Source organism: Xiphophorus maculatus, chromosome 15 (assembly GCF_002775205.1).
Source record: "Xiphophorus maculatus strain JP 163 A chromosome 15, X_maculatus-5.0-male, whole genome shotgun sequence".
NCBI lineage: Eukaryota > Metazoa > Chordata > Actinopteri > Cyprinodontiformes > Poeciliidae > Xiphophorus > Xiphophorus maculatus.
Window position 1 is genome coordinate 12,362,240 of NC_036457.1, and position 72,089 is coordinate 12,434,328.

The 72,089-nt window shown below is 38.0% G+C and overlaps 3 protein-coding genes across 4 annotated transcripts; 2 read left to right on the forward strand and 1 right to left on the reverse strand.

Moving 5' to 3' along the window:
- The first annotated feature begins 7,702 nt into the window (after positions 1 to 7,702).
- On the forward strand, positions 7,703 to 14,340 carry tmed10 (transmembrane p24 trafficking protein 10). Its single transcript, XM_005800211.2, has 5 exons — positions 7,703 to 7,945; positions 9,665 to 9,785; positions 10,040 to 10,113; positions 12,330 to 12,456; positions 13,076 to 14,340. The coding sequence occupies exons 1-5, from the start codon at positions 7,760 to 7,762 to the stop codon at positions 13,195 to 13,197; spliced, it is 630 nt and encodes a 209-aa protein (XP_005800268.1). The 5' UTR covers positions 7,703 to 7,759; the 3' UTR covers positions 13,198 to 14,340.
- A 1,405-nt stretch (positions 14,341 to 15,745) lies between these two features.
- Positions 15,746 to 19,728, forward strand: eif2b2 (eukaryotic translation initiation factor 2B subunit beta). Its single transcript, XM_005800212.3, has 8 exons — positions 15,746 to 16,005; positions 16,417 to 16,537; positions 17,658 to 17,809; positions 18,734 to 18,897; positions 18,981 to 19,076; positions 19,163 to 19,300; positions 19,383 to 19,449; positions 19,535 to 19,728. The coding sequence occupies exons 1-8, from the start codon at positions 15,834 to 15,836 to the stop codon at positions 19,690 to 19,692; spliced, it is 1,068 nt and encodes a 355-aa protein (XP_005800269.1). The 5' UTR covers positions 15,746 to 15,833; the 3' UTR covers positions 19,693 to 19,728.
- A 3,387-nt stretch (positions 19,729 to 23,115) lies between these two features.
- zc3h14 (zinc finger CCCH-type containing 14) lies at positions 23,116 to 29,730 on the reverse strand. 2 transcript variants are annotated; one of them, XM_023347195.1, is made up of 17 exons: positions 29,592 to 29,730; positions 29,233 to 29,275; positions 29,033 to 29,147; positions 28,913 to 28,953; positions 28,656 to 28,818; positions 28,259 to 28,571; positions 26,518 to 26,687; positions 26,208 to 26,308; positions 25,853 to 26,008; positions 25,709 to 25,771; positions 25,232 to 25,373; positions 24,896 to 25,098; positions 24,665 to 24,803; positions 24,430 to 24,569; positions 23,779 to 23,861; positions 23,583 to 23,688; positions 23,116 to 23,338 (listed from the first exon to the last, which is right to left on the reverse strand). In XM_023347195.1, exons 1-17 carry the CDS (start codon positions 29,625 to 29,627, stop codon positions 23,331 to 23,333), a joined length of 2,022 nt encoding a protein of 673 aa, XP_023202963.1. In that variant the 5' UTR covers positions 29,628 to 29,730; the 3' UTR covers positions 23,116 to 23,330. The 2 variants fall into 2 exon arrangements, with proteins under 2 accessions (XP_023202963.1, XP_023202962.1); XM_023347194.1 differs by lacking the exon at positions 23,116 to 23,338 and having other exon boundaries at positions 23,345 to 23,688.
- Positions 29,731 to 72,089: the final 42,359 nt, after the last annotated feature.

The window sequence follows — 72,089 nt, forward strand, 5'->3', positions numbered from 1 at the left end:
CATTTTAGCTCTGGCTGCATCTTTGTGTAACATCTTGGTTTCATATGTTGCAGTATGCTACCCATGGCTGTATCTTTGGCTTGGCGTGGTTGTCTTGCTGTAGTGGAGCGTCCCAGTCTCCAAGGAATGTCCTGTACCCATCAACTATTGGCCACCGCGCTGTGTATTCAGTGCTTCTTGTGTTGAAAGAATACACAAGAGCATGTTTAGTTTTCCTTCCACTTCACAATTATGTCATTCTTTGATTTTTGTCACATAAAAATCCCAATAAAACACAATGAAGTGTGACAAGTTTCACTTGTCAATAAGTGAAAAGCTTAAATAGGGAGGAATACTTTTGGAAGGCCCTTCATGGTTTCTGTGTTCAAGGTTTCACTGTTAATTATATAAACGTGCTTAGGATTGGTAGATATGCATCAAGTTAAATCAGACCCAAAATCTGGATGTAGTGATTGACTCAGACCTGAACATGCAGAGACACATAAAGACAATTACAAAGCCAGCCTTCTATTACCTGAAGAACATTTATATATAGGATTAAATAACTGATAGTTCATGAGAAACCCATCTGTGTGTTAGTCTTTAGTCGAATCGATTACTGTGGCAGTGTCTTCACAAGGAGACATTGTTCTGATCTGCCTGAAAATTAAGTCGGACAGCTTCAGCTGATCCAGAACGCTGCTGCTTGCATTCTCACTAAAACTAGAAAGATATAAGACATCACCCCAGTCCTAAAGTTCTTACACTGGCTCCCATGTAGCTCAGAGAATAGACTTTAAAATACTTTTGTTACTTTATAGATAACTGAATGACTTAGAACCAAAATACATGAAAGATCTGTTGTCGTTGTACCATCAGGTCTGGTTCACTCATCATCCCCAGAACCAAAACCAAACATGGAGAAGCAGCATTTAGTTTGCTCCTCTAATTTAAGTTCTGAATTTCTTGAAATTCAGGCTTTACTTAATAACTGGAAAATAGATTAATCCTATTTAATTCTGGATTACAACCTGTTGTTGCTTCTCTTTTCTTGTCACTGTAATGAAATGTTTCTTTTTTGTTTGTTTGCTTATTTGTGACCTATTTTTATCATCTAGGCACTTTGAGCTGCCTTGTTGCTGAAGTATGCTATACAAATAGACATGACTTAAAAAACTCTATCAATCCTCTCTATAAGTTGTTAACCCGTGAAGTATACAAAGGCATGATTAATCACAATTGTGTTAGTTAATTAATTGTAGCATTGGAAACTAGGTCTACAGACTAGATCTGAATATTAATAAAAAGGAATTTTTCTCATTTTTTTTCAGTAATTCAGTCCAACAACTTAAACTACATACATACAGATTTATGTTTCTAATCTGTTTTTTTCTGTTAATTATGTTGATTTTCCACTTTTAGTTGGTGAAAACTTGACATGTAAGATTAAAATATACCCAAACAATAAATTGTTTAAAGATATATGTGGGCTTAATGAAAAGCTTGTTAAATATCAGCTTAAAGGTTGTTTTTTTAAAAGGTACTTTTAACCGGGCACATGCGCCTCATTGAAACACATATTTAACTTACGTGAATATAAATGCAAATTAATCCTGCCTGTTTTCTGACGGGAAACAGATGACTGAACATGTATTTCCTCATTTGCAGTTTTGAAAAATAATTATTTTGTGCAACATTGTTTCTCGAAAAGTTTGTCATCCAACCTTTCTCATCCCTACTTGTAATTTTACCTCGCTGCTCTTCTCATCTTTACATCCGCATGTACAAAATGTTTCAGTGAGGGATTGCCCAATGGAGCTTTCTCAGGAAATGCGTAGTGCGTGAATGCGCTCTTGTGTGTGTGTGTGTGTGTGTGTGTTAGGGAAAACTACTGTCGCACAATAAGTAACTAACTCTGACGTTTGAACCGTGCCTGTACTGCGGTCACACCCTTTTTATGCAACACAATACAAGATACAAAACATGCTGTTCTCTTATCGTGCATACCTTGAAGCCGGATCTCAGCATAACCTGAGAAGGAGTCTAAAATTTGCAAAGCAAAACTTTTTCTTTATGCATGGAGAACACTTGTAAGAAAGCTTTTAGTAAACCTGTGTTTTGACAGAACTTCCTGTTTCACTAGCCTTGTGCTCTTGCACAACAGTCCGATTCTGGCTGAATCTGTATTCTTTTACATTGAAGCCGCACCTCCTTTTCCTCAGCTCTATGTGCGACCATGCAGCGCCACATAACTCTATTAATATCCCTTCTGCCAGGCGGGGGGATACGGGGGTCGCAGCAGAAATAGCAGGTGCCTTTTGCTTCTTTTAACATCAGCATCAACAGCAGTAAAATTAGACCACTGTGACGCCAACCTGCGTCGGTGCTTCAGCCCAGGGGAGGATCCAGGCAGTGCATAATAGAGAAAGGGAGAGGAGGAAAGCAGTACGCACCAAGGCAAGGCTGGAGGAGGAAAAATGATGTATATATGAGGATAGCAGGGAGGGAGACAGACAGAGATCCCTGCCTCTGTGAGAGTGGTGATGATGAAACAGCTGAGTTCGCCTACGTGCCAAGATGACAAAAGCTCAGTTAGGCTTGGCTTTGTATTAAGAAGGATCAGCCCCCAAGTAACTTAATTTTTCAGAGACATCTCAGAATTGTGTCTAAAAATGTGAATATATCAGACTTGTGATTGCTATCCAGCCCTGCATTTTTTACTTCAGTCAGCTCTTGTAGAGAGTAATCAATCTTCATATGAGACATGTTGAAATTCCTTAACAGGACAAGTTGATCTGATGCAGTGGAGATAAAGTCGCTTGCCAAAAGTGTGTTTTGTGTAGCTCCATCTATTTTCCCACCAACACTAACCTGCTGAAAAGCATCTCCACATTATAGTGCTGAAACCACTCTCAAAACCTTCCATCATTTTTTTTTTGTTTTTTTTGTCCACATCACAATTAACCTTTTGTACTGTTCACCACATATCATCACAATAAAGCACAGTTAGAACAAAATGTGAAAGAGTTTCATTGAATGCTCTTGCAAGGCAGCATATTCCACCGGGTCACCTGAGGTAATGTGTGACTAATTCGCTTTCTGATTTGCTCTAGACTTGAGTTCAAACCATTTGTCTGCGTTTTATTTGTAATAACGTGCCGTGTGACAGCAGCCGGTTGAAGGGTGTGTACTAACTTGCGTCAGAAGGAATGCACTTTTAAGGAAGTAGTCCAACTGACATGCAATCATGACACAAAGCCCAGAGGACAATAAAAAGGTGAATAAATCATAGAAGTTCCGCCTCACATAAACAAAATGCATATGTAAACCGCAATAAATGTGTTCAAACGTTTTTTGCTTGAAATTCCACAAAAAAGGGTTTTCACATTTTATCAAGTTACAATCATAATCTTCGATGTCATTTATTGGGATTTTATGTTTGCACAACATCATAACTGCGAAGCGGAGGTGCAACCCAATTTCCAAAACATTTTACGACTGAAAATCAGAAAAGTAAATGTGCATCTCTAATTCACTCCCATCAAATTAATCAAATTAGCGAGTATATGTGATTGAATCTCAGTAGACATACTAGTGTTCCGTAAAGGTTTTAGAGGTTAGTTACAGGACATTAGTGGACAGCAGCATGAAGAACAAAGAAGACAGCAGAAAAAGAAGCTCAGGTAAAATGTTATGGAGAAGCTTGATTAGATTACAAAACAACACCCTAAACTTTGAGCATTTAACAAATCATTACATGATCTGAAAATATGAAGATCCAAGGAATCAAGTCAAACACTGACAGCTTCACTTTAACACGTTATAGCTATTTTGTAAAGATCAGTGGCCAAAATGTTGTCTGTAGGTGTGCAAAGCTGGAAGAAACATGTTATAATACTGACACCTGTTAATTGAAAGGCAGTTCTGCAATCTGCAAAGCCAAGCGAGCGTGAATACAAATTCCTGTCACATTTTTCAGATTTGTGAGAACAGTAAGCGCAGACTCATTACAAAGCGCACTGCTTTTGGGTGTAATTTGAGAAAATGTGAAATTGTTCTTGGAGCATGATGATGGCCAATTGCTCTAAATTTTAAATATTTTATGAATTGTATTTCCAGTCTAAAATCCCCACAGCCCAGTGGAGTGTGTGCTGTGTGCTATTCTTAGAGGTTACTTGACGCACTAAGCAGCAATACTGGAGGGATTTCTCTACCCAATAATTACTGTTCACCTATAGTGCCAGACTCCCCTCTCGGCAGCATGTCCTCGTCGCGTCTCATGGGATCAGTAACGAGGATGTTTCCCTGGAAACTGGACAGCTATAGGGTGCACAATTGTGTAATCCCTGAGCTGCTGACAGAAAAATAATGGCTTTTGGGATTTTCAAAATATCCCAGCAAACGCTGCTTACGATGCCTCCATTTCTTCAGGCTGGACTACATATTATGCAATCATAAAAAAAAAAGAAAACATGTTGCAATAAAACTGTTGTGTGATCATTAACATAATTTTTGAGTGTTTTGGACACTCAAAAAGTACGAGCTATCCTCTTAACGTTGTTGTTATTCAGCAGAATAAATCAAAACCGTTGATCGATTGACTGTGGTTCTCGCTGCCTCGAAATGATGTGTTTGCACAAGTCTTCCCACACACTGCCACTCAATATTAGTCTCAGGAAATGGCCATTCAGACACACTGGGAAGCCCAGACTGAGAATGCTCTGTGGTTTATGTAAGGCTCTCACTAGAATTTTGCTGGAAATTATTGTTTCCTCAGAGGAATCCCACAGACGTCTAAGAAATTTTTAAAACAATAGCTTCTAGTACATGTTGACATGTTGCTCCAATCGATTATTTTGTAGAAATGCTTCATGTTTTAACTAAGACTGCAAATCTTACCAGGAGGAATCAAATGGGTCATAGAGCTTCAGTAACTATTTTCACAATTTTCTGCAGCTCTCCAGTAACCTGCTTGAACCTGATATTGGATTGCAACACTTTGAGAGTGTTCAGGCATGTGAGCCTCACAACACACTGTTGCATACTGCAGGCAGTGACAATACAGTCTGATCACTGACGTACAATTTAGTCAGCAGCACACACAATTAATTGTGACTTATGTCTTTAGGTCAATGGCAAAAACCCTACAAAAAAGAGGAAAATCTAATTAGACAGCTTCACCACTAAATTTGCAGTTTTTGGTTGTTGTAATCTGTAAATGAAATTCAGTAATGTAGTAGCAGGAAATTGTAATTAAAAAATATAAATACTACTCAATATAATTACATACAACTAAACACATTTAAGCTCTTTGTCTTGTCTTATGCATGGTGATCTTTGTGAAAAAGGAAAGAGAGGAAGATTTTCTAAATTTGATTTAGTGAATAGGTACAGTCAAGGAACCAAATATATTTACATTTTAAATAAGGATTTCAAGAAAAACCTATAACTAATAATAATTGTACTCCAGAATTACAAGTTTTATTATTCACATTGAGATCTTCTCACTAATTATTTGATTAAGTAAAGTAGCTGCACTGATTCTACTACTGCTATGATTAAAGGGAATTTATAGCATGAGAGAATAAAAAATATTCCACCAGAACTGTAGGAAGTGCTTTGGTCAGACTGGGCTTTTTACCATCATGGAGCCACTCAGACTCCACCAGCTGGATGGTTAGTTGCCTTTCGTTCTGCCCTCCACAGGTTTTATCATGAGAGAAACATGATAAGCAACCATGCTGTCCTTATACTGTTATTGGACATTTTCTCCCAGCTTTACATGTTATTACGGAGCAAAACTGGACACAAAAGAGAAAAAAATAGATTAATATAAGTCATTTATATTAATCTTATATATGCTTATTTAGTCACTAGTGACTAATAAGTCAGTAGTGATGCTATGGCTTAGAAGAAAAATGTTTATTCTTGCTCATCTTTACACTAAATTGATAAATATGTACAGTATATGTGTGATAAATGTTTTCAGATGATTTTGTGCACCAATCCATCTAACAGATGTGTAAGTTCTGCAGTGGTTTGGTGATTGCAACCAATTTGCATTGTGTCAAAACATAGAGGCATGTAAGACTTGCAGGACAGAGTGTCTTGAGGACCGTAGTTGGGGAAATGCTGTATTACAGGGTGTTTTCTGAGGCAACAGTCTTTCTTCAAGAGCAAAGCACCCAATGTCTGTATGTAGAGTCATATTCAATAAATTACAATATCAGTCCTAATGAGTCTTGATTCTCAGATTAAAAGTACATTTTGAAAAAGTAATCTTTAATCAATTATTAAACATATCTTTCCTAAAAAAAACATTTTTTTTTTTTTTTTAGAAATAATGTGTTTTACTTTTCTTGGGTGTAAGATAATGGATGGATGGATGGATGGATAATGTGTGTTATTGGTTTGATGCAATATTCTGATGTTAGTTGTGAGAAATCATAACAGAAATAAAGTCTGCCCAATATCCATCTGTGTGTAATTAATCTATAAAATCTGTTCCATTTAGTGATTAAGTTTTTACAATAAGCAGGCTTTTCAATAATATTCTAATTCATTGAATGGGTTTGAATGAGTGGAATGCCGTGGGAACAGGACGTTCAGATGATTTTGAGCCCATGCAACAGGTAAGCAAAAGTGGAATTTGATTGCAAAATAAAGAACATGAGGTGTGAAGACAGATGCGGACTAAAGCAATCCGAACATGTAATTCATACAGTTCCAGCTTACCTAAGATTTTTAAATGGTTCTGAATTTGTAACACTTCCTGTTGTAGTTGTAAGAAAACGTTTTGGCATCAGCCATTCAACATTTAATATCAGGCTCGTTAAATTTTCTAAGATAAACAGCAATAAAAAGTTAAACAACAGAGATAATGAAAAACACAAGTGGCTCATACACACTCGTTAAAGTTTCAACTCCTGTTTTTTGGCAAACAATAGTTAGTGAATTCATCAGCAATTCTTGCTCAGTCTCTTTCTCACTATTGAAACATGAACACTCATCGAAGTTGAGGTCTGCAATTCTTTGACGTACTATGGTGCATTTTTGGAGTAGTTTCAGTAGCCTGGAAACTCCTATGAAGGTTCACCACTGTTCAACATGTTCCATTGTTGTAAACTGCTCTGACAGGGGTTCAAAGGTCCAAAGTCTTACAAATGGCTATGCAACCCTTCCCAGACTGATAGATGTAATTTTTGAGAGATTTTGACCTACTTCAGAATGGTTCCATTCAACAAAATTATTGATTCTAGGTTGGGCAGTAATAATACCTGTGTGTTGCCACAGAAATTGAGCCTGTTTGAAGTGGAAATCTTCCACAATCATTCTTCAGATGTTTCGTCATAGCTTAAGATATTTTTTCTTCTCATAGCTCGTACTGTACATAGTTCTTATCTCTGTAAGTGTAACACACACATTCTCTCTCTTTCTTCCTTATGAATAGGTGAATGACTGAATGTAGTGCAAAGTGCAGAGTCCTTAGATTTAATAAAGTGCTAAACAAATGCAGGACATGAGTGAGACCCTCTTACCAACTTCACAAGCTCTTTCACTTTTATTTTAAGGTACATTTAGTACCAATATATGTTAATCTCTGGGATAAAGACCGAGTCTCCTTACTTAAGACTCTGTTCATCTCTCATCTAAAAACATTATATAGCAGTTCTCCCTCCAGGTCAGCGGGGGCGCTGCTGCGCCCAGCGAGGCCGCCTGTGCGAGCCGGAGCTCGGTGTAAAGCTGGTTGGTTGGCACGGGCTGGTTGGTTGGTCGGTTCATGGTAGCCATGGCTCGATTTGCTGCGCTACTGCTGCTACCGGTTCTCATTGAATCCGTCGTTTCAATTTCTTTCTTTTTACCGGTCAACTCTAGAAAATGCTTACGAGAGGAGATCCATAAAGACGTCCTGGTTACGGGGGAGTATGAAATCGGCGAGCAGACGAACACCAAAACTAACCTGAAGGTGAGCACATACTGGGGGCCGTTGACGCCAAAACACAGTTTACCTTAAGGCAAAATGGCTTTAATTGTTATATATCAGTAGCAAAGAGAAGTAGCTGTGAGACAAGGGGATAGCTTATTCTTGTAAGTTTAGTTTGAAGGGTTGAAGGACTTTAGTCAGTGACAACTGTTGTTAGCAATGCTGCTAAGGTAGGCCCGAAAAAACTCGTCTTCCTGGTTTTACAGTCAGCTAGCTAGCTAGCTAGGTAGCTAATGCTCTATCAATGTCTTTTCACTTATTGGTTTTGATATAATTTGCTTGTTGTATAAACTCTGATTACTTTGACGCCAGTCGTAAAACCCATCAGTGTTTGCGCTGCATTATTTAGTTATATTGACAATATTTATGTAGGTGTGATAGTCTCTGGCTGTGTAGCTGTTACACGTCACTCTTACAGACTTCTCAGACACATACACGTCAGATTTAGTTTGTATGTAATATTCACATGAACCCGGCCTGGGGAAATTTTTTATTTATATTGATGGCCCATAATGGCGTCTGCATACTTTTTTATGTTTTCTAAATTCTAAAAATATATTTTAAAAGTTAACAGCTGTCAAGTTTCGGATTTGTATACTGTAAAACAAAAAAATTACGGATGATATTCTCAAGTCAATTTTATTTTCCCGTCTATTGTCATCATAGCGGAAAGTAAAAACTTTTTGTTTTTTCAGTCTGGAAACATACACGCAAATGGGATATTCTGGGAGGTACTTTATGAATTTAGTAAAAGACATATTTGGGTCATCAGCTTTAATACATAATTTGGAATAATCCTTAATTTTCTGCTTTGATTCTGAAAAACTTTCTCCACATTTTTTATTTGATTGTTTCTTCATGTTGTTAATGAACATGTTTAAACGGAATGCTTTTTTATGTATTACAATATGTGCTCACAATAATGCATTTGGTGTGCCAGATGGTGGTTTGCAAACCATTTCATGTGTCACATTACGCTATGACCCATTCAAATCCACCGTCGAAGGGGCAGCAGACTGACACGTCAAATATGTGACTGCAACAAAGTTAACAGCTGGTTGCTTCCAAAGTTGAAAAAGTCTTAAATACTTGTTAAAGTTAGAATCTTCTGAATATGATGAATTTCAGACTATTTATTAGCAAGAATGTGTGCTCCTGTAGTTTGTATCTCAATACAGATGATTTGATATTAATTTTATTAGTGGTGAGTGAGGTAAACTTAGATTGCACTGGCAGGTTGTCTCTGACCTCTTCCCGTTGACGAAAGTGTTGCTCTTATCCTATCAGCAACAGAAGATGTTAAAAACACTAACAAAAGTTAAAGGCTGCAAAATACATAATAAATTGTTGAGCGTTCTGAACGTTGTTAGACAACCTAAAAGAGTCACACAGTTCTGTTAAACTGCAATCTTTTATCAAATAAAAAATTTATATTTAGAATTTGTTTGTCACTGTACACAGGTACAGTGAGATTAAAGTCGGCGACAACAGTGCAAACAATCTATACAATATAAACATGAATATGGTGACATTTATATTATTTACAATATTAAATCAGGTAAATTTATATATACATACACATATAACCACCATAGTTATTTTTTTATGGAAAATGATTTAAAAAGGATTTTTCAAACTACTCCAAAAATGTTGGCTATGTTCTGCCAGAAGGTCTAAATGTATGTCGTTGTAACTTTGTAGATCACTGACTCTTCCAGCCACACTCTTTACTCGAAGGAAGATGCAACAAAAGGAAAGTTTGCCTTCACCACAGAGGACTATGACATGTTTGAGGTTTGCTTTGAAAGCAAATCACCCATGGGTAAGCAAAATCGTACAGCAATTAAAGTTATCAGAGGAATCTAATCAAAATACAGTCTTATATTTGATTATATTGTGAATCTCATATTATTCGTAATAATCTGGAGACATTTTTGACGTATTTGAATCCTCAAAAGTTCTGATAAATATAACTCTTTTTTTTTTTTTTTTTTAGTTTACTGTTACAGAATGTTAATTGTCCTTTGCAAAATAAGCAATCACAATGTTTAATTTCAATTCTGTGAAAATCCACAGGAACAGGGAGAGTGCCTGACCAGCTGGTCAATCTGGACATGAAGCATGGTGTCGAGGCCAAAAACTACGAAGAGGTAAAGTGTCAGGAGACTGAAATCTGTGCTTCCTGATGTCAAATAAACCCGATCCAAATTGTAGATAAGATGTCTTGCTCCCAATACTCTTACAGCTGGGATTTTTACTCCCAAATATGTTTGAAATATGCCAGGGTGAATATTTCTACTCAGATTTTTATGCTGTGTTCAACTATCATTTAATCAAGTTAGTTGAGTTAAAAAAATAATAGAAAGACGGAGGCGTTTTGAAATGAGTGTAAAAGTTAGTTTGCTTTCTTTGTACTTTGTACAAACAGTAGTGTGGGTGTCTTTTGTCAACATTGTGAAAATGGCATTTTTAAGAAACAGTAAGTAAAAATTAAAATTGTGCCATGCCAAAAATAATGAATACGGACTTTATATAAAAGTGTGAATCTGCCGTAGGGTCCTCTGTTATAGGATCCGTCTGCGTCAGGTGATTTCTTTTTTTTTTTTTTTATGGATTCAAAAAGGAAAAAACACATCCCTCGTAGCTGAGAATCGCCTTTCTCTGCCCACACATGTTGTGCAAATATTACATACAGTTCAGCGGAACGGCGCGTCGGTGGATATTCACAGTTGAACTTGAAGAGGGCATTCCTGTCTGTTAGAGAAAGGGCGGAGCTGGCTTTACGCATGTATTAACTTACATAATACTTGAATAAATTTGCAACCTGTTCAGAAGAGGGTGTACTTGAAAGAGAAAAAAAATGTCGTTACACAATGCTGTCTGTTTAGCAGACACAATCTGTGCTGTGAAACTTTTTTTTTCCGTTTTCCTCCTGATAATCAACTCTGCTTTCTGACTGCGCAAGATTTCATTGATTTCAAAGACTGTGTTTGACTAATTTAGCTCATTAAGGTGGGGATAAAGGGGTTTTACATCTCTTGTATGTTTAAACTGGCAGCATGACCATGTTCATTCTTTTAGAAACGGACATGGTTAAACTTATGTCTTCAGTCGGGTGAATAAAATGTTTGCCCTGCCAGATCTGATAAGCTATTGATCTTTTCATGTAACTTGGATCAAGTCTTCCGGAAAGGGAAATGCTACGTAACCATTTTGCCCTTTTATAACTCTGGAACTTTATTAAGATTTTCCTCAAACTTTGCACCCAACAGTAACTTCAGTGCCCATCACTCAGCCAAGCACGGAGCGATCTGATGCAGGTCATTGTAATGTTTGAACACAACGTTGGTAATTTTTGTTTACCGAACTGAGTGTCTGAATGAGCTATTCCTTTCTCCAAAGCAACAAATATTTAATGTTTCATGATAACCCACGTGTGTATCAGCACAGAGTGTGGGAGCCTTCCTGGAATGTTTTGCAAGATTTGTTGACTTATGATAATATCTGCATATACAAGTATGATTTTCCACAAACATTTCCGGTCAGTTTTCCCCTGAACTCTGCTCTGATAAATCTGTTATAATAGCTGTTTCAATCATTTACCAAAGGAAACTGGTAGAATAAAGGTTTTAATCTGTCGTGAAGCATATAGTTGATACAAGTAGGGAGTCCAAGATTAGAATCTTTGATTCCTCAAGATTTGATATCTGAATTTTAAGGATTTTACTTTAAACCATCCAGGGTTAGTGTTGTCTGCCATCAAATTGTGCTCAGTAATCCCTCAGATGAATGGGAAGGGAAGGAAAGTCCATATATAGTCCAAATAAAGGTTTTGTGCCACTCCTGAATTTATTGCCTTGCTTCCGAGGAATCGAGACGTTCTTATCATATTCTCAAGTGAGCTTGAGCAATAATTATTACCGTGTCTTTATTGTGGCTATTGTAGATGTTTCTAACAGGAAGAGAAAGGCACACAACCCCATCAAATTAAGTTGAAAGTATATATAATTCACATCTATTAAGGGATCTAACTTGAGTTAGTTTTATAATTAATGTAGGTTTTATGTTTGAAATTTGAATATTAGTCTTTAATTTTCTAAACCTTTCAGAACTGCTGTTTTGTTCATGATCAAAATCTCCCTTTTCAGGCACGGTTTCAATAATGTTGGTGTTCAAATCTAAGTGAAAGGGAAAGCCTGGCAAATATTTCCCCCATTTGTGATTTTTAGCTCAAGAGTGACACCTGCTGGGCTGAGCGTTCAACAATTTCAAATGTTTTTTGTTCCACTTTATTTTGGAATGCCAGCATTTTATTTAGAGGTTTTATAAGCTTTCTCTTTCTCTCTTTTTTTTTTTGTCCCTCCAGATTGCAAAGGTGGAAAAACTGAAGCCTCTGGAGGTTGAGCTCAGGCGACTGGAAGATCTGTCTGAGTCCATCGTCAATGACTTTGCTTACATGAAGAAGAGAGAAGAGGAAATGCGGGATACCAACGGTAAGCCAACACAGTACTTACACATATTCGTACTTTTGCATAATATGTAAAACGAACATGCGTATTATATACAGGTGTCTATAAGCTGATGGCTTTTCTTCCTCTGAAAGTGGCTCTTCATAATCTAGGATAATAATTATGTGAAAAAGACCATTTTTTTTATAATAAAGGAAGGTTTTAAAACTTCTCATCGTAGACCTTTTCTAGCAGATTGAGCCTATTGGTTTTTTAAGTCAGTTACTTCATTATTAGTTTGTGATTTAGTTGTTTTGAAGTTGACTGACTGCTTTTCTACAAGAATGAAAAGGATTGAGAGGAGTGAAATCTTAATAGTAAACTTATTTTTCTTTAATCTAAAAATAGAAATACAATTAATCAATTTTCATAAATAAAACTTAAGTTTAAAGCAGTGTATATTTGTGAAACTGAATCCCTTTTTGGAAATGTTTAAGAAAGTTGTGTGCCTTTAGACAAATGTTATTTTATTGGGCAGGAATTGCCCTTTGAACTGAAAAGGCTGCTGACGCCTAATCTAAAAGCAAGATGGTTTTTAATTCATTGCAGGGATAGCAAGAATTTCTTACTGTCCAATAATACTAGCATTTTTTTATTTCTCCAGAGTCTACAAACACACGCGTGCTGTACTTCAGTATATTCTCCATGTGTTGTCTCATCGGCCTGGCCACGTGGCAGGTCTTCTACCTGCGGCGCTTCTTCAAGGCAAAGAAGCTGATCGAGTAGATCGACTCATCTGGCTTCTTCCCTTGAGGGACGCTGCCTCCCAGTCAGCAAACACATCCCAGCATCCACCCTCCTTGGACTAGCTTCAACAAAACAAGCTGGGTTTAAGGGGCTCAACATCTAGTTTTCAAAGCTCTGAGAGTATCCATGTTTCCAGGAAAATAAGATTTACCTGCTTGTTTAGTAGTTGGAAACATGAAAACCCTGTAGGGAGAAATGCTTTGTCAAACATGGGAGAGAGAAATTTCTTTCTACACTGTTTTGAATGTTACAGCTTACTGAATAAGATGGGGTTATTTTTTTTCATCAACCCTTTGAAAAGTTGGTTTCTTTATTTCTGAGCTCCGTTTGAGTGGATGTGCCACAAGTGAATGTCTGTCCTTCTGTTATTGTACACATTATTTACAAGACCACATAAACTAAACATCTTTTTATTAAGTGAAGGCTTTAAGAAACATGGTGTGTTGTTCCTTTAAGACAATTGGTACCACTGAACTTCTGTGTTGTCACTTATATGTTCAGTAGCTAAATTTAACTGTCTTTAGTTTGTTTTCATATTGTAATTACCACCTAGTTGCTTCTATTGGTATCTTTTTATTTTGCAGGGCGGAGTTGAGTTTTCAGATTAATGTTCTCAATTATAAATTCTCTTTAAATTTTCGCATGTTGAGGTGTTCTTTTGTTTTTGAACATCCATTAAAAGTATCAAGGAACTAATATTCTTACATTCAAGCAATTCCTCTTTCCCCTCTTCAATGTATTTATGCAATCTTTCTTGTCGAAATGCAGTTGTTTTCGACTGTGACAAGAATTGAACAATTATCCAAACGTGCACCCTTTTAGTTTAAACAGGCAACTCCAAGTTACAGCATATCACCTCCCAGTACCAGAACCTGCTGATCCATCCAGTGTTCCTATTTTCATTCAAATGTTTGAGGCCAGGGTCATGTGAATATGGGTGGTTTCAGATATTAGTGTTTTTTTTGGGTTTTTTTCTTTTGACAGAAAATGTTGAGGGCTGTCCTGGTACATTTTTAACAATGAACATGCGCATGGAGCGCAGTCAATTTTTATGTTGACTGGTAAATTTTGTAAATTTGTGTTGGGCTTTTATTCAATAAAATATTGGATGGATTTACATGAGTTATTTTGTAGTGTAATCTATATTTTTGAGGGGGAAAAATCTAAATTTTTGTTACAGAAAGTGGTTTAGGGTTAAAAAATATATATATATATAATGCAGATATTCTTAAAACATGTTTCCTTCAAGATGCAAACTTTAAGTTAGTAGAGGGATGCCGTAACTGCCAGGAGGACATTACCCACATCTTATTGTGCCAAGAGTAAAGTTTAGTGGAGGGAGGATCATAGTGTGGAGGTTAGGCTTTCTACTTGAGTTGAAGTGTGGGGACTCGGAGTGCTGAGAGAATATTTTTGATAATTTAGTTTGAAGTTAAGACATGAATGAGTATTATGATCTTAAGGATGTTTTTCTTGTCCGCACGGACCACAACCTGATAGAACTTTTTAATTACAGCACATATGGATCATTTTACAAATGTTCTTAGACCAATCTGCAGATTTTTCAGACATGTCTTGTTTTGCTCCAGAAACATTGAAGGTGTTATGGCTGCAGACAAGAGGATAATTCCATATTAGAGTTGAATGTAATTAAAGATCATGTGTGTAAAGGCTATAACTGTGCCAATTTAGTGAAGATACACCCTGCTCATTACTTACCTGAGCAATACATTATACTTTTTTGTCATTATTTTTTTTTTTAGATGTTCAAAAAACATCTAAAAACATGCTTACTACTATTATTTGATCACTTTTACAAGCCTAAAATACAGTTGGGTGCTGTGGGGTTAGTTAAAAATCACCATGCATGCGTTTAATTTCGGTCTGGAAATTAAACCGTCTGAGTTTTCTTTTTGTTTTGATCAGAAAAGGTCTCTCTTGCAAATGAGGTCTTGAATCCCAATGAGACCACCTGTATAAATAAATGTCAAATAAAAAAGAGGAAATGTGAATATCTAAATATTAGATTTTCTAGCATAAAACTGAATTGGGAGAGAAAAAAAACTGTTTAATTGGTGGGTAACTTCATTCAACAGTTCCTTGAATGAAGGAACTGTTCATTTAAGGAACAGTTCCTTCGCCACTCGGTGTTGTACCCAAAACAGCGCCCCCTGCTGTGAAAAGAACAGTCTGTCATATTTGCAGCTTAAACATTTCATTTCCAATAAATATGTGCAAATGAAACAAAATTGAAAGTAGACTTTGAGATTTAACTACTATTAACAATATATTTATGTACTTACTTTTAAATAGGGCATAAGGGTTATTTAATGGCGGCCACTGTAGAAAGCATGCCACCTTGAGACTGTTGCTCAGCTGGTCTATAGTAGCAGAATGTGAAAACATCAAAAATAAAACTCACTATAGTGGGAAACAAACAATATTTGCTTTGGCCTTTTGCTTTGGTGAAAACAAGCGTTGCAATAAAGGGAGACAGACGGAGCGCTTTTTCTGCTACAACACCGGATGTTCTTTACAAGTACTTCCTGGTCAACATTTAGCTGTAGAAACTTGTAGTCTTCTTTTTCGACGGTTCGTTGATTTGGAAAACAAAAATGCCGGGCCCCGACAAAGAAACCGACCTGACTGAGCGGGTTGAAGCCTTTCTGTCCGACCTGAAGCGCGGAGGTAGCGGGGCGGGACCTCTGCGGGGCTCAGCGGAGACTGCCCGAGAAACGACCGCGCTGCTTCGCAAGATTACAGCTCAGGCTCGGTGGAGCAGCGCAGGTTCTTCTCCTCACTTGATTTATTTCGACAACCTCTGATGATAATAATAATGCAGAGGACTAAATTACTGTGAAATTGGTTCTATTGTTGTCGTAATGTGTGTGTGTGTGTGTAGGTAGTTCGTTATAATCTGTGAACATGTCAGACATCTGTTGTAACATCTGTGAAATTATTGAAATAGGGGGAGTTGCATCATGGTTTCTTATGTGTGTACGTTTACTAAATTTAGCGACATTTTAGCTATATATATTTTTTTATAAATACACCATTTATAACTATAAATTAGTTAAAAACACTAATAAGTAAGAATTTCTTTACAATGTTATAATAAAATGAAAAGGGGCAATTTAGGATGGACAATACAATATAGTAACAACAATTAAAACGTTTTTTGTTGATTGCTGCCTTTAGGTGATCTGATGGAAATAATACGGAAAGAAGGGAGGAGAATGACGGCCGCCCAGCCGTCAGAGACCACAGTGGGTAACATGATCAGGAGGGTCCTGAAGATCATCAGAGAGGAGTACGCCAGGTGAGGACAGACAGCTGTGGAGTCAGATGTGTTCCTAATCCATTCATTGGGAACGTCAGACAACATTAAACAGTGCTATCAAATATCCCAGCTTATAACATCACTGTGAAATGAGTATTTTTCCATATATAGTAATAATAAAAGAAAAAATAAACCCTCAATTCTAAGATTTTATGAATCAGAACATATGATCGTTTGTTCATCAGGTTCTACTAGATTTTCTAGATATTTAATCAAATTCTTAATTTAATACAGTGAATATTTTGTCAAAGTCAAAATGGAAAGCTTGTGGACAAACTAAGTACCACTAACTGCTTAAGTAGGATTAAAGAGAAAAAATAGGTACTAAAAACTGCTAAAACATTAATAACCATCATTCCAGATTTAGACAATGTAGTCCTTAGAGAATTAGCAAAAACCCCAACCTGCATTTCAGACCATGTAAAGTTTAAATATTGAGACAATAATTGGAAAAAGCTATAACAGATAAATGGAACTTGCCAGGAGAAAGTAGCTTCTTTCTAAAGAGAAAATGGCAACAAGATTGGATCTAAAGCAACCACTATTTCTGGAATCATTTCCTTTGGACAGATGAGACAAAGACGAAGAGGTGTAGCTGTTGATCAATGTGGTGGAGGGGTAATTATTGGGGCTTGTTTGGCAGCCATGGGAGCTGATGGCGGGTTGAAACCTGGTCATGCACATAACTAAAGCAATGTTGGATAAAGCCTAGGAGAATATGAGAGACTTCTGATAAATGCACTTATAGAAAATTCTGAATCATAAGATGACTTTCCGTGTTAGTCTCAACTTTTTTTTTTAAATTAAATATTTTTAACAATCTAATAATACAATTTTTGCATGGCTAAGTCTGCACTTACCTCATGTTGATTTGCCTCGACTTCGTCTTTGTGTTTCCTTTTATGGATGCACTGTTCCTCAGTGTTCATTCTGCAGAGTGTAATGAAAGTGTTTGAATCAGAGTCCGCATGCTACTTTAGCAAAAAGGTTCATCTTCAAAATATGCTTGGCACTCTAGAGTCACCAAAAAAAAAAAAAAAAAAAAAACTTGTTTAAAAAAAAATGCCCTGATGTCAAACTGTTGAGATTTTCTCATCAGGTCTCGAGGAAGCAGCGAAGAGGCAGACCAGCAGGAGTCCCTCCACAAGCTGCTGACCTCTGGAGGACTCAGCGAGGAGAACTTCAGGCAGCATTTTGCTCCCCTCAAAGCAAATGTCATTGAGGCCATCAACGAGCTTCTCACTGAGCTGGGTAAGATGGCGGGGCTGGTTTTACAGAGCTGAACTATCCACAGCTGAAATCCACAGTGTTGGTTACTCGCTGATGTTCTTTAAAAATCTCTGCGGCCTTCACGGAACAACTGTGTTTATGCAGTTATTTTTTTTAGTGGCAGCAGAGTGAAGGGGTCTGTATTTGTATCCGGGTTTGTACGGGTGCTTGGAATCCTTGCAAATGCTCCAATTTCAGTTTGGTGTTTTCAAGATTTGGAAAATGCTTGATTTCTGTATCAAGTCCTTGAAAGTGCTTGATATTCAGTCTTTTGTAATAAAGTGCAATATAACATTTGACTAAAAACCTGCAGTTGGAAAGCGTTGTTTACAGTTGAAACCAGATATTTTCATAGACCTAATAAAAACACCTCAATTTTTTTTCACTGTCTAAAGTTAAATCAGACTAAACTTATTTTGTTTCAGGTCAGCTAGAATTGCCAAACTTATTTCCATTTGCTAAATACTAGAAAACATGGCAAAAACATTTTTTGTAGATTTTTTGTGACTTTCTGTGTATACTGTTTATAAGCATTTATTTTGATTAGGAATGTAATTTACTTTAACATTATTTATTTGGATTGCTTAAATGTAATAACTATTATGCCTAATAAGTCAGTAACTTATTGATCCTCTTATATTTTATACATTAAACAAAGCTAATGAAATTGTTTACCTTGTCCCTGCTGTAGAATGTAGAATACTACCACAAAAAATGATTAATATTAATAAATTATAATCATACAATAATGTATTGTTTTTATCTCCAAAGTGTGGTGCTGTAAAAGTTTGAAAACTTACCTCGGAAATGCTTGAAAATGCTTGAATTTCATTGTGGAAAAAGTGGAACAAGAAAACTGGAGAAAATATGATTTTTTTGTTTTGATTTTTTTTTTTCCTTTTGCAGAAGGAACAACAGATAATATCTCCATGCAGGCCCTGGAGCACATCCACTCCAACGAGGTCATCATGACCATCGGGCGCTCCCGCACAGTGGAGGCCTTCCTGAGGGACGCGGCACGTAAACGCAAGTTTCATGTCATCGTTGCAGAGTGTGCCCCCTTCTGCCAGGTACACTAAGTACATCGAAAAGAGCTTGAAAAGCAATGGTTTGCCTAAAAGACCGTTCAGGAAAAACCTTCACTTTTTAACAGGGACATGAAATGGCCACCAACTTGTCCAAAGCTGGCATTGAAACAACGGTGATTGCTGACGCTGCAATATTTGCTGTCATGTCTCGGGTCAATAAGGTATTTGTCTTCACAGAAGTCTCACTCTATTTTAAGGGTTTGATCAGGCCGTGTAATTTAACTGTTTTTGACGATCTGGTTGGCAGGTCATCATCGGAACTCAGACTGTTCTAGCCAACGGCGGTTTGAGGGCCGTGAACGGGACACACACTCTCGCCTTAGCAGCCAAGCATCACTCGACACCTCTAATTGTCTGTGCCCCCATGTTCAAGCTATCGCCTCAGGTAGGAAAACACTAGTTAACAAACATTTGATAAAAAAAATCTTTCAAACACAAATAATAAAAGAAATATTTTCTCTCCTTAGTTCCCAAACGAGGAGGACACTTTCCATAAATTTGTCTCCCCACATGAAGTCCTCCCTTTCACTGAAGGTACACCCTCACCAATGTACTTTACAAGTTAAGCATTTATCTTTGGTGGAATATAATGTTAACATGCTAAATGTTTACGTTTCAGGTGAGATCCTCTCTAAGGTCAACGTGCATTGCCCGGTGTTTGACTACGTTCCTCCAGAACTCATCACACTGTTCATTTCTAACATTGGAGGTCACGCACCGTCATACATCTACCGACTGATGAGTGAACTGTACCACCCAGAGGATCACGAGCTTTAATTTGTGTTTCTATGAAATAAATTTAACTTAAACTGTTTTGTGTCTATTACTTCTCTTAATAAAAAAGAAAAAAAGCTAAAGCAGTTTTAGATATTGTTGATTCAGTATATAAGCTGCTAAACAGAAGATGAAAAGTATTCAACTCTGACTTCCAAGGATTTTTTCAGTGTCTCTTCAAGTTGCTTGGATAAGTAGGCGCTCTATTTAAAATTACAATTTTGAAGAATGTCCACAAGTGAAAACACTAATCAAATATTTACTTAGGGTTTGCTTGTAACAAAACAACCAAACTAATTTTAAATAAAGGGACTTGTCAAGGCAGTGGGTTGCATTGACTTTTACTAATGGGTAGAGTACATCTGTGGACGTGCCAGTTGTAACATCCTCATTTGGAATATATATATATATATATATATATATATATAGTTTTGGACGCGTAGCACTGACAGATAGACTTAGCTATCTATCCGTGCTATGGTAGGAAAATCTGACGAGGTAGCATTGATAGTCAGGTGTTCTGTAACTTAGCAGAAAGCAGCAAAACGGAAAAGAGTGAAAAAGAGTTGTTTGTTCAGTTACGTTTTTTTATTTGCAAAGATGATGTGGGCTGGCTGTGCATTACTTGATGTAAAACTCAATTATTTAGCTTCAACTACAGAGTTAAAAGTCTTTTTAAATATGAACAGTTTAATGTAATACAATAAAAGTGTAGTGAAAAAATAAATGCCAAAGATAAAGTGAATAGACAGAAAAAATGAAAAGAAGCAGAAGAAGAATATTTCTATATAATGTCTTTTCATGAGAGTGGGGAATACAAGAAAACCTTTTGTTTGTTGTGCTTCCAATTTTTTTCTATTTTTTCATATATAACTCAAGATCATTAATTAACTCGTGAAACTGGGTGAAACCTTGAGACTTCTTGATTTCTTGCTCAGCATTGCTTTAATTAGCCGGCTCTAGGAGTTCTCACTCCGTCTTGAGTTTTCCTTTTCAATACCGTCCAGCTTGGACATTTTACAGACAAGGTGAACCTGCCAGGAGTGGACCATCACATATCCCAGTGGATGTTGGATTACCTCACTATCTGCCCACCACAGTATGTTGCGCTAACAATCTCTTTATGACTTGTTTTGTTTTAAAATGAGTATTCTGAAACATCAAAAATTGCTTCATCACAGGGATGGAGACTTGAAGTTCCACTATCTTGATGCAGTTTCTGTTTTTCTCCAGAAGGAGGCGGTGTTGGAGAAGAGTCTGAGCTGTTTTTTGATGAAACAAGAAACTCGAGTAGGTGTTAAAGCAGCTGTGTGATGCTAAAATACAAATGTTGGTTAGAAAGTAGTGTGTTGACGAGTTTAAAAAGACTGGGTCTCGCTGTGTCGCTCAGGCTGAACTGCAGCATCTATTCACAGGGGCGATCCCACTACTGAGCAGTACGGCGGATTTGACCTGCTCCGTTCCCGACCTGGGCCGGTTCACCCCTCCTTAGAAGACCTGGTGCTCCAAGGCTCCCCCAGGAACACCATATCTATACTGAACTTAGTGTGGACCCCCGCTCAACATAGCCCACTGCAGCTCAGAGCTCCTGAGCTCAAGCAATCCTCCAGCCTCAGCCTCCAGGTAGCTTGGATTACAGGTGAGAGCCACCTCACCCGGCGACAATCAGCTGCTCTATCCATCACTTGTCCAGCACCGCCTCCTTCTGGACGGCAGCAGGTACCACACCCTTGTGTTGAGAATCATATTTGTGCTGGAGAAAAGCTACAACGAGCCCTGAAACTTTAACTTACTTATATTGATGTGTGACAAATGAATGATCACATATCAGCTTGCTGGTTTATTTAGCTGATTTTATCAGCTGAATGTTCCAGAAGGTCTGAAGTTTTTAAGTTGCACCAGTTTGATGTAGTGTCTACTGCTCTCCAGAAGGAGGCGGTATTGGACAATAATTCCAGCTGCTTTTTGATTAAACAAGAAGCTGGAATGAGTGTTCAAGCAGCTCAGTGATGCTAAAAAGTAAATGTCGATGTGACAGTACTTTATTACTGAGTTTAAAAAGACTGGGTCTCACTGTGTTGCTCAGGCTGAACTGCAGCATCTATTCACAGGGGCGATCCCACTACTGAGCAGTACGGCGGATTTGACCTGCTCCGTTCCCGACCTGGGCCGGTTCACCCCTCCTTAGAAGACCTGGTGCTCCAAGGCTCCCCCAGGAACACCATATCTATACTGAACTTAGTGTGGACCCCCGCTCAACATAGCCCACTGCAGCTCAGAGCTCCTGAGCTCAAGCAATCCTCCAGCCTCAGCCTCCAGGTAGCTTGGATTACAGGTGAGAGCCACCTCACCCGGCGACAAGCAGCTGCTCTGACCAGTAAATGAAAATTACAGTTCGACTTTAAGATATACTTTTTTAAAAAATATAGATATTTTATAGGAACCGGCAGTAAAAGGAATACAATCCAATTTCTTCTGCTGAATCTTTGAAAAGAATAAAATAGGTAAATTAAACAGATATGGGGATCCAGGTGTTGTGGTAATTGGTGGATTTTTTTTCACACCTTTTTGCATGATGTGGCAGAAATGCATAAGGGCAAGAACAAAACAGGAGACAGAAATGTGTAAAATTGGTATATGGAAATAAAAACAGTTGTAGTAAAACTGTTTTTACATTAAATTTACAATATTTATCTATAATGGAAAAAAGTATGTATAATTTATCTTATGTTTAAATCATATTTTAAGTTGTGATCTGATGGTCAGTTAAATTATAAAACAAGTTATTCTTTTAAATTAATTGGCATCCTTTAAGTATTGGTCCATTTATACCTTTAATTATGTCAGTGTTAGTGTCCTTCAGCTATGGTTTTAGAAGCTGCTAAAAGATGACTAGAGAGTGTTCTTGCTGACATGTTTTCAAATTTGCTTCATGAAGCATTTTCCTCTAAAGTATTAAAATCCTTTTGGAACGACTCTACACTGTTTTCGGGTCCAAACAGCACATGATCCAAAAATACTATTTTCAGACACTACAATTTACAGTCTCAAAAAAAAAAAAAAAAAAAAGACAGTAATCAAAGAATGTTAGTTTTGTCAGTGCAATAATCATTCTATTTATTCTGACATCTACATGCAGAAAAATAAATTTGGTTCTGAATGGCAGTTGTTTTGTGTTTTTATAGATTAGTAAAACTATAATTTCACAGAATATGTGCTGAGAAGTTTTTAGTATTTAAACCAAGTCATATGTGTTTCAGCAGAAGAGGAAATAACAACCCTGCACTATTATAAACTTTAATATCATGTCAGAAGCTGATGGAAATGATCTAGGAAGGAAGTCTCTTTCCTCACTTGATTCATAAAGAGGTTAATATTGAGCCTATACAGCCGCGTGTTAAAAAAAACAAACAAGAAATGACAACATGAAATAAATAAGAAACATTGTTGAGTCTTTAATATCTGGAGCCACATGTTCAGAAACTCGCTTTTCATCTTACAAAACATTTAATAAAAATCAGTCAAAACAATACAATAAAAGAACATAATCAACAGTTACATTTACTAATGATGTTCCAGAAACACAAGAAGAAGAACATCATCTTCCACAGCTTGATAGTTGACCATCAGACTCTCTGGGCTTAATTAGCTGGAAAAGAACATTTATTTTTAGTGCATGCAGCAAATTTACATAAAATTAACTCCATAATTATAGACATGGCAACGTTACTTAAACTCATCAAGATAGGCATAACTGTTTTAGGTGAAAACAAGAGATATGTGCAATATGAGATTAATCTCATTAGTTTGGTTGAGGAGAATCAGTTTCTCAAAGGCTAGAAACGTTGTAGTTTATGCGAGAAAATATTTTGAGACGTTCCTCTATGGGTCACCTGCTCTGTCTTTTGTCCACTTCAGGGCGTGTCTCGGAGGCACAGCTGTAGTTGGATGGTAGAAAGTACATCCCGCTCGTTTGCACTGAGTCGCAAAACGACAGGGCTGCAGTGGAACAGAAACAAGTTAGAGCTGCTCAGTTTGAACGCAAAAAAGTTGACAATGCGGTTAATGGTCTCTATGCTGCGCTGCTACCTTTGGATGATAAAATGGACAATCCACCTTCTTGCATTCTGGGAAGAAGCGACACACAGTCCCACTTGAACTTTGCTGCACGACTGTAAAAACAAGTTACAAACAATAAGTAACAGTAAGTTATTAGGACAAAAAAAGGCACATGTTTTTATACTTATGCACCTACAGCTGTGGCTTTTATTCTTTTCAATGTCAGAAATCAGATTTGGTTAACCTTTAAGATTATTTACAAATCTTAAAGGTTAACACTCTCAAGAATTTAGTGCCCAGTTGAAGCCATTCCAATTGAACCATGCATACTCTTTCCCATTAAAAGTATGCCTGGACCAGATCTTCTGTCATCTCCACCACAGCCGGTTCTGGTGGAGGTTCTAGGGAAAAGTTCCTCTGCTCTACTATCATTCAGTTGCTCATGATGCAGGATTACTGGATGCAGCTGGTTTGGTTTCCTGAAATAACTTTTTATCAAGTAGCGTTAAATTGCAACCTGAGTTTGAATGTTGTATTTTAATTACAACGTTCAAATCTGAGTTTAACTTAAAGATCAGATCTTATTGGAATCTCACTGGCTATTACATGTTCAAACTAAAAAATGTCTTAACGCTAAGTTATAGGCTTATTTGTTTAACTATAAGGGTAATGAAAACGTACCTGGTCGGAGTGGAGGAGCAACAGTGCCTCTGCGGCTGACGTGAGTGAAGGGACAGTCTGGCTTTGAGCAGCGAGCGTCATATTTACAGTTAGGATGCACAAACAGGCATTTATCCCCAAACTTGCAATTTGGAAAAGTCCTGAAAAAAACAACAAAAAAACACAACATTCAATCAGCCCTCAATGTACCTTCAATGCCTTTGTAATTTGACCTTTTTCTATTAAAGCCACTCACTTGCACTGTGCTGTCGGGTGATGGTACATACACTCATCGCCGCTTTTGCAGACGGGCCAGAACTTGCAGCGCTCCAAAACTTTCTGCTTCTTCATCGGAACGTCATCTTCGTCTGCCATGTCCGCGTCCATCCTCCCATCTGTAAATGAATGGAGTAAAGAAAGTGTAACATGTGTCAATCAGGTTTTACCCACGAGAGCAATAAATAAAATAACTGCAGAGACCCCACACCTTCTGATGATGTGACCACTCCCTGCAACCTGTCCAGGACGCTGACTTTAGACTCTCTGTAGACGTGGCCGGCTGCCTCTGTAACCTTTGAGAGCGGTCTCATATCATCCAGCTCCATGTCTCCGTCCGTAAGGTTGCCCAGCGGGCTCGGTACTCCGTCTAATGTCACGATGAACTTTGGACTCGAGGTGTCAACTCCCTCTCTTTAAGTGTGACCACAGAAAGTAAGCGGAGTCAAAAATATTCACGTTAACCAGAAACATTTAATGCCTTGTAAAAATATTCACCATTCTTGAACTTTTTTCATCTCATAATGAGTTTGTGCTCTGTGCATACCTGGCTTGGACGGTGCGGGGCAAAGCCGGGGGCTGGACTTGTTGCTGACTTCGGGCAGATGCTTCCTCTATGACCGGCCGACTCATTATGAAGGAGCGCGTATCGGAGGTCTTCGGCTCACGGCCAGCAGGGGCTTCGGCACCTGGTTCAAAAACAAACATGGAAATAAACTTCGGGGGCGGGTTTACATTTTATCTATAGTTCCCACTTTATTTAAAACAAAGTAAAACTTTTTAGAAATGTTGCATTTTGAAGCATGTTTTATTTCTTAGACGTTTGCTAAAATCATGATTTTACAATAGCTAATTCTTTGTAAGTTAGTGTATTTTCATCCACACCAAGTGTTTTAATAAAATATTTTTTATCAGCATGACTAAAAAATACACTCAATGCATTACATATGTTTGGTCTGAAAGCGGTAGACAAAAGAGTTGAATGTTAGTCTTCTCTAACAGCTTAAACAAATCAAACACCTACCATATTCACTCTGCTGTCTTGCACCGCTGCCGTCCAGCTGAAGACGTGAAGCTAATGATCTTGCTGGAGTTAGAAGAACGAAGCAACATAAATAAATTACTTAATGACACAGATGAGCAGCTGTTAGGTTAGGTTTCTGCATACTTGTCGTTCTGGAGGCGGGCTGGTCGGCAGCAGCGTATGCCTCCGCCCTCGGCGCCAGGCTGTGCAGGTTTTGCATCAGTTGGAGGGCTGCGGTCATCTCTTCGCTGCTGGCCAGCCGCGTACGAGGCGCCACAGGAACAGTCTGTCTCTGCGGAACTGCAGGGGGAGGTTCGGGTAGGAGAGCAAAAATTCGATTTGAAATTGTTGCTTTGAAGTAAGAAATATTTAGACTGCAACCACCCCTAACTTTCTAAACAATGTTGCAAATAATTAGTTACTAGTTTGTAAAGCTAATGTTAATGGAATGCTGGCACAGTGTGTTTCCTTTTTCAATGCTTGGCTGACGGGAACATACTCGGGGGATAGGACGTAGTTTTGGTGATCGAGTCCTGAGCCTCAGAGATGGCCTTCAGTATCAGATTCCTGTTGGCTTGCTTGGCTGGTGGGAGAGTCGGTCTGAAACAGTTAAACACCCACCAAAAAAGAAAAAAAAGAGTTACAGTCCAGTAAAGAATGCAGATGATTGAAGCTTCACACACACACACACACACATTGTGGGACATTATTAGAAGATTTAACAAAACACAATGCTTAGTTGTGTCTTTTTTCTTCCTAAAATAAAGAGATAAACATTTTAAATGACATTAAGAGATAGCAAGACTGACTTTCGTTCTGGTTTGGAGGGAAGGGAGACTCTACTGGAGAGGCTGCGGCCGCCGAAACTCGCGTCGTCGTCGTCGTCTTCTGCATCATCGCTGTCCTCATCATCGGCTCGGTTCACTCGAACAACAGAACTTGCGACGGGAGCTTTTCTTTTTCGGGTCATCTCTTCTTGCTGTACAAAGGAGGAACGTCGGCATTATTAAGGACACAACTAGATGCTGGTCAGACACATCCACCCAGCAGCTGAACACCACAGGCAAAACAAAAGAAAGAAATGAAGGTTTCATCCTTGATTTGTTTACAGTTATTATAAATATAAAAATGAAGAACTTAAATGTGAGGATCGGGTCATTTATTGTTGTCACACCCAACTTTTCTTAGTTGGGTCTAAGAAAAGTACAATTAGGCACAAATGATACAACAGCATGAGGTTGTCCCAATATTTTTCTGGGGTTTTTATCGAGACAGTTTAAAATGACGTGCAACATAATTGTAACGTATCGCAATAGAAGAAAAAAACACAAATTTGGAAATTTATATCTAGTTTAATCCTTCATATTTGGTCCAGCAATGATTAATTGGAACAGTGGCCCTTAAGGACTACAATTGCAGACCCCTGATCAACAGGTTCAGTAGTTAAAAAAAAAAAAAAAAGACTATTTTGTCTAAAATGTTCAACACAAGACTTGTGGTACATGAAGGCGTTGATTCCAACTATTTTGGGAATTTCAGATATTTAATTGGAAGAAAATCAAGTCTGGAGATGACCATATTTCTAAACTCTTATACTATACTTTGGTACTTATCCAGAAAATAGTGAAATCAAATTTTGTATTTTCCAAGATTATGTTAGAAGCTTTTTAGCATGTCGCATCCTAATGGAAAGTAGATATGCTAATGTTAACTTGCAATTAAGGCTAACTTTTCCACATTATGGCTGTCAGAAAGAGCAAGAGTTCATTGAAGACTGCATAGTTACATCTTAATAAGACAAATATTAAAGAAATGTGTGATTTAAGTCACATATTGTTAAGACATTATGGAAGTTTTCCTGACCAACTTAACATAGAACAAAACTCAGTTCTTGAAAACATCTCAAATCATTATTGGAGACAAAAAAACATCTCCACTATAGCACAAATAGGCTGATATAATAATAAAATATATCTGCATACAGAGCAGTTTGTTTCTGAAATATTTGAAGAAAAGCATGTCAAGTTCAAACAATGTTGTAGGCCAACAACAGCGACTAGAGAAGATCAACAATATCTGAAAGTCACATCCTTTAGAAGAGGTTAAAGAATCCAGAGAGACCTTGATGTGAACACAAACATCTTTCTTAGGAGCCAAACTTCTTAGCAAATAGCCCTTCAAGAGCCACATTAATGTTAGATTAACGGTAAATAAAACGTTTTTACAAAAAGCAAGGACCAAGTATGAAGGAAATTTATAAAGTTGTCTGTTATGCAAGACATCGCAAGCTCATCCTTTGGCCTTTGTCATTCTTGAGTTATTTATCAGTCAGTGTAAACTTACTTAAGAGAGAATAAATATGGTCAAGTACAAAAAATGGGTCAAACATTGGCAAAAAAATAAGAAACTTAAAAGCTAAAATCTATTAAAATATTTCAATAATCTGAAGAAATCAAAAAATGAGCAAGAAATCCTAAGACATTTGAAGCAAAACATAAAGAATTTAAACCTCTTTTGAAAAGCATCGTAATAGAAAACACCTCTCTGTACCTTGCTCAGCCCAGTTCTGGATGCTTTGCTGCTTCTGCCGTCCTGCTGCCTCATGCTTGAGGATCCCTCGGGGGGCCGACACATCTCCAAAGAGCTCATAGAAGTAAACTTGCTCTGACCAGGTCTGTAGATCTCAACCGTCGGTCGACCGGCACTGCGGGTGCGACCGTTACCCACTTCTACAGGTTCCTCCGCAATTAGATCATCGTCCATCTCAGGTTTGATATCGATAACGGCTTCCGAGGGGAGCGGCTCGGTGTGAGGCTTAATAGTCGAGGTATGTCGTGAGAAACCTTTCCCCAGCAACCCTTTCCTGATAACAAACAAGCATCAGTATTATATTACTTAGAAAAAACTATTTGTAGACAAACTGCGTATACCAAAGCATTCCAGGTACCTGCTGTCGTAAGCAGAACTAGACACAGGAACTTCCATCCTATCGCTCCAGGAGCTGGACACTGCCAGCAACTTCAAGTCTTCCGCTCTGCCATTTTCATCAATAGATGGCTTCCCATACACGGTAACAGAGTCAGACTGCAGATGCCTTAAAGATGGTGGCTCTAAAAAAAAACAAAGAATCAGACAAGCAATAAAACATCAGATCATGGTTATCAAAGTACAGAAAAAACAACTACTTCAGCAGAGGTTTCTCACCTCCGGCGACCGATCGTAGTTTCTCCAGAACACCATGGAGCCTAGAGAAGGTAATTTAATGTTATGATAAAAAGAAACACAGAGTGAACTCTGAAAGGAAGAACTTCATTGTGATCATACCAAGTGGTAAACTTAATTGTGTTGTTTCCCAGGAACAGGGAGAGATCTTCAGTCATCTGCTGGGAGGTTTTCTTGTTTGCCACCATCACCATAATATAGTCAGGAAGCTCTTCATCTGCAGGGGAAAAAGAAACATAAAAGAAATGTTCCACATTTCAACAGCGTGTGTCCCACGCATTTTGCTTGTTTTATGAGCTTACCAATATAAGCACCGAGCTCCTGGAGCTTGCTTTTTATAGCAGCCTGAAAGAAAACAAACCCACAGATCAACTAGCGTTAGCAACGTAAAGTATGATTAGCATATTAGCTACCCTGACTCCATTTTCAAATGGTGGAACTTTAGAAATACAGTCCGAGATTTACAAAAAAGCAAAGCAAAAAAGAAACAACTCAAAAATAATAAACTGAATTTCAAACAGAGGGCCACACAACCAACACTGCGGCAAAAGAAATGATTTCTAGCACGTTGAAGCTAACAAGCTAAAGAGCTAGCAGCGGCTAGGTTTTTATTTCTATAAACATGGCGGACTGTTCAAACGCAGTATCCACAGCTACTCACTCTTATTTTCTTGCTTATTTCAGTTCCGATCTCCATGCCTGTTTGTTTATTCAAGCAAACAATATTTCAAAAAGAGGGAAATGTTTTAATGACACCTCCAACACGAAACAGCCAGGGACAGCTGTGACGTCGAATCACGTGATCACCAACCGGAACTAAGAAGACACGAGTTTAATGGATCCCCAGTTTTGCTGAATTTTAATGCTTTGAACTTGAGAAAAGATAGGTATTATTTTATTTTATTATTATTATTATTTTTAGAAATGTCTTTCACTGCCCCAATGAGAATATATAGATTTTATTGTCACAGCAACAAGAAAGTAAGCGGTAGTATAAGCACGCAAAGGTAAGAAATGTTAAAAATATGACTTTGCAGGAAGGACAAATTTACAAGTTACATTTTATTAAACAAGAACTACGAAAACTGTGTCAGCAAGAAGTTACAGCAGTTTGTTGTGAGTTGTATGGTTATAAAAACTTACAGCTGCTGGAACTGAATAAAAATACATTAAGTAAACAAAAAACCGAATAAAAATACATTAAGTAAACAAATATTAATTTAAATACAGTAAAACTTAATTTAAAAAAACAACAAAAAAAAAAACAAGCCAGCATAAAACTGATTTGTTATGGCAAGAGTAAAAAGCAAACACTGAAAGAAAAAAAAAAGAGAAGAAAATCATCCGAGAAACCACTAGATGGCGCAAGAGACTGCTCAGGACAACATTTTATTTCTGAATGCAGAAAATTGCTATTTACAGTAGTTAGATCGTCTACAACGACGACACAGAAGGTCTTTGTCAATAAAATAAGACAACTTGAACAATGTGCTCAGCTCTGATAAGAATAATAATCACACCTTCCTGTGGTGAAACAAGCTTTGTTTAAACTAATTACTGCAGGTCGTTTATTATAATCTCATTTATTTATTTAGTGTCAGCATACCTTTCTTTTCTACGCATGTTTTACTTTCTAATTTTCAATGCTGCGTGTGTGTGTTTTACGCAGCAATTATTTCCTGTTTTGCAACCCCTCAATGCCAACTAACAATGACGGGAAGGATCCTGCCTACAGTCTAGACGAATGTCTAACACGTTCTCTGCGGTGGTTGTCTGCTTAGTCTCTTTTTGCAGTGTTTACATCAACGCTGAACGAATATTGTCTGCGTGCACAGCTCAATGTATGGACTTTGTGTGGTGTCATGTTTTTCTTTATTACCCAGTTTTCAGATATTGCAACCACAGCATCAAAATATGGTTGTATTAAGTAATAATTCACACATCATGTGGCTCAATGCTCACCTCAGTGGTCAAGCACACCCCTCCCCCTGTAGTTCTGCACTCATGTTCAAGGTTAAGGCGTAAAGTAGGCAGCCTTTCAGCGACACCGAGCCTTGAATGGTCTCGTATGAAGCCCTCAGAGAATGCCTGAAACAAATCCAGCTCGGGGCACAAAGGTGATCTATCTCATTGCTGTTCTTTTTCACAACTTAACAGGATCACAAGAGAAGCTAGACCTCTGCACCGACCTGTGGAACAATAGCTCCAAAACAACATCCATCAGCGCTGTTGAAACATCCCCTGCGCTGTGTTACACAAGGTTGGGTCTAATGTGTTTTCTTCAGTGTTTTAATGAGCTGGTTTCTCTAATGTATACAAACGCAATCGTGCTCCTTAAGCATTTCCACATCTTCTCTTTACGAACACAAACATAATGTGTTTTACTTTGATTCTATGCAACAGAGGAACACTAGCTAGTGCATAATAGCAGAGTTAATGGAAAGTAATATCTTTTTTTCCGAATAAAGATCTGGAAAAAAATGTGCTTTAAATTAATTTACCAAATTTTGCTGCAGTTCCAGGGAATTTCTATGTCTGCTTTGCATATCTAGGAGTTGACACTTTAGTCTATTATTACAAAACATGCTCAAGCTCAGGCAGATTGGATGGAGAGTATCTCTGAACATTAGTGTAAGGATTCTCAGTTGGATTTAGGTCTAGGATTTGATTTTCAAACCATTTCAGTGGAGCACTAACTGTATGTTTCGGGTTGCTGTTTTACATCAAGGTGAATCTCCGCTCCAGTCTCAAGTCTTTCTTTACCTCTAACAGGTTTTCTTCCAGACTTACCCAATATTTAGTTCCATCCACTTTCCGATCAGGTTCCTTGCCAATGCCCCTCTTGAGTGCAATGCAAGCCAAGGCAGGCTATTTAACACACGTCTAGTTATGCACCACACACAAAAAATCAAAGGAGATGAAGAAAAACATCCCCACAGCACCATACTGCCACCACCGTGGTACAGTGTTAGTCTTCTATTTTGCACTGTTTTGCATTTAGGCTACCTGATCACGTTATTCCACATTTCCACAAAGCGTCAGATAACATTTCAATGAAATACTAAAATTTGTGGCTGTAACGAGGCAAAATGTTCACGAGGTATAAATATTTTTGCGAGGTAATGTTCACCCGATGTGCTGTGTGCAGATGTAGCTGCAATACATTGCAGTTGAAGAATGGTGTGACTAATCGCTTAATTTCCAGTGGCATTATGTTGACTCTCAGCTCCTTAGATTTTACGTTTTTATCAGCAAAATGCTTTGTTTGTCAGGATGTTATGTGCAACACAAAGAAAAAAAAAACTGCACAAGTAAGTTTTGCTCATGGACCACTAAAACAACAAAAGATAAGGGAGTTGTGTGAAAAACACTTCTGAGAACATCTACCTTAATTCCAAATGTAGCTGCTTTGAAGCTTCTGAAAGCTTGTTACCACAGGTTGACCAATCTGCGGCTGGCATCACCCTACCCTCTCACACAAACATCACTGAGCGGTAACTGTATTTCCTTTTCCTCCGAAACACTTTAAACCAAGGAGAGTTGCCTCGTGAATCAACTGATCAACTTCTGCAAACTCTTCAACCACATGCACGTTGATGACGACAGTCCTGACACCACAAAAAACTTCATCCTGTCCCAGAGCCAGATGTTATGCTCTGCTCTAATTTTCCTCAGAAAACCAGAATAAGTCTTTTTTTTCTTTCTTTTTTTCTTTGCAGTGAAGAGATTGTTCATCAACACTGAACAGGGTAAAAGGAGAATTAGAAGGTTGTGGAGGAAATCCTTAAAAAACAAACAAACAAAACAACAACAGCAAAAGGAGAAAGAACAATTTGCTACAACTACTCTGTCATGGTCTAGAAACCCCCTACTGGCTTCCCCCAAGAAGGTGACACTCATGTGAATGGGCATGCTGCAGTGAAGTGACTGCACACAACCAGTGAGAATCTCAGTGATGTTATCAGTTTGATGGAAACTAAAATAGAGAGGGGTACATGCACAGAGCAGTTTGCGGGTGAAAAATATTTGCAAACCTGAGTTTGCTTGTGAATCTGAAACCATATATATTCCTAGAATAGCTCTACCAAGGAAGCCTTGTCACTGGGCTTTGACGCAGTTCACCCATACTTAAACGAGGTGTCATGCATGCATTTTGTAGAATACAGGCCCATATTTTTCTACATGGGAGTAAATAACTCATCATTCTCATCAATACTGTTTTTCGAGGTACGCATAACGCACAAGATGGCATCTTCTGAAAGTTTGTAGTAATTTTGTCATAATGGAAGAGAATTAAAAAATTAATAAGTTTTCCTATTCAATTTGGATATGGCCTCTGTTTTTTGTAATTTTGCAAATAGGTAGTGATCTGCCTGAGTGCAATACAATCTCAGTAGACATTGATGAGGTACATTAGTGAACAGTAAAGACTAAGAACACCATGCAACACATCAAGTAGGATGGGGACAGAATTGTGGGGAAATTTAAAGCAAAATTAGGTTACAAAACAGAACATGTCCCAAACTTTGAACATCTTAATGTTCAATCCACCATCCAAAACTGGGGAATTGCAAACTTACCGAGACATGTTGGGCTGCTTACCGTGACAGGCTACCCAAAGAGAGCAATACTAGAAACAGCCAAGAGGCCCATGCATAGGAACTAGAGGAGCTGCAGAGTCAGTACACACAACCACAATCAGGGATGCACTACACAAATCTGGCCTTAAGGGGACCAGGGAGGAATAAAGCGATGGTTGAAAGAAAAGAATTACACCATTCAGGGAACATAGAAAAGGCATGAAGAAGAAGCGCTCTGCTCAGATGAGGCTAGAATGTAACTTTTACTCTATATGGAAATGCCGTACGTGACAGAAATCTAACATTCACCATTGTACAGAACACAATATCTGGCATGAAACTTGGTGGCAGCATCATACTGTGGTGAGGCTTTCCATTAGCAAGAACAGAGTAGCAGGTTTGAGTTAATGTGATGATAGATGCAGCTAAATACAGAGCAGTGCTGGATGAAAATATGCTAGACACTGAATCAAACTTGAGACTGGGGTGGAGGTTCACCTTCAAACAGGACGCTCAGAACATACAGGCAGAGTCAAAATAGAAGCTGCACCTCTGCATAAAAACACGTTCATCTGGCCCAGACCTAAAACTGGCATCCCGAAAAAATCTTCACAAAGGTTATCCATCCAATCTGACTTATATCAGGGCATTTTACAAAAACCCATCACCATAAACTGTAGTTTCTAGATCTACAAAGCTGGTAAAGACACGCTGGAGACCTGCAGTGCAATCTACAAGAAAATCCTCACAAATGCACAGCACACTTTTCAGATTTTAATTAGCAAAGAATGAAAAGGAGATGTATAATTTCCTACTTTATGTTTGCCTATCACCAAAATTCTGAAGCTGTTTGTAAATACATTGTAGTTTTTGTTTGCAATGTGACAAAGTGTGAAAAATGTCAAGGGGTCTGATTACTTTTACTTCATGGCACCATGAAGATGCAGCAAAAACCTGCTTCCAGTGAGGTGTGTGACCAGAAGGCAAAAATTACCTATGAATGCTCCAAGACATTTTGAGCGAATCCTGCTTTTTATTCACAAACGCTCTTCCTGAAGCTTTTTCTGATTAGTGTGGCAAGTGAAAACCTTTTAAGAGCTGGTTTAATCACCTGGAGGCTCAGTTTCAACATGATGAGCCAGATTCACACAGCTGCAAATGGTTGCACATGTGCCCCTTTTGTGCTGCGTGGGAATGCAGGTCAGGGCAAGTTTTTGAATGTGACTGTGGATTTTGGAGAACAATACAAACTACACAGTGTTTGCACATTCTGATCGTATTATGAGTTCTCTTGTTTGAGTGGAGCTGCGAGGATCCATCCTGTTGTGTTATTAAATTCCCCTTAAGAGAGCAGCATCAAGTTTAAGAACGGGATGTTTTGTCTTTGTATTTGTTACTTTCTATTTTCTCTCACACACCAACCTCCCACACAGACTGGCAGTGTTTGGTTGGGCTCTTCACAGGATCGGGTTTTAAGAGAGGGCTCTGAAGTGGCACCCATGTTAAAAGGATATGAGGATTTTGTGGATTAAATGCAGACAGCAATCAAAACAGGTTCCTAAGAACACGGATCAAGGTGGGGATGTCCTATTTTTAAAATGCTTTTGCCCTCTGGCAAACAGCGTAATGAGAAGTCTGAAAGTAAAGCTGCAGCCAAGCCAAGCACAAGGAAATGGTGAAGCTTTCTAGAGGAAATGGTGAAGCTTTCTCGAGGAAATGGTGAAGCTTTCTCGAGGAAATGGTGAAGCTTTCTCGAGGAAATGGTGAAGCTTTCTCCGCCATTAGGTGGTAATGTGAAGTTAAATATTACATTTCCAAATACAGAAATCTGTGTTTTAGTGGCATCCTGTAACTCTTTGACAGTTCAGAGCAGGGGACAAATTTTAAACAACTTACAACTCCTGCATCACTACTGACCAAACATCAGCATTAGTTTTGTGTATGTTCAGATAAAAGCAAGTGAATCTGTGTGAGATTTTCTAGTATGAGTTTGTTCTAATTGATGAAAAAAGCTCCATTGTTCAAAGAAGCTCCCAAAAGAAACACAACTTCAAAAAGGGAATATTAAATTGCAGTATTTTAATGTGTTCATGTCAGACAAATATCTGACTTGACATGTGAGTCATACAGCAGATGAAAGCAACTCTTTTGACCGTCTTCAATGCGATGGCATACTGGCGAACTAGCAGCTAATCTCCTTTCTTTTAAAATCGCAAAGTAGTGGTTTTACCTTGTGTGCTAACATAACTGTGATGGATGTCTATGTTAAGACCTGATGCAGTCACAGGAGTAGGGAAGAACCACCCACCACAGTTACCATGGTGACTGAACACAATCCGATGGAGAAACGTCACAGGACTCACGGCCCAGGCAATCCAATTTTGTCTTCTCCACCTAGACGGCGACACCACTTTGTCAATGTGCTCCAAAACACACTTTTGTTTCATTTATGTTATTGATATATTTTAAATAACAAATAAAAAGTGTTAGGTTTTAATTGAACAATGGAGTGGTAATTGTTTCTTATTTTACTAGAACCTTTTACATAAAACGGACATGTTATCCCTTTTTATATGTTCAGGTAGCATCCGGAAGAGAATAAAATGTTACTTTTTACAACAATACGCATTTACTATCTCACATTCTTTTGCTTAACATAGAAACGGCAGCACGTTGTTATCAGAGTGAATGGAAAGCTTTTCAGACACCAAAAGTATGAGCTGCACTTTGTCTTACTGTAGTAGTCAGTTAGTCACTAGCAGTGAGAAACATTACACCCACAATCTGTCAAAATGAATATTTCCTGCTGCAGGAGAAGTCACCATGTGGGCGTAGGAGCATTTCATTTAGTGCTCACTAATATATGATCAGGCAGAATAATAAACTTCTAAGAGGTTGTAAAGTGGCTGAATATCAAAACATTAATAGTAGGGGTAATTCTTTAGCAAAAGCAGAAAAGGAGGTTAGTATTTATAGTCAGTGCTTGAAAGGTGGTATTCAATCATTAAATGAATAAAACAGAAATAAAAGTGTAGATAAACATTGATTGGTGTTGGTCTAAAATGCACGCAGTGTTTCACCGTAAAAACTGTTTCTCCTTTTCATCCTCATGAAAAGATCTTGGCTTTCTGCCAATGCTCAGATTAAATTCATTTTTTAAATTATTTCCAAGACCGTTTCACTGTTCCAGTGCGAGTCCGTCGGGGGCAGAAAATTCATCACAATGTTTTTGAACTCAAGTTGCTGCTTGTGAGCTTTTTTATTTAGTTATGCCATGCTGTGACGATTACTAAGTGACTGCTTACCACATCTGATAGTTGCAGTGATGCATAATAGTTTACATAAATAGTTAACACAACTGTGCATGTGGCATCATTAGCAGTTGTTACATGGTAACACTTTTTTTTCTGGGTTGGTATTAGTAAAGGGGTAGCATGAACCTCGATTTATAAAGTTGTCAATGAATACATTAATATATTTTATGAAAAACTTTGGCCCCAGGATATGCCCCTGAGGGACACCCAAGAAATGTCTAAACATGCAGATGATAACTTAATAAAACATCACAAATTCTTATTACCTCCAACAACAAAAAAGAAACTCTAAACCAATAAACACGTTTACTCCAATGTACCTAAACTAATATAACACCAACATACCAGATACAATCTGAGGTTACAATTTCACCACCACACACTGCCTTTCTTTTATACAAGATCAATCAATCAATCAATCAATCAATCAATCAATCAATCAATCAATCAATCAAGCTGAATGCTGCCTCTCCTCGTTCCGGTTCCGGAATGAGTTCTGGGGGTGCAGAGCAGAGCAGAATCAGAAGATCTGAGAATCTAGATCGTTCCTCTTTAGGTCCAAAGATAATAACTTCAGTTTTCTGAAGAAAAGAGAACACAGACAGGCATATGTCTGTTCTCTTTTCTTCAGAAATACATTTATGTATTGTTTTCTAGTTGACACAATAATGTTTAAAGACCTAAAACATACAAATATATACTCTATAAAATATATACTCTATATAAAACTCTATATTTCTATATGAAATAAGGCTTCATGTGGCCTTATTTCCTTAAGGTGTAAAATCTTAAGGAACTTTAAGATGTCCAGTTCCTGAACAAAATAATCGTCATTAATTTTGGACTTTCTAAAAGTTTCTTTTCTCTAAAGATCTATTTAGAGAAGTGATGGGCTGGAAGCTTCTTGACTCTGCAGTTATTTCTGTCACACATCTACTCCAGCGCATTCAAATTGATTTGATTTTCAAAGATAAATCACAGCAGTCTTCATGGAAGGATTTTGTTGAAAATTACGTATCGCTTGGTTTAAAGTGATAAAGTACAATTAAAATTATGTGCTTTCGATTGTTGCAGCTATTTCATTCTTTATGTATTTTCTGCTTTATGTTTGAGTCAGAGTAATAATGTTTAATTTAAACTCACGTAATCCACTTCAAAACTGTGATATGTTGGTTAAAAGCTGAAACATGTAATCACAAAAACAATCCATGTCAATTTCTTACAAATGAATAAAACTGTGCATTTAAAATTCAAAGCTAAGCAAGTTATGCAATGTGGTTCTGACGCGCTAATGTCACTGTGATGCTCAACTTCATCATTTATCTTCAACCAAATTTGAACAGATTTGGATCTTTAAAACGTGCGGTTGCAAGTAAAATGCATCTGAGCTGATCTGAGAGCTGTAGTTGTTGAAAGCTGTCCAGACAACAGATGGTTTCAAATACTTATTATGTGGTCATGGCCTCCAGGTGTAAACTGCGATCTTGTGCTCTCAAGTCATCCATCAGCACCCTCACTGACAACGCTCAACACCTGCACCGCACTGAACCTCCTCCTCCTCCTCCGACTCTCTGCTAGTCACAATGAGGAAAGTATGTTTTTGTGTGTTGTTTGGGCTGCTTAAAATATGATTTAAATTCTCTGCTAAAAGTTTACAAAGGAAAACCTTGATTTTTCACTGAATGCAAGTCTCACTTGAGTGCAATCACACAAGAACGACTCCTGAAATGCAAAATCAAACTTTGGAAGGTGAAGTTTTCAGTCTCTTGTCTTTCAACACTCTCATTGCCCTTGTGGACCCAGCAACCTTGTAGGTATAATTTTGTATCTCGTTTCCCGCGAATGGGGGAGCGGATTTAGGTTTCAGGCTTAATTACCTTTGAGTGAAATTCACTGTTGGTGTTGCCGCATGAATAAAGCTGTCAGACAAAGAAGCAGACAGGAGACTCACGCTGAGCTGCTGCAGAGAGGACATGAGCAGTGAGTAATGAAGAGCAGAGTCTGATGGTGTAGAGATCAACAATAATATTTTTATTCAACTTCATTTCCAATTGATTTCAGGTGGAATCTCAAATTGACCTTGTGGTACGCATTCTTTAATTGGTCAGATCTCACGTTTTAGATTCAAACAATGTACAGTCATGTAACACAACATGGACACTGTGATGTCCTGTGTAATTAATCGTGTAGAAATATTACAGCTGTTGATGTAATCCAAACAGAATTTCTCAAGAAGTTTATATTATTTGTTTTAGTAAAGTCATAAAAACATGCTAGGGACTCTGTTGGTTCACAGTATTTTGTTATCTACCCTTTTGGCTTACAGACAGAATGTGTATGTAATACTGTCTTTCTTCCTTCGTCCAATGCTTGTGCTCTAGAAGCGCCCAGAGGGACATGTCCCTGGAATGTCTTCAGTCTAAAACGTTAAATATAAGTTATTTCATGACCTTTTTCTGAGCAATCCCAGAGTAAATCTGTGCCTAATTACTTGACCAGATATTTAGAAAATACAGTCCTATATTTTCTGTGGTGAGTAGGTAAAAAAATAAAATTGATAGTCTTTAAAGATATTCTAGCCTAATCATTTTGGGGCCAAGGTTACAGTAAGCATTTATTCATCCATTAAAACACCTTACTGGAGACTACATCTATCTGGTGAGTCAATTAAAAGTACCATTTTTGTAAAACGTCGTTTAGCAAGCATAATACATTTTGTTCAGCAGTTTTAGAGCAAAATTTGGTAAAGAAAAAGATTAAAGGTATCTAAAACTTGCATAGAGAAGTCAAAAGCAAGCAGAACAACAAACCCTAGAAGGCCTGAAAGTTATAAATATTAGGTCATTTCTAATAGAGTAAAAGTAAGAAGCAGTAACTACTTTATGGTAGCAACAGGAAGTTAGCTCAAGCAAAAATAAAAGTGGAAAACATTTGCCAAATTTTGGGGATGGGAGGAATGCTGGTGCCTATCTCCAGTGAATGTTTCAGGCAAGAGGTGGGGTTCACCCTCTACAGGTCACCAGTCTGTCGCAGGGCAACTCAGAGACAGACAGGTCAAACAACCATGCACACACACTCACACCTGGGGAGAATTTAGAAAGACCAATTTACTTGACAGTCATGTTTTTGGACTGTGGGAGGAAGCCAGAGTACTCGGAGAGAACCCACGCATGCGCAGAGAGAACATCCAAACATCCAAACTCCATACGGAAAGACCACAGGCTGGGAATTGAACCCAGGACCTTCTTGCTAAAAGGCAACAGTGCTACCAACTGTGCCACTGTGCAGCCCTCTGTAAATTTTAGTAGTAAATCCACCCCAAGAAGGCTACAGTATTAGTGAAGTGTTCAAGATCAATTCAGAGAATGCACAGAGACAGAAGATAATAAAAAGAAGAATGTATTTGCTACATATCAAGTCATATCTGCATGTTATTCAGGCTGCAAGACAGAAAGAGAGATCAATGCTGAAAACAGATAACCAGAAGTCTGAACAAAGAACAGCAAATTAGTTTTATTTCATCCTTTTAAGCTGTCAGAGTCTGCTTGATTTGAAAAAGAAAATGTTTGCATATCAGATGTAGGGCCAGACACACAGAGAGTGCTGTTTAGTAATGCTATCCCTGCATGTTGCTGCATATGACTCCATTTTATAAAATCATCTTTATAATTCACTACACAGTGAATTCTCTATCCCACAGCTTTCACATGTTGCCATTTCTCCAAATGCAAATAATTAATGGCTGTCCACAGCAGGAAGACTAAAAAATATATTTGAATGGTGTTTATATATCTTCTTAAGTCTTAGCTCTTGAAGATAATCCTGAATCTTTACTTTAAAGATTTTTCTGGTGCAAGTCATCTTTATTTTCAGCGAATCAGACAGGAAATAAGTTGACGGAGAAGGTGGGAAATCATTCTGCAGGTGCCCCAGAGTTGGGAATCGAACCCTGGAGGCTGTGTCAAGGACTAATAGCCTGTGTATATGAGGCGGCTGCTCTACCTCTACACCACTCACAACCCCAATAACTCTGAATCTGAGAAGGTCATTATCAGCAAGTCAAAAGTTTTTCAAAATCCAGAAAGTGGTGATTGGTGCACAAACCCATGTTAGCTGCTGTGCCTCTGCAGTACTGTCACACTCATTTGCTCGTCTCATCAGCGCCTTAACCCTTTTTAGTATAAGAAGACAAGCGAGAGTCTAAATTGTTGCCAGATTGCCAGTTAACAATCCAGTAATCTAGTCCAGACATGCTTGTATCCTGTTAAATAAGTTACTCTGTCCTCAGTCCTACACTTTCCTTGGATTCCAGCATCTTCACAATGTTTAGTTCTTCTGGTTCTTCTGTGCCTCAACCGCCTATATTAATTTACCAGCACTCAAAAGGAACTTTTTAAATGATTTTACATTGCTGTGATCTATTTTGAAGTTTACTTATAGAGAGCACCGATAGCCGAGGCCATAAAACCTAACAAAGAACTACTGGTGTGAAAAAGTAAATGTTTAAAAATTAATTTCTCTTTTCCCATCTGATTTCTCTCCACAGATGAGGCTGGTGTATGAATATGCTTCTGTGAAGCCAGTATGTTCTGTGTTGCTGGAGTGAGATGAAAGTTCAGTCGGAACGCCTGAGGCTGTTCTCAGGGGGAACCCAACAACCACCAAGGGTCACTGCTTTGTCTGCTAATTACGGAGCACACACTCTGCAGCTGTATGAAACAACTCCACACATTACCCACAATTACCTTTGCATCTATCATGTGATGCTTCGCTGCTTCATTATTTAAAAGCAACATGGCAAAAAGTCCCCTCTGCAATTGCAATTATATGCTTTCCTCATTGCTATAACTGCTACCTTTCATGCTGTCCTGTGGATTAATGAAACCCTGCAATGAACAAGAAGACTTTCTTCAATATTTTTGGACTTATACATGTATGACATCCATCTAAAAGAAGAGCAAAAAAAAAAAATTCCATCATGACCTTTCTTGTCTTCACTCACCATTAGATCAACACACTGTTAATCTCTGATACTGACGAAAGTGAGTCAGAGGACTCATAGGAAGTCATCGCCACAATCTGGACCCAGTCTGAGAACAACAGAGCAAGAGCATTCATTGTGTGTCTCCTTCCTACAGAGGAAACAACTGTCACAAGTTATTCACTGCATTTTAACCTCATCTATCAACACTGCGCTTAGGGCACTAATAAATGAGAGCAGCATGACTAACAATGGCCCCAGAGGCAGATTCACATGTGGCCCGTTTCCTACCTAAAGCCGAGTTCAAAGAGAACGCAGTGATGGACCGATGACTGGGATTTTCATCAACATCCCCATGAACATTGTCAGGAAAAATATGAATGGATGAACAGAGAATATGGCTCCTCTTTTTGGACCTTGTATAACATATAATGTTCCTCAGTCATTATTCAGGAACCTGCATACACCCTGGACAGATTGACAGTCCATCACATAGCAACATGTAGACACACAAGAGAGACATGCACACACTAACACCTGAAGGCAATTTAGAGAAATCACCAAACAGTCATGTTTTTAGACAGGAAGCCAGAGTACCAGGAAATAATTTACATAGGCACAAGGAGAGCAAACTCCACACAGAGAGAGTCCAAGCCAGTAATCAAACCCAGGACCGTCTTGCTACAAGGCTCAACAATGTAATAATTTTTTTTTTTTTTTGCAACCTGGGCTTTTACTTCTCAGACGTGGAAAAATAATATTTAATGTATCAAGGCTGATCTTTCTCCTTCCACTATCGATATGGCTTAAGAGGATCACAATATAGTTTGGATTTGGCCACAATATATGTTATAAAATAAATTATACTGGAATAGCATCAGGATTTTTATTTTGGATATTGCTTGTGGAACAAAGGACAATATATCAAATTTAATTGTTATTATTCCCAGCCCTACGTTAGGTGCTTAGATATGTAGCTGCCTCTCCGTTGTTTTTAACTGGTTAATGTCTGGTTTGGTTCTACCCCAGTTTGGAGCGTCTCCATTGGGGGTTTGTTTCTCACTCTGGGCATGAAAATGGAAACGTGGGTGAGCCACATAGCTGTGGCCGGTGCTGTGATGTTTGCAGCAACACTCAGCAATCGACAATCTCAAGGTTGAGACTTTGATGGATACTTCATTTCGTTTGATAGAATTTCACTGTCATAATTAAAACAATTCATATGATCTGATTAGTTCAATATTTAGAAGCGTGGACAACATGGACCGAATGGTTTTGTTCACTTCCTCTGCTGCCATTACCAAACTACAACCCTATGTAGGCAGACTGCAAACTTTTGTAGGAAGGCAGTGTCCAGGATACACAGGATGTGTTACTGGAAATGAATCTGGTGGATAGGGGAAGAACCGGCTAAAGCCACGCCCATTGAGAAATGGCTTATGTGGTGTAAGTAATGCTGTGTCCTGTTTGTCTTTGGAGTTTGAGTCTGGAGATGACATCACATCCTAGTGGAGTTCACTGTAACTTCAAGTTGGACAACCAGTGTCATTTACTAACAGTTTGGATGTGTAAAAACATTCAAGCATCATTAAATCAGCCAAGAGGGTCACAGTATCTCAAAGATTCACAGCTTATATCTTTAAAACTATGCTCAAATCAAAACTGGTTGCATTTCTTTTGAAAGACTAACAGGAGGGTTACATTGTTAAAAAAGATTTAAGTCTTATCTGCAGCTTACTACTAGCAATGTGGGGGAGTGTGGGGTTTCAGGAGAAAAACAGGTTCAAATTTAAATGACATGAAATGACATCAGACTTATGTAGCACTTTATTCGGACTCTCCAAGACGCTTTACAATGAACTCAGTCATTCCCACTCACTGTCATTCACCAGCTGATTGAGCAGAATTGACAGGGAACATTGGACCCATACATTTCCAAATGGAAACTAACTCCAAACCACTCAGACTTCAATTGAGAGACAGAAGGTCAAATATTTCAGCAGCAAAGAGAGGAGTCATCACACAATGTAGAGCAACATATAAAACATGGAGAATAAGGTGCTCTGGTCACATGAGACCAAAATGTAACTTTGTGGCCTAGATACAAAGTTACATTTATATCCTACATTTGCATTAAGTCTTAAGCAGGGCTAGTGAAGATGGTTAAAGTAACTGGGGTAATAATTGGACCTAATACAGAGAAATCCTGAGAGAAAACTTGTCAAGAGGAACTTAAAACTTTAGTTTTTGGTAGTGTTTTGCCTCCTAGCAGGACAGTAGCAATAACTACAGCCAAATGATATCGAGGTGTTGCAAATTGTGTTGGTCAATCACATAAAATATCTATAGAATACATTACAGTTTGTGTTTTTAATGTGAGAAAGTGCAGAAAGGTTAAAAGTGAATGAGTACCGTTGTAAGGCACTGTGCTGGATACTGGGGTATCTGGGGTATGTCAGCAACTTTCAGCTGGCTTCACAGGGAGGTTTGTTGTAATTCTGACAAGGATTTGTCAGGAGCTTGGTCATTTGAGTGCACTTAAGAAAATCTAGATTTAAATCAGATAATAAGTGTGAATGACTCATGTTTTGTTTTTCCCCCAACTCTCTAATCAAAGCTTCAGCTGGAAGGTAAATGCTTGACTCAGTCAGTCTGACACCGCAAAGACAAATATTTCTTTCAAGAGTTACTATAGGGTGAAAGGTCAGATTGAATCTTAGGCGATTTGGGTGGTCAAGAAAATTTACTTCAAGCATGCTGTAATTTTTGAAACTTAATTTCTCTTCAAGCTTTGATTGTAAATGGAAGCTCATTCTTTTAAAACTCTCTGATGAAAGACCTTGAATATTGTAATTCACCAAGGAGGAGTTCAGTACTCCTCCTTGGTGAATTACCATTTTCCTTTAAAGCTCTGCTTGTTATTAGTGGATTGTTCATTTTTGAATCCAAGATACAGATCCCTCAACTTTTCTTCCATTCTGAAATTGCGATAACTTTCAAAAAAATAATATCAAACACAATATATAACGTAACTGAGGTAAATAACACGAACTATAACAAAAAGCTTTCCTTTTTTTCTGGCCCCAGAATGTGTCACACAGTGTAAGAATCAGCCTTCAGCTCAGAGTGTAAATCCAACCTGACAGGACTGCTGAGACGGCTCTGCGTCCACGTCAATGCTCAGAGAACCGCCCGCCTCGACGTCCACACGGCAACAAAGCTCACATAGCGGGGCCTCGACCAATCAGGACTCTCTAAAAGGTGACAGGCCCGGGCCAGGTCTTCTTTTGCTCTCTGTCGCTATGGCTGCTGTGGCTTTTTTGTTTTCCTGAGAGAAACACTGACAGAGCAGAAGAGAGCGAGAGAGATGTGCTGGCATACGTACTCAACGTAAATGCCTTTTATGCTCATGTATGTTGAAGACCGAGACAGAGTCGTCATTGTGTCTTTTCCTTGCAACTGTGAAAGATACGTTAGAGGGTGAAGTGTGGATAAGTGTGTGATTTTCAGTGGGTGGCACATTTGTTTTGAGTTTTCACCCTTTTTTTAAAAAATTTGTGGTTACATGGGAAATATGAGTATATTTGCAAACAGCATTTGTCTGGACATTTGTACTGCAAGTAAATTATAATAAGCAATGTTTTAAAATTATGTCCAATAAAGCACAACCTATGTTTGTCCATCTTGCAAAGATATAAAGCCACCTATGTGATTTAAATGCTCAATACATTCATGCATCCTTTTATAAACTCTGATCACTTTGCACTTTAAAATATACACGCCATCTGATTTGAGGCATCACATCTGTATGTGTTCTCACTAAAATTTTCACCAAATTCCCTTGAATTATCCTCACTTAGTTGAGTTAGAAAACTTCTGCGAGCAGGGAAATGCCTTTGGAGTCGACAGCCAGCAACAATGGTTTTATTGTGTGTGTGTGTGTGTGTGTGTGCGTGGGTGTGTGTGTGTGAGTGTATCCTGAGCTGACCTCTATTCTTCTTCGGTGCGTGTATTATTGCTGGAGCCTTCTGGAGTCCATCTGGGTGTTTGGATTTGGTCGCTTTGGTCCGTGCCAAGAACAATACTTCTTCCTCCTGCGGCCTGGCCGTTCCGCTGGCACCGACTCGCCTGCAGCTTCACTCTCACATAGTGTCCTGGCACCACACCAGGCCAATTAAGATCCACTGAGTGAGAAAGCCACATCAGTTATAACCTTTGAATATTATCAGACTCTGTTTTTTTTTTTTTTTTTTTTTTTACTGGGTTATGTTTTCAAGTAGTGGTATAAGCAGTTTTAAATTGATGCTTTCCCCCCTAAAAAACTTGTTTTCGTCTAGTTTTGGCAAAACAGACAGAAGCGATGATTTTACACAGACAAGACTTTATTAAAGTGAAATAAGGCAATGCCTTATTAAGTTAACATATGGTTAACCAATGTTTTCCTCTTGTTTCTTTTTCTTTTCCATCATCATGCTTTAGCGTTTAAAATTTATATCAGGTTGACTTCATGCAACTGGACAAACAGAATGTCATGAAATATATTTGCCCCTTGGGAGAGATTTCCAAACACAAAGTAATGAATAATTGCAAAAAGGGATTAAAAAGGACACAGGGTTTTTGAAATATTTTCCATAAATGATTCTGCAAACTGTTGCCAGCACTTTTATTCAGTCCTCTTCCTACTCTTAAATACAACCCATGGCAAGTATTTATCTTTTGAAAACCCTGCAGCCATTCCTCTTCCTCCTTCTTCAGAATTATGCTCCACTTTGTGTTGGTCTATGAGTGTATAAAAGAAAAATAACATTCAAATTTGTGGTTCTTATGTGCTCCAAAACCAATCTGTTAGTAATCTCATGTTCAGACCTATTCAGAGAATCTTGATGGTTAGCGCGAAAGCCTCCTAAATTATCTCTACAGCTAACATTATGTTTCACTTCTTAGACATGAAGACTTCCTTTGAAAAGGGTAGTTTGTCACGCTCAGACTGACTGCAGATAAGCATCCTCCAGTGTCCATGTTCAGACAATGTGGGTAATGTGTGAGACGTGGTGTACCAGCCAATGTTAGCTACACTTATAAAGCACAATCATATGATTATGTGTCATTATAATATACAGTATGACCTGTAAAGGAAAGTACTGAAAAAGGGTTCAGAAATATTCACACCTCTTGAACTTTTTTCACATTTTGTCACATCACAGTCACAAATTTCAATGTATTTTATTGGGATTTTATGTGACAAAACAATACAAAGTGGTTTATAAATTAAAGGTGAAAGGAAAATGACATGTTTTTTTTAATTCAGCAGTCGGAGTCAGTATTTTGTAGGAGCATCTTTTGTTGCAAGTCTTTTGTCTTATACCTCTAGCAGAACTGTACATCTAGATACTGAAATCATTGACCAATGAAAATAGCTCAAGCTCACTTAGATTGAATGGATAGTGTGTGGCCATAATGTTTTAAGCATTGCCACAAATGATCAAGGCCTGGACTTTCAGCAAACCATTCCAACACATGAATATGCTTTCATCTAAACCCTTTTATCCTCCTAACTTCATCCCTGACCTCTCTGCTGTGTTTCTCAGTGTGCATGATGCTGTTTTGTTCATTAATTAATGTTCTCTAATAAACCTCTGACTCTTCCACAGAACAGGTGGATTTATGAGAATAAATTACTCAGGTGGACTCTTCTGAAAGCATCTTGTTGCACTGGATTATATCAGAGCAAAAGGTATATCAACACCTTCGAGGTTTTGTTGGTGATAGAACTGAAAACCATGTATCATTTTTACGTGGCTTTACAACCATAAACTTTGTGGTTGTCATGCAACAAAATGTGAAACATTAAAGGTGCATGAAATTTGCTTCTGCCTCTTCTGTCTTTCAAAATTGTCAAACACTCAAACCAGTTTCATCACCTCCAGGAATGTGGACGCATATAACCCTCGCTGATCTTTGACATATAAAGCCGTTGCACATTTGGCTCATCCGATGGACTCATATTTAGCTCATACCCATCAGCTGGCAAAGCATCTCTGCTCAGCTGAGGCAGCCGAACACAACATCACAGCAGCATGCGCTCTGAGTTTTTCCCACGACCGCTTGTCCTCGACAGCTGGCCTCGACAGTTTACAGGGACAGGTGCAAATCTTTCACTATGTAGGTTGCACGGGGTCAGTGCTCCTCCTACATAATGACCTTGAGTCATTAAGTTAGTGGATAGAATCTCTCTGTTTGCATTAACATTAGCTAACCTTTAAGTGACAAATGACTCAATTGTAAATTAAAGTTTGTATGCCTGAATGTGTCCCAATTGCGTCCCCTTGCTGACACAATTATATGGGCCTTGTACTGTAATTTCCAGGGCCAGCCACAAGTTGAATGGATCCTGAAGCAGAATTTGATGAGGGGACCCCGCTTACCCATAGACACCACAGCACTGACCTACTTAACCATTTCCATTGTTCATATTTTTTTTAAATGATCTGGAGAGTAACCAATAAATTATTTAAATTAACTTCATGAAAACCACCCCAATGAGCTTGAATTACTCAGCATTTGAGTGTTTCAGAAGGTAAAATCTGTAAATAAATTGTGGAGATTGGTGCTTATTTCTGACTAACTGATTTATTCTTGAAGTTTTTTACTGTTTCCATACAAATCAGCTAGGAAAGAGGTGCTAAGTTAACTGTCTTCACATTTGTGCATGAAATGGGACTCTTAATCAGAGAAAGCAATAGAAACGATTACACTGTGGAGGTAGCATAAAATTATGATTGACAATATAAGTTGAACTATAAAAACTATGAAAACCTTGTTTATCTACATGAACTACAGTTGCCAGTTCTTTTGAATTTTACATGAATGGTATGTTACGTCTTTCAGTTGTTTAAAAATGCATTTCATTTATTTTAGCCTAATCGCTTTAAGGTACATTTTACAGCAAGCACTAGCAGTACAAGTTGTCAGCACCAGTTTGCTCATAACTTGGACTGGCTCCTGTTTAAATGAAAACAGCTTCATATATTTTTAATAAGTACAGGGAGATGAACATCAGCTCTGGGGGCGGGTTATGGCCTAATGTGGATGCATGATGTGATATATTGCAATATTTCAAATCTGATCTTTATCTCTATGATAATGTTCAATTCTTGAATGCAGTCAATCAATCAACCAACCAACAAACTCTATTTATAGTCAACTTTCTTACAACCAGCTCTGCAGGTATATGAGAGCTCTCTGTTTTTCTATCAAGACAAATACAAATCTCTCCAATCAATAATCAGATCATACAAATACTAAACACTGACCAGATCACAAAATTATTGTGTGTACCAGGCACACACACACACGCCCATGCCCGCACACACACACACACACACACACATGCAATACAAAATAAATAGGCCACAACGTGACCATAAAATAAAAAGAATACTAAGGCAACAAAAGACTTTTGCTAACTGTTTCAAATGAACAAGCAGTGCAGAGATCAGAATAAAAGCCGCTTCACATCAGCCAACATTTTACTTTCACAAAACCCAAGTAGTTTTGAGGGAGACAGGCTGAAATCTTCCTTCTCTTCTTTGTTTTGTTTACCATTTGTTTGGTGTCTTCATTCTCTTTCAATTCACCTGGTAAAGAATCTGCATTTTATGGAATTTTCTCAATTGGTAAGACACTGGGTGAGTTATGGGTTCAGAAAAGTTAAGAGAAACTGAGCTTTTTATGAATTAGATGCAAAATAGACAACAGTGCTTTGGAAATTTAAACTCAATAAACACAATATTGTTATTTTAGACATCGCAGAATATATGTCGTATGCTGGACCTGCCATCCAACTATGTATTTTTTGATAAATTGATGTACAAGTTTCCTTAACTTAGGATGACATTGGATACATGGAAATGAATCTGTGTGCTTCCAGCAAAATGTTAACAAAATAATAAAAAAAACAACCAAACACCACAGTGTTTTAAACCTTTTGGGTCATGGTTTTAGTAGCTGGGAATCGATTCCTCTAAAGTTTCCATGCTGGCTTCAGATTCTCAGTTAAACTTGATGCTGGATTATGAAGCAGCACAGATGTGAAATAAAACATAACAGAATTTAAAAAAACTTTACAGCCCACTCTAAAACTCATAAAGCGCATTCACTTAGAACTCATAAAATTGCTAAATAGTCCCATCTGAGACCATCTGCCTGTGCTCTCCTACAGCTGAAAGTTCTGACCTTGCTGTTTGGACCACTGACTTTTTGACCCCCCGTCAATCCGGCTCTGACCTCTGCACAAGTGCATGAGAGCCCCGGCTTGAGCTGAGTGGCATGCCACAGATACTCGGAGCGTGGGTTTACTTATGGAGCGAGGCGTGCCAGCGACACACACATGGTCAGAGCTGCAGCTGCCGCATGTAAAGCTGTGTGCTGTGAGCCCGAGGTGCTTCTGCATACCAGACTGTCACTGAGTGTGGATGTGAAAAGTGGGGCCGACATAGATATGGGTGTGACCGACTTGTGAACGTGTCTCATATGTGCAAGTTTGCAAGTTTGCGGTCCGAAAGCCTTAAATGAGTCTGAGCAATTTGCGATCAGTGTAAATGCCTAGGATGGTCAGCAAGCAATAAGATGCATCCACAAAAATGGGAAATTATTTTGGGAGGGGTCGTTAATAGCTTCTGTAAAACTGCTGACACAACCAAAAATGCTGTGAGTCTTCAGAAAATAATGTGACTGCTACAAATGCTGTCCACATGCCACTGCACCGATAAAAAAAGAAGCCTTGAGATTGGGTGATAAGTGTGTGTCCGTACACGTTTGGACAATTACAACCCCTGCACCACATGCCAGATAGAGATAAGGTTGCAGGCGTGGTCTGTGTAACATTTGCTCAAGGCGCTGATTGAGATACTCTATCTTAATAAGGTGGACAGTGCAGCTGGACAATATGAATGACACCAGGAGTACAGAACGGTACGGAGCGTTTCAGGCTTTGGCATTAAAGGAAGGGGGAAAACAATGTGTGATGTTTCCTTGTCACACAGACCACCATAATGCAGGCTGTGATAACGGCGATAACAGCCTCCCTGCCATGCTGTGCTATTCTGAGAGGAGTGGGGCTCTGGAAAAACAGGATATCCCCTTTGTTTTGTTGGTGTTGTTTTAAGCAGTTAAAACTTGTAATCTTTCTCATCTGTTTCATTATATGTTATTTTCCTAGGTATTTGCTCTTCTTACAGTAGATTAGAAAAAGGCTGTGCTTCGAGTTATTGTTTTTCTTTTTGTATACATTTTACCAAACTCCTCTAAGTTCAACATGTGGGTCAGAAGGTCACTAAGGCCAGGAAGGAGGTTAAAGGTAGTTATGTGCACAATGGGACCCTCGGACTGTCTTCTGTCAGTTGTTATTAGATCCATCAAACCCCAGTGTGCAGATGAATGCTTAACAACTAACAAGTATTTTTTTCTTGCATAAACTGAACCCTGGGCCAGCCTCTCTCAAGTAATTAAAATGCTAAAATGAAATGTGGGAGTGAGATAAAAGTTCTTTTTTACAGAAGATGGAAAGGGGTGACTGAGGCCAATAAGCAATGAAATGTTTGAGGTGATCTTTGAACTCCCTTGTTGCTGAAACTTGACTTGGCTGTTCCGTGGAAACACAGAACAGCCAGTTATAATCTGAAGTTTTAAAGATCACCTCAGTGATCACCTCAAGTGCTTTACATCATAAAATCATCATACAGTCACCAATTATGAAAAAAGCAATAAACATTACAGTTTGTCAAATGTCATAATCAAAATCTTCAAGCAAGTACATGTTTATTCTCCTGACCAATGTTCCAATTACTAGTAAATCAAGGCGGCTCTAAACAGGCGGGTTTAGAGTCGCCTTGATTTTAAAGGAACTCGGGGTTTTGGCTGTTTTGCAATTTTCTGGAAATTTCTTCTTCAGGTGATAGAAGGCCGACTTTGTAATTGACTTTATGTGGCTCTGAATGTTCAGGTCTGAGTCCATCACCACATCCAGATGTCAGGCCTGATCGCTGGTTTCTAGCTGTAATAACTGAAGCTGTGTGCTGACTCTAGATCGTTCCTCTTCAAAGATATTAACTTCAGTGTGTTTCTGTTCAGCTGGAGAAAGCTAAGGCACATTGCAATTTAATAATAATAACTAATAGAAAAACTACAAGGGTCATATTGGAAAAAGGTTTGGCCAGGTTTAAATAGCCTTTCTTTTTAAAAGATATTAAGCCATCAAGCACTTTTGGATCCTCAAAAGTGCTCGATGGCTTTAGAACCCTCAGTGTATTGCTACATGCCTTGTAAAGCCACCTATGCAAAACATCACTAACTTGGCATCCCAAGGTGTTAATATGCCACATCTTATCTTCACTTCACATGATTTTCTTCTTGCCGCTCTTCCCTCATAACTCTCGTCCTCCCTCGCCTTCCTCTGCAGGAATTTGAAGCTATCGGCCAACAAGTCAGCAGGGCTTCTGCCAACGAGGCACCCTCCCCGCCATAATTCACCCTGCCTTCTTTAATACACACAGACAGCACTGAAGGGATTTGTTGTTCGGTGTTCCCTCGTCTCAGGTTTCACTTAATGCAGTGAAAAGGAGGAAAGAAATCCCGGCTGGGAGTTTGCTGCGAATAGAGAAACACAGCTGGTGCTAGCTAATGTCAAACAGTGGTTTATGTTTCTTTATTTTAGCTGACACCGAAATCATGGGCTGACACGATCTCATCAGTTGAGAAGTTTAGACATAAAATGGATCATTAACAGATTTGGTGACAGTCCAATTGGAAACCTGTTTATACTTGCAGGAAATCTGCTCCCACCATATGGACAGAGAAAACCATGTTACCCAAACATAACTTTGCCCTATCCATGCTTAATGTCTCTGCAGTCCTTTTGTAATTACTGTAAATATTTCAATAAAGCAGAGCACTTTAAAGTTGAGATTCGTTTTAGGTGTGCCATTTACTAAGCTGCTGGTTTCTCTGAGAACTTGATGTCTTAAATGCACACAGAGAAAATGACGTTTGATGTGCAAGCCTCAGTTTTGAAGATAATCAGAACATCGTTTAACCTCAGCATTTTCCGACTCACTTTCTGGAAATGGCTTGTTGCTGCTTTTTTGAGGACATTTACAGGATTTATAAGGAAAAGTCACCCGCACATTCAAACCAACACAAACAAAGCGGCTTGTGTCAAAACAGCCTGAACGTGAGCTCACCGCATAGAGGACTGAGTCTAAGAAGGGAAAGGGAATCCCACTGGACTTTGCTCTGTTTACTTTCAGACTCAAAGACAATGTTGTGAGGGTTTATGTGTCAGGACAGTAACAGAGTTAGATAAGAGTTGTCTGGAAAGTCCCCTTCCTTCGCGTGACTGTCTGGGCTTATCTTAAAACTTGTTCAGGGAGGTCACTGCTCAAGGAAAATTCTCATATATTACCACCATCTTTTGAAGGCAACTTAGTCTCTGCCTCTGCTTATATCTTTTTATCCAGAAGAATCATTAATTTTGTTCTAATCAACTTTAAAGTTGGTAGTAAGAAGTAATGTAAGAAACAAAGTCCACAAAAAAGAAGAAAAAAAATTATTTTAGGACATAACGGTACAGTATTTGTCTACTATCTCCTTTGTAAGTTTTAAGGTAAAAGCTGCACAACTAAGCAGTTTGCACTCCATATTCTGAAAATGTTATATTATCTACATGGATTGACGAACCAGTTACCGATGATGAAATAAAGGCACTACTGTTTTCTAAATGTTTAAGAGCTTCTGGTGTGGCCTAGAAATGTTGAAATGTAACTTAAAAAGGCAAAACAAATGGATACAAAAAATAAGGAAGGTCATATAGTTTGTGAATTGTTGCATGGCACTTTGCTTTACATTTCCTTCTAAGTTATTGTCAAGTGTAATTTTTTAATTAAACAGAAGATAAATAACTGAGGCTATGAAAAAGATTTATGCGGCGTCAATGCACTTCCATACAGTTCTTATTGGAGGCTTGTAGGGGGCAGTAACGTGACAGTTTGCACACTGTTTCACAGAGAAGAAGAAAACAAAAAGGGCGAAAAGAAACTATAGTGGTTTCATAGCGCTATTTTGTATTATTGTTTCCAAAGATAGATAAATTATCTCTCCTTTAAAGTACTTCCCACTCTTAAAAACAAGAGTTCACATTGTTTCCTATGAAATATTCCGGCCTGCTGAGAGCCCTAGCAGACCTTGATGGGTGAGTAAAGACTTCATGGTAGTATCATGGATTTAAATATATAAAGTAGGCCTTACTTAACTTTCATCCCTTTGTGCCAACCTAAAGCAAACCTCAATAAGCATACATCTTAGAGTTGGATGAACGTTTTGATCTGTAACACATGGTAGCTGTGATAAATATAAATTCTTCTAAAGTCAAATGAATGAAATGATGTCAAAGTAAGAAAACCACCTTTGAGCGACTAAAGATAATAACTATCATGCATGTGTTTTTTGAAGTTATTAATGTTTGACTGCATGAGGAAGGCTGGTCCATGATTTTAACTTTGCAGCTTTTAAGTCTCTAGTTATGCAGTTTACATGTTTCCATAATCTCTCGTTTGCATTGTCTCAGGAAAGTTTTATTGATTGAGATCAGTTCCTCTGGGCACCCAATGGCCAAAGGTGGTTTGGACAAGACAAAACCTAATTCATTTATCACACTGACACAATGTCTGAAACTATAACTATTATTGAACAAACAAACCACTGATTTGTTCAGACACAGAGCAGCGTCAGCAGCTGGAGAACATCTCTGGTGTTTGTGTGCGCTTGGCTCGCAGGCCCTTTTGGCCTTTTGTACACGTCTGTGGTGAAGGAGGACGATTTTATGCTGAACTGCTGAGCAACCAAAAGTTTAATGTTCTTCACACAAAATAAATCCTGAGGCACAATGGAGAAGCTCTCCATCATTTCAGCTTGTGGCAGTCAGTGCAGCTTTAGTGTAACAACCTCCTCCATGGTGTGTTTGGTGTGATATACAGCTGATGTGAAATCAGGTCTAAACTAAACTGAACAAAGCAATAAAGCAGACTGTCACGAGGCATTTTCCTACAATAATAAGTCATTATAGATTTCTTCTTTTTTTTTTCTTTTTTCATGTCAAATTTAAAGAAATCTGACAATTGCTTTGAGGATTTGCATTGTATTTGTTAGGCCAGCATTTGGAGCTGGAAAGGTTTTGCATCCTCTATCAAATTTTCCTTCATAATTGCCTTGCATTTACTTCCATTCCTCTTTCAAACTGCTCTGTAGCCTTTCCTGTTCCTGCTGAAGCATGTCCGCAGACTGAAGCTGCCACCACCACCATCCTGCACCGTGGGAATGGTGGAGCACCAAAGCGACATGCCAGGTTAATTTCCAAAGACTCACGTAGGCTTTTTCTTGTATCAGCTGATCATTCGCCTGTATGGCTGTGATAAACTTTTAATGGGTCTTTTTTTTTATGGCTTTCTTTTCACTATTGCCTTCTTCTTGGCGCTTCTCCATAAAGGCCACGTTTGTGGAGAGCATAACTATAATAGTTGTCAAGTCAGCACTTTCCTCCAGCTAGGCCTCTTGGCTGCCTCTCTGATATAAGAACATCTGTATTCATACTGAGATTAAATTACACACAGGTGGACTCTGTTTACTATTAGGTGAAAGGAATGGACACAAATATATGGCACACTTGTTAAAAACACACAAAAAACTGCAAAACATTTCAAATCTGTGTATTTTTCCACTTCAGAGTTGTGCCCACTTTGTTTACATTCTGGATGTAACTAAATAATAGACATTGAAGTTTGTGATGTTCCTATCAATATTGATTTCATAATAATGAATGCATCAGCATTTGAGCTGTTCTTATTCTCTGAGCACATTTAAGAGCAGGGGTGCAAACATGCGAGCACAGTCAGTGCCTAGACTGTTTTCTTTCTGTATGTGAAAATGAAATGACAGTATCTGCCGTTTCATTTTGCTCAGTATCTGTGAGTTAATATCGGAGCATTTCCATTTACATACTCTTAAAACCACAACATTATCTGCAGCAGTCAGTGTCTGACACGAGGTTTTCTGTGTCTGAAATACGGTGGGAAAGTGTCTGAAGGGAACATCAACTCACACAAGAGTCATGAGACCTAGCATCATATCCTTTAGATGACAGACATGTTTGAAATACTTTGATGCTCGGGAGCAGAAACATTCATAGTGATCATAAAAAGTCAGCTGACAAAAGCTTAAACAAGGGTGAAATGTTTAGTTTCGAACATTTTAGAAAATTGCAATAGAAATGCAACATTATGCATAATTCATGTTTGCCTTTCAATTAAACACTTAAACCAAAGTGAATAGTTCTTTTTCTTAATAAATATAGATGTGCTGATAGAAGATAACTTTTTCCACTTAGCCCTGGTAACAGGAGCACCAACAAGAAACCACAAACAGGAAGCAGAAGCCACAAGTACTTACTTCATATAATAATGAAATACAAGAAACAGCTCAGCCTAAGATGAGTTGTTTAAAAATAAAAACACATCTTGCTGATGTTTGCAAGTTGACTGGCAGAAACTGATGTGTTGGTCCAATATCGGCTTCTGTTCAATGCAGTTCAACTAAAAATCAGTATTTTGGCTGATCATGATATTTATTGTGACACATTTCTCTGTACAGGACTTTGTCTTTGAGTCAGGAATTATTTGAGGAACTCGCTTTTTTATGCGTTTTTCTTTCCCCTCCTCTCAGTAAAGTTAGTTGCAAATAATTTTATTTCTAGGACTTCAGAGTGAACTTTGCATCACTGACTACATTTGATAATATAAATCACACCGTTCACACGCATACACGAAGTACCTAAAACATGCAGGCATTCAAGTGAGTATTTGTGTGTATTTCTCTCAGATCATGCCAGCCTTTCACAACCAAAACCAGTAAGAAAAAAACCCCATTTCACCTACATGAGAACAAGCCATTTCCAAAGCATCTTGCAAAAGAAAACAAAGTTCATGCACTCAGAGTCACTTATCACATGGCTAACCTTCCTCAGGTTCCTCAGCATTAACTAAGAACTAATTTCTACTCACAATCAGCTAAATAAAATAAATAAAAATAGCAGTGGGCTACAATATTTTTTTTAAATTATTTTATTTTTTTCTTTGTATTAAAAATTTTTTTATTTGTATTGAATGAAATGAATAAAGAAACAAAAAAAAAATATTCTTCTGTGGCTACATTAAATAAACACAACACTATTTCTTAAGTTATAGCATGTTAAACGACTGAAAGGTTAACAATCCAGTAATTCTAATGGAATAGTTATGAGCTCAGTTAACTGGAAACAAATAGTAATAAATATTCCTTATCAAGCAATAACTCAAATAGGCGGTTTCTTTAGTACCTTTGATAATACTAATAAATAGTCACTTAAAAAGGGTAAATCTGATGAAGAAGGCTAGTTTCTGTTCTGAGGACCAAACAGCTGGAGATGATGTTGCAAAGAAGGATTCTTCATACAATCTGAGACTGTTATACAACAACATAGTGTCTTGTTTATTCCTAATTGTTTTTTCATCTCTTATATCGTTTTAGAACATAGGCTTGAATTGTGCCTTTTCTCAGAAGTCTAAAGCAAATGCAACCCACGATGCTGGTTGTGCATCTTTCCATCTTCCTTATTTTATGACACATTGAGAATACCATCTGCTTAAATGTCAGAGGAAAGTGCTAAACCGAGTTTATCTGAGGAAGTCCAGCACATGACCAACCTGCCACAGTTTCCTTCCTCACCTCCGTTCGACTCAGTCATGTGACCTTTCCCCCTCAAACCGATACCACCCCCTCCATCCTTCAGCTACGTGTTAGTTTCTGTAATATGATAAAAAGCCCTTAGGCAAAGAGTGAGAACAATAACTCCACCAGGTGACAACAGGAGCCTCATTTCCGTCCCTCTTCTTGCACTTTTTCCTCTTCAATGGAGTTTAGAATGCAACTGGATTTCTGTGCTTTTCAGCTTGTTGCTTTGTGAAATCAAATGCGACTGTTGTAGCGTTTTATGTACAAATGCCAACACCAAAGTCAGTCTCATTTGGCACTGTTGTATAATGTCAACGTCATGCAAAGGATTGTAAGTTCTGGCTCTGTTATCTCCAGTGAGGTCACTGAAAGACTGTAAAGGTAATGATCAGATAGGATCACAGAGTAAACAGTTAGACACTTTAACTGCATTTCTGCTGCTGCAAGCTAGACTTTGTCTTGCCTAACTGCTTTTCAAAGATACATAGTTTCATTACAGAGTGAATGGCTCATTATTAACATGCAAGAAGAGCTATTTTATGTAAATATGTCACTTTACTGAATTCCCAAAGCTTCGCGCGCCAATAATTGCTAAATAATGTTGCAAAGCTGTAATAAAACGCTGCAGTCTCTGCGTTTTGGCAATGGTTTCAAGGTATTGCAACCCTGCCAGAAAAAATGTAGCACTCCTGTCTCTCAGCTTGTCAGACTGAATTGCTGCCATATCTGTGTGCCAGGTCTAGGTCATCATTTGTCAGGGGACGAAGGAAAAAACAGAAAGGGAAGAAAGAAAACTGAGGTGAGGGTCATTGTCTGATAGTCGCTAAAGCTGGGTGCGGGTTTCAGTCCCATAGATACGGCGGATTGAGATGGAAAATCAACACGCCTGAAGGGTGTTTGAGTGTCTCCACATGCATTGCCTAAAGATGTAGCAGATAAAGTTAAGAAAGAAGCATCTGGTAGCATTTAATTTGCTAAAGAAATAACTTTAACGACTTTAAGTGAGATTTTATTTTCACAGAAGTATTCTTACACCTTGGAACTTTACCTCATTTTGTTACATTGCTACCAAAATTGTTGATGTTTTTTTCTTTTCATCTGACATTTAATGTCACAGAGGCTACATAAAGTGGTCTTTAATTATGAAGTGTAAGGAAAATGAGACTGTTTTTAATTTTGCAAATGAAAATACTGATTTCTCTAAATGATTTTGTGTGCCATCAGTTGCCTTCAGAAGTAGCAAAAAGTCCAGCTTGTGGTTAGCCACATTGCCAGAAGGTGCTCTGGTCAGATGAAACCAATATGCAATTCTTTGGTACACACACAAAGAGTTATTTGTGGTGGAAAACTGACACAGTAGATCATCTTGTAACCCACTGTGATGGATTACGATGGCAGGATGATCATGGGGTGGGAGCGTTTTTTTTCTTCAGCAGAGAAGCTGGTTTGAGGTGATGGTAAGATGGATGGAGCTAAATATAGGGCAGCGTTTGAAGAACATTTTTAGAGGCTACAAAAAAACTTGTCACTAAGGTGGAGATTCACCTTGCTTCAAGAAAAAAATGACCCCAAACACACAGAATCACAATGAAAAAGTTTTAGATTAGTGGTCCAAAACCATAACCCTAAGGTTCCAGTGTCCTTCGCAATGGATGTAGCAGGGCATGAATCAAAGAATATTCCTACTAATGTGATATTGATACTTTCGTATATATCGAAGCAACTTTATCTCTAAAGCTTTTATGTGGTTGAATTATTAAACAGGAATATGTTTTTCTGTTTTACCATGCTCGAAAATCTCCAAAGTAACAGATTATTTAGGATTGGATACAAGAAATACTGAAACACCTCTCTCCCCAGCAACATTTTGACATTCCTCCAGAGGGATCCCAAGGACTTTCCCAGGACATAAACTGCATGACGCTCTCTGTGGGGTTTCATTTAAGTGGGACGTGCCCAAAAATATCTCCTAGGAGAGACCAAAAAGTATCCACATCTGTACCCCTGAGCCAAGCTTGAACAAAGCCCTACGCTTACACTCTTGCAAAACTAACACAATTTAAGAAACAATAATGTGAGATTTTTAAATAATTTTGCAAAAACAAATGGAAACCAATAAGCAGGCATAATTAGGAAAGTAATTGCTAACTATGTAGAGGCAGTATGTGTATCAGTCAATTTGGATTTCAATTCTCCTCTACACTGTCCTGATTTTGCAAGCCCATTTACACGTATTTAAAATAAGCATTTCTTGATTTGTTTTTGTGGTTAGATTTTAAAAGAAGGGTTAAAAAATATGTATATATTTTTTGCTTACTTTATTACTTTCTACTGGAAACCTCTCTTCCATTGCACCCTTGTTTGCAGTGACTTAGCCACAAGATAGACTTCATGTGTAAACACAGTAAGCTCTGTTGTGACGTGTACAAGGCACAGAATGTTTGCTCTTCCTCTCTGGAATGAATGAGGCTGACGACATGTCATTTCAAGAAATCCAACTTGTCTTTCCATCAAACCAGCATCTGTGTATTGATATATTGTCACAAAAATTCAATGACATTTATAACATTTCAGGTTAGGACCAGTCTGAGGATTTTAGATTTTGAGCTAGATGTCATAAAATCCAATTCTGAGACATTAAAAAAAAGAAATTTAAAGAAAAATAAGCTGCAGAAAACGTAGCTGGAGTGTCCGCAAGCCTTTGCCTTCATGGTTACTCATAACGCCCAAATAAAAACAATCCCTCGTGACAGCAGCTGAACAGATCAGCAGCCAGAGGAGACTATATTAGTATACCAAACCACAAAGGTTGCAAAAATAACTCGGTGTTGAGTAACCATGAAGATGCATTTAATTTACTGAACACATTTCTCATTGTTTATAAAAGATAAACCTATCTCTGTGCTGCAATGTGGCTCAACCTTGTGTGACATTTTTGATTTTCTCCATGTTTACGATAGTGGTTCGCTTATCTGAGTTGGTTGACATGTCTGTCTTTGGTTTATTTCCCCCATGACCTCCAGCTGGACACTACAATTGATACTGTAGAAGTGACGAGGAAAAAACTAAAAAATGTCCGCCTGGAAAAAATGACAATGATAAAACTCTCTGTACCACCAAGGCAAGAATTGATTACTCAGTTTTTTGGTATAGATAACCAATGCAGAAAAACAGCGAATTAAAAATAAATAAATAAATAACAGACCTTGTTTTGAGTCAATGAATCACAAAAAAGCACCAAACATTTGAGCTCCTGTGATGAACTCAGTGAAGCAGGCCTGGTTAATAAAGAAGGTTCATTATCATCTATAAATCTGAGCCTCCTACTGAGTGCCCTTATCTATCCATATAAGAAACATTGTTTTCATCCTATAGCCTGGAGTCGGGTAGCGCTAACAGTTGCCTGTTTGGGGGACATCTGCTGCCATGTCCAAATATTGTTTTTGGCTCAACCTTCGCTGCCTGTGCAAGTAAGAGAACAGAGCAGGGAACTATTTTTACCTCAGCTGGACGGCCTGTGTTAACATAAAAACAATGCTCCTCTCCGCCGGTCGTCCAGCTGCAGAGCGGCTCTGTAACTACATAGAAGTACAAGCTAATAGATCATCTGAGCATGCTCAGAGCGTTAGGCCAGAGGTGACAACAACACACTGGACCTTTTAACCTCTCTGTACTCGTCTCACTATTCAGGCTTGTTCTTGTAAACAGCACACTGTAACTCTTAGAAAAGTAATCAAAACTAAAATTAGCGCGCACATTTAAGCTCAAACATTTGATAAACATCGCTAGGCGGTTTAATGATAAACTTCACTTTTAATGCACTAGCTGCACATTCAGCGACCCGGCACCCTGGAACAAGTGGGCTCTTCCACAGACACTTGAGTTCGCTTCTCTTATCCAGGATGTCCTACGATTCATTTTACATGCATAATGGATTCAAGAGGTCACCGTTAATGCAGAGACCTGAACTGTTTCAGAGCTTTTACAGGAACTCATGGTTGGAATAAATAACCGAAATGAAAACACTGAAAAGGAAATGATCTGTGGTTTAAGGGAAGATGTAGAGAGGGCTCAAGTTGTTTCCCTTTCAGATTATATTAGTGTTATTAGAGAGCTGGAAACACAGACACTTGAGAGCGCCTGAAAGCTTAACAAACACATAGTGTTGTTCTTTACAAATCAGTTTCAGCTTACGTAGGTTTAAGGCATGTATTTTTAAAGTGGTTTCAATAGTTTGTATCTAAACTACCCTCAAAAAGCATTTCATAGATTTCAAAGTCTATATGAAATGGGAGAACTAATGTCCCCCTCATTTCATGTTTTGCATCAGCGACATGCTCAGATCTGTTGGAAAACCCTCACATTTCTCATAGTTTATCATAATTATATTGGAGTGATACATTTCACTTCGGTGAAGAGATAAAGCTCCTTAATGTCATTTATATATTTAAAAAATCTTATTACTAAAAAAATCATTACTAAAATATAATGTCTTATTAGTCACTTTTTTGTTGTTATTCGTATGTGCTGCTGGTACATCTGAATTGCCTCACAGAGGAACATAAATGTTATTTCTATTCTATTGTATAAGTAATCAGTCTGAAGGAGTACTGTAGATGTTTTTGCTTAATCTGCAAACATTCTAACTGTACAGAAGGGAATAAGACATATGTGTTGCAGAAATGCATTCATTCTTAGACTTCTAATATTAACACTTTGAATGAAATGGGGTAATTATATTGGAAATATTGACCAATAAAATCAGTAATAAGTCTATATGATATATTTTTTATTACTAAGTAAAGAAGACATACATAAAAGCATGAAATCTATGTTCATCAGAAAAACAAACAAACAAGAAATAGCTGGTTTGAGCTTTATTCAATTAAAAGTTTACTGAAATTCAATTCAAAAGTATCTTAATAAAAAAATTTCTACATGAATGAAACCATTAATATTCCATATTATGGCTGTATAATGCACATAATCTGTGGAGCAAAAGCTTATTATAGGTCAATCTAATGTCGGCAAATGTGACGGCATTTTCAAAAGGCTTGTTCAGAGGAGTGAAACATTTTCGTTAAAAACTATGCCATGCAGTTTTCGGTCTTCACTTTTTTCAATCAGTGTTCCAGAAAGCAAAGCACTTTGTTTAGAATGAGAATCAGAAGGTCATATTTATTTTCGTAACACAGTCAGTCGGAGCCACAGTCACGACAAACATTTATGGCCTTCACAAAGATAAGCCATTATATGTCTTTAGTTGAACCTATTATCAACAAGAGAAATAATTCATCCTGCTCTCCTTCCATGCCTCTTCTCTATTTAGTTCATTTTCCTGAATATCCCTGCAGCATTTTCCCTGCTTCAGTATGTTTCTCATTCGAAAACAAACCCACACACAAGCCATACGTGTTCCTGTTGTCTTACGTCACTTTATTTCCTGCAATTAAGGGTAAACTGAATGCTAAACACTGTTGTTGCAGTTTTGTTGAACGCTGTGTTACTTATCACAAACGGTGTCGTGTAACTAAGTCATTATGTCACTGTGTAAACTGATACTGCCTTCTGAAAGTATCGCTGCGTGTCTGCAGAGTCAATAAACACCATCATCAGAGTTTGACTCTCATCCAGCTGGCAGACTGTCATAAACAAAAGTTTCCACTAAAGGTTGCAACAAACAAAGAAAAAAAAAGTTTAGATAATAGACAGTGCAGGGATTAATGGTAGAAATCCAGTGACAGACAACAAAACTCCTGTTTATAGGCTGTGTGAATATAAATTTGAAATGAAAGGTTTTAATTTGTAAACACAGTTCGAGCTGCTAAAAAGATAATAATTTGCCCTTCCTCATATGGTATTTTTTTCTATTTTTAGAGCACTTGCTGTCGATATTAAAGCTAGTGTGGGTAAGCTTTAATGTTTGAAACATATACATTAATGGCATTAGTTAAAATAGGCTCAGATTCAAAATTATTCAGCTTTTTTTTTCTTTGTACTAATTTTTCTTTTTTTTACCAAATCTGTGTCATATTGGTCTTTAATTAGTTTCTTTTCTCATTATTTTTGATTTATATGACCACTGCTTCATTTTGAATCAAGATAACAATGGCAAACTAGAGTTTATCTCAATGTTAAACTTATTAAGTATTTTACTGTAAGTGGTTGAATACTAGTTGGTCCTATTAAATTGCCTGAAGGAATCATGCTAGAGTGTTTTTTCTGTTAGTCTTGTGACGGACCGGGACCTTCCCTGCAGAGGGTGAAGAAAATGGAAGGATGAATGTTATTGATTAACATCAGATGGTTTGATCCTCCAGAGGCTTGTGGTGCATGAACCTACTATTCGGCCACCCCTATTCTGACATCCTGCAAAGAAATTCGAGCAGAAACTTTCCACAAACTCACAAGTTCAATGGATGTAAGAATTGTGCAGGTGATATCAAAGAAGGGGTCCTATGCTAACATGTAACTCAGTCTGTTGAGGTGTTTTTGATTGAAATAGCTTTTGATTTTAGTATGTGACCACTTAATGCTGCACATTCAAAGAATGACCGTTTGCAGTTCTTTATAATCCATAAAATGTTTAGAAAATCTGCTGTGCATAATAATTTGGAACAGTGCATTTTGAGTTTTTCATTTAAAAAAAAAAAAATTAATATATATATATATATATATATATATATATATATATATATATATATATATATATACTGTTCTCATGGGGAGCTTTGTTCAGTAAAATTAGATTTATACTGTAATAGTTCATGACTTGAAAATTATACTGACCATCATTTGCATTGACCATTTAAGAAAATCTGAGAAAATATCACTTGCATAATAATTTGGAACATTATTATGCAAGTGATATTGCACTTCACAAAGATAAGCCATTGTATGTCTTTAGGCGAACCTATTATCAACCTATATCAAGTGATATTGATATCAAGTGATATTGATATTGCAATATTACAGAGTATGGAGTAGAGTATGTGTTGGGTAAATTGTATTTAGACCTGACAGTATGGATACTTGAAGTAGAGTATCCATACTCTACACCAGTAGAGTATCCGTACTCCAAGTAGATTTAGCTTTGACATTTCTTTTGCTCATGTGTTTCTTTAAGTGGCGCCGTCAAGATTGTAAGACTGGAGTAATGAAAGGAGACCTTCCAACCTCAAAGACATTTAAAATGCACAATAAAAGAAGAGTTTGACTGCTGCAGCATTAATATTTTTTCCGTAAGTGATTGACAAGGGTAAATAAAATTTTGGCATGTAAATACTCCCCTCACCAATCCCAAAAAATATACTTAATTGTTTTTTAACCTTTTAAGAGATCTAACTTAGAAGACTAGAATAGAAGAGAAACATCCTTTCCTGGATCTTTTAGTTGAATAAAAATACTTTTAAATCGAGATCTCCCATGAGTGTATGTATAATTTCAGACTTCACCATCTTGTTGGAGATAAAATAAAGTAGATCAGTTTAAACCATGATCAGTTTTTTCGCTTTAAATAGATCGATGCTAACTTGTAAACACAGGAAGCAAACTTTAAACATAGCTGAGCAAACAGATCTCGGATAACTGGCCATCGAACCTCCTGTAGCTTTGTTACTGCTAAGATGGAAATTTCCCAAGCACACCCACAACTGCAGACTACAACAAACATCATCTCAACGTCTGTTTTCTGAGTGCAGTATGTGCTTACATAAGGGCGGCTTGACAAATAAATACTGAAAATACCGGTACATGATAATGTTTTACAATAATATGCTGTTATTAAGAAACCAAATGAAATGAAATCAATGTGGAGCAAATGTTCATGTGAGGGTCTGTATGGAGTTTTAGACTAACAATACACCTTTTGTGTTGCATGTGAAAATATGTTGCAGATTCTCTTTTAGTATTTTCATGAAGCTTCCAGATATGCCATTTTAATTTTTAGCTCCAACATTTACAGAGCAGATTATTTATGATTTTAATGTTAAAAAAATATATATTTACAACCCTGCAGAAGTTATATTTCCTTTGTTTAAGAATAATGGAAAACAAGAAAAACAACAACTCATGAACAATGAGACAAAAAAGACCTTTTAAGACACTTCATGCTGCAGTTCTCATCTGTCATGCAATCACTATCGTTGGAATACCCAGTTATCATCTCAGTACTTTATCCTCCCCCTCACACAGACCTGAGATGACGGAGACAATGGCAGAAGTACCCCTGGAGACATGTCTCGAGCCATGGGCTGCATTTAACTTTTATTACCCGTGGAGAAGGATTGGCTGCTCCCGCTCCTTATTTGGAGGTGGGGTGTGCGTGTGTGTGTGTGTGTGTGTGTGTGTACTCAAGTCTGTGGTTGTAAAGTAAAAGCAGAGTGGCCCAGTCAGAGTGGAGCCAGGTGACTGAGGAACGTGTGCCAGAGAAACTCTCCTAGAAACTCTTTTGCATGTAGCTAGTTGTAATTTTTTTAAAACTTGTTTTTGTTGTTATATGGCAGCTTTTGAGACGGCAAGTTTTAGTTTGGACAAAGACGTGGAGAGACACAGAAGATCAGCTTACAACATCACTTGTAGAAATAGAAATCCTTCCTCTTATCTAGTCTCTGGTAATCATGCTTTCATTGGAAAGCATGATTCAATGAAAGATATATATATATATAATGTGCCTGTACATAGAAAATCACAGCAGGTAAGGGTATATTTGCAGAATTTGTAGACCTACACATGGGAGCATATGAATTAACAAATAAATTATTATTTATTTATATGATTTAATTTTTCATGCATCTCCCCTTTGTACATTTTTTTTATATCCTGGTCTGCATGGCTTGAAAAACTCCAATAAAGCCTGCTGACACTATTTCATTGATTTAACAAACATTCCCTGACATTCCGGATGTTTTTCACGTTTTGCAATGACAATCTTCACAGTGAAAGAGAGAATGTGTTGGCTGCTGTAACCTCTTTCAGGTGTGATGCGCTCTGCTCAGGCATCTGTTGGTGTGGGGGAGAGCTTCCTTTAAAGCCAAACACAAAGAATACAAATTAGAAGAGGTAATTTTTCTGTAAGTTTCAGTTAAGTGCACAGTGAAGAAGAAACGCAGTAAAAGATGTTACTATTGGAGAATAATGATTGGTTCATATCAGAACAGAAAACTATTGCAAAGGTTAGAGCCATTTATCACTTAAGTAAGCAGGAGGAAAAGGCCATTTTATTAATGACTGCAACTTAAGTCATGATAAAGACATGCAGGTTTGACGCAACACAACAATAGAGCGCAAGCAGCTTGTTTTGCTTAAGTTCTGAGGATCATTGTAGGCAAATGTGAGAAAAGTTTTTGCTTTTTTGTGGTAGTGATTTGTTTTAATCCAGGAATTCCCTAACGGATATGATTATTAATCTGAGCCACTCGAGACCTTTGAGACCGCCTGAATTAATGGTCAGTACAATCTTCGTGTTTGAACTGACTGAGGTTAATTCATACATATACAAATTAGGGAAATTACTATTTTTTTATATTGTCTAGTAAGTTTAGAAAGTTTTCTATCAAGGACATCTCAGAAACAGCATTTTTTGTTTTTACTGAGGTTATTTCGAGCTGAACATAAAATTAGTTTGGAGATAAGAAACATTTTAAAGCTCAGAAAGAGAATCAAGAACTGAGAAACAAACAAAATGCATGTGTAAGAAATCGAACCAGAAACCACAGAACTTGACCAAAACTATTCCAGATTATTATTGCTGAAACCTAGATTACAAATTATTGTTATAAAACAATAATAATAATAACTGAGATGTTATTTTTGAAATTATTCTGCCCAAAACAAACTGTTTACAGACCATCCTGTGAACAGAACATATCAAACTTTATATTGAGCAGATATCTGCCTTCATACTTATGGGATGTCAGTAAACAGCAATTATGTGCAGTGGCAAAATCTCATACTGATTGGAAACTAACCCTGGATGTCCTTGGTGACTTTGTCGTAGTTACACGCCCAAGTTTGGGGATTAAAGAGTTAATAAGCAGAGTTCCCTGGCAGAAAAGGCAGATGTAAACAAAGCGAGCTAAAGCGCCTTTTTCTGCTCGAGGCGTGACCCTTGAGATAGGAGCTGAGCTATCATGAGGGCGTCTCCCTGAGTGAGTGGCCAGGAGAACAGAACGGTCTTTGTCAGGGTTGTGCACAGAAAAGAAAAAAAAAGAAAGAAAAAAAAACTGCTGAGCCAAGCAGACCCTCAGCCCCTCTCCACCCTCCTCCTCCTGGGTTTTCTCTCTCTCTCTCTCTCTCTTTCTCCAACACACATACACTCACTTGTCTGTATTTACCATCAACCCCAGACTTTCCCTTCAGCTGGTGGGAGCACAGGCGCTGTTTTGTACTTAGAAACCTATAGCTGTGTGAGAATGTCCGTGTTGCACTTCAGGATGTACTTTTAAGGTGTGGCAAAGAGCTTAAAACAATTGCCAGGTAAAAAGCCTTAAAAATCGTGTCAGCATGACTCCAAACTAAAAAAACTTCTTGACGATGATTAAGGATTCAATTATTTTTGCTTTTCCCCCACTGGTCTAGTTATGATGAGTTAATGATATTGACATTATAAAGAAAAGAAAATGCCTTTTGTTTTTGATTAACCTTATTTCTTTGTGTATGTCAGTCCTGATGCCTGTGCAACAAAGAGTCATAAGTGACATATTAGACCTGATTTGTTTTACCTGGATATATCTGCATAACTTAAGAGGAACAGAAGCTCAACATGTGAAAGCTCAACTTCTCAACCAAGACACATAACCTGATAAAAACATTAAGGTTAGCTCTACATAAGTCTTCTTTGATTGCAAAATAACATATTATCTTTCTTTGTCTATTAAAGATCAATTGAAGGGAGGTGGGGCAGGGATAACAAGAAGGCCTTCCAATCCCAAGTTAGGACTCATAACCAAAGACTGTATTGTTCAACAAGATCATTCCAACAAATCAATCCTCCAAACAGAGACATCAAATGGTTTTTAGAGGCAATTAAACAGGAAATGTTAAGCTTCTGGGACGGCTTTCCGAAGCACCTTTTAATGGTGCAATTTCACAATCAAATGTTGGATCTCTAAGTGTGTATGTGTATATGTGAGCCTGTGTGCATGTTTTGATCATGTGGTGATCATAGAAAGTGCCACATAAAACGTGCAAATGCCTTTTGTTTTTAAAATTCGTGAAAGTTGTTTGTTGTAATTCGCTTCGAACTGAAAAAGGAGGAGTTCAAATGGAGCCCTGAAGGTCCAAAATTGTTATGACATTCATTCCCATGATGTTTGTATATATAAAAGAATCTCAGAGGAGCTATATATCCAGGGTTAGAATACCCAATTTACTGAGTTTATGTTCTTGCATGAACCGGCAACCTTGGTCAAACTAGGTCCCAACCATTAAGTGCAAAATGCACCAAATTATCTGAGACTCTGGGGTGGAATAAAATTAAACATAGGTCTGTTCCATGTCAAGAAGGTAACCTGATTTCTATATATCCTCAGCAACAAGCTCCGGGCACCCTGTGCTGACTGCACATGCCTAACAGCGATAGAAAACTTGTTTAAAGTATAAAATCGGAAATGTGTAATATTTGGTGTTCCTGTGCCCGCGTCCCATTTTTGATGCTTCCCTGGAGAACTGCCCATATGGCCCATATCTGAAACTGCCAATGACTGTAGAGCGCAGAATTAGGTCTGCTCCCACAGACCTAATTCAAATTAATTAATTAACTCCTCAGCAGGTCATTAACTTCTGCAGAACCTTCTAATGAGCCATCAATTTAAATCGGGAGCGTGGAGGCAGGGGAACAACTAAATCATTGTTCATCACGGGCAAAGGCAGGAAAACACTGAACTAACCTGAAAGCTGATGCTTCATAATGGTTTCAGATCTTGTGCTACACCGTTTAGTTACAGAAATTAGTGATGAGCGTCTGAGTCTCACATGAGCGCACTGTTGTGTCAGAGCAGCATCAACCATGTGCTGTCTGTGTGAGCGGTAAAAGACAAAGGAAATGCCCGAGAGGTGACAGCTGTAACAGAATCATTTAAAGTCATGTCAAAAAAAAAAAATTACCAGTCCTGCACTGTATTTCAGTGTTTACTCAGTTTCCTGAGGACATGAGTGCACAGTTTTTCCTCAGGCCATGTATCTGAACACCCTGCCCCTCACACATTCACTCTCCACCTTGCTGCCCATGTCAACACAAAGCAGCTGCTGGGGGGGTGGGGGGGGGATTGCTCTATAGATGACTCAGTGACAGAAACGTAAGTCACAGTTTGTGTACTGTCTCCCTCCTCAGACGGCGCATAGAGCACATGAAGAACGTAGTGATTAGCTCCAACAATTCCTCCAGGAGTCATGAAAAGCCCCTTTATCTGGTCTGATTTAATATTTTAGGGACTTTTAGAGTTAAATCGATGGTGTCAAGTCACAGAGGAGTCTTTATTCGTTTTCGGTGGGGGGGGTGGAGGGGGCTGTTGCTAAATGTAGCCAGAACCTTGTGAAGGAATTTGCACATGACTGATTAAATATGTTTTTTAAATTTATTTATTTATTTTACAAATGTCAATGTAGCTTTGTTTATTAGTTTAAGAGTGTGATCCTAAATGACCTATCCTAGTAGCTCCTGCCTGGATTTAGTTTGACTTTCATAATCTTCAGAGACTTTAATCTGAAACACATTCTGTCAATTCTTTTTATTTACAGTAAGTCAGGGTTTCATTTTTTTTTTTTGGTTTTTAAAGTTATTATTTGAATGTTAGGCCAAAATTGTAGCTTGTTGTGTATGAATTACCTCAACCAACATGTTTCTGTGTTATACTGGACTATTGGAAAACCACTGATTATATCTTGAGGTTGTATGGCAGGAAGCAACATAAGATATTTGCTGCATTTGTGTGAAAAGCCTCCTCTGCACACTTGCATCTTCGACTCCCTCTCCTTCTGTAGTGACATCATAGATGCAAATTGTGTTTGTTTTCTTGCTCAAATTTTATGCAAAACGTCTGACCAAGGCAGGAAGATGTGGAGCTAGGATGATGAGTTGAACTTTACTCACGCCTAAAGGGAAGGATAAGACATTATTGTTGCATCAGAAGCTTTGCTGTGGCAGATTCAAGGGGGGGAGGGGGGTTTGTATTTTAAAAATCTTCAGCTACTCAATGCAGTCAAAACCTAAACACAACAACTTCATTGTTTCTATGGAGGACTGTAATTTCCTTTGAAGAGTTGGAGTAGTTTTTGACCAAAGTCTTTCAACATAAAGGAGCAACTCCGACCCCTCAGGGTGCTGAGATGTTTATCTGTGTTTATTAGGTTTAACTAAGAAAAAAATGTGAGGACTTCAGATGTTGCATGTCAGTAATATAGAAGTAAATATTCAGTCCAGGCTTCCAGCAGAGGATGGTGGAGATTTTTACGCATGCTTGTCAGGCATCTCCTTTAAACATTGCACATCCATAATGAAATGGATATATGTCTCTATGAGAATGATGCAAGTGAATTTCTAAATCTCAGTTTGGTTTTTACCTGTAGAGTAGTTAATGGCTTTCCATTGTTTATGTCTTAGCTGGTAATCCGCCACAAATTCTCCCCGAGTTATCTGCTAAAGGTTGCCAATATTTGCAGAAGTAAAGCTGGTGAGCAAATCTTCCGTCATGGAACAGATGTTAGACAGGCGTTGTCAGTGAATACCTGTGTCAAAATTGAAGAACTATTTGTTTAAATCAGTGTTTATAGTCATGCAATCATCTTTATATTTATCCTGACCTGTTTTAGTTGAGGGCTTTACAGTGGAGCAGTTGTTAAAACTGCTGGCTTGCAGAAAGTCCTAGCTCCCTGCATATGTGTTGTTTCTCTCTGGGCACTTTGGCTTACCCCACAGTTCAAAAACAATTAACTAAAGTGTTTTGTTAACTGGTTACTTTAATTTGCTCTTAGATGTGTGTGTTTTAATGGTTATTTGTAATCTGTGTTTCTGAGATTTTATCCTCATATTGACTGTAGAGATCACTCTTTAAAGAATGACAACAATATTATCCAGTTAAAATTAGGTTTTCTTGTTGTAATACTTATTAGAAATGCCATTATTCAATTTTGTGTTTAAAGCTGAGTTCTACGTAATTATGTCATAACAAAAGAAAATCATTAGCATTATTTTACTTCGCAAGGGAGCCTGTATTTTGTTCTTTAATTACAATAAACACTGTCTACATCAATAAAACTGATCAAAATAACTACTTTGAGCCCAGCACCTTTCCATAAATAATAATCCTAAAATAAAGACTAATCCAACACCACAAGAAAGCCTGATTAGACAGTGAAGACTGTTTTTAATACGAGGAAAAATGAAAGATGCTTACTCTTTTTAGTTAAAGTTTGTGCAACAAAAGTGTGCCATGATTTGGATTTGTTGTGAACAAAAAAAATGAAGC

Excerpts from the sequence above, each read along its gene's own strand:
- tmed10 (XM_005800211.2), top strand. The coding sequence starts at position 7,760 with ATGGTAGCCATGGCTCGATTTGCTGCGCTACTGCTGCTACCGGTTCTC. Across the intron at positions 7,946-9,664 it reads ACACCAAAACTAACCTGAAG|ATCACTGACTCTTCCAGCCA; the intron begins GTGAGCACATAC and ends GTAACTTTGTAG. Across the intron at positions 10,114-12,329 it reads AGGCCAAAAACTACGAAGAG|ATTGCAAAGGTGGAAAAACT; the intron begins GTAAAGTGTCAG and ends TTGTCCCTCCAG.
- eif2b2 (XM_005800212.3), top strand. The coding sequence starts at position 15,834 with ATGCCGGGCCCCGACAAAGAAACCGACCTGACTGAGCGGGTTGAAGCC. Across the intron at positions 16,006-16,416 it reads GGCTCGGTGGAGCAGCGCAG|GTGATCTGATGGAAATAATA; the intron begins GTTCTTCTCCTC and ends TGCTGCCTTTAG. Across the intron at positions 16,538-17,657 it reads ATCAGAGAGGAGTACGCCAG|GTCTCGAGGAAGCAGCGAAG; the intron begins GTGAGGACAGAC and ends TTTTCTCATCAG.
- zc3h14 (XM_023347194.1), bottom strand. The coding sequence starts at position 29,627 with ATGGAGATCGGAACTGAAATAAGCAAGAAAATAAGA. Across the intron at positions 29,148-29,232 it reads GGAGCTCGGTGCTTATATTG|ATGAAGAGCTTCCTGACTAT; the intron begins GTAAGCTCATAA and ends TTTCCCCTGCAG. Across the intron at positions 25,772-25,852 it reads GCCCGCCTCCAGAACGACAA|CAAGATCATTAGCTTCACGT; the intron begins GTATGCAGAAAC and ends TTCTAACTCCAG.